The sequence below is a fragment of the Gossypium arboreum genome, chromosome 10, assembly GCF_025698485.1.
Source record: "Gossypium arboreum isolate Shixiya-1 chromosome 10, ASM2569848v2, whole genome shotgun sequence".
Classification (NCBI taxonomy): Eukaryota; Viridiplantae; Streptophyta; class Magnoliopsida; order Malvales; family Malvaceae; genus Gossypium; species Gossypium arboreum.
Window position 1 is genome coordinate 119363842 of NC_069079.1, and position 72089 is coordinate 119435930.

Sequence of the window (72089 nt, forward strand, 5' to 3'; positions counted from 1 at the left end):
CACAGTTGTGGTTCTAGGGAAAACTTCTACCCTGAACTCAACATCAAGAAAATTCTTTATTGTACGAATATTACAAACACTAGGGTCATCTGCCTTCTTATCCATCACATAGGTTAAAAATGTCTCACATCCTTTCCAAATCATTTTCTCGGCTACCATTGTTGAAATCACATTATAGATGTAGTCTGACTATTCTCCTACCATCACGATCTCATTTCCCTTCAGTGTCCTCAGCATTACCCTCTTCAAGTCGCAATTAAGCATCACCCAGTTCTCAGTCAACCAATTTATACCCAATATCAAATCAAGCTCACCAAATGGCAGCTCCACAAGGTCAACCGAAAATTCCACATATTGAATCACTAACGAGTATCTCCTATACACTTTATCAATAACTAAACTCTATCCCAGCGGACTGATAACAATAATAGCATACTCAATTTTTTCTACCTCTATAACCAATTTACCTGACACAACACTAGAAATGTAGGAATGAGTAGAAACAGGATCAATTAATGCATAGAAATGTAACAACAAAATCTCAAATGTACCTGCAATCACATCAGCCGAATCTTTATCCTCACGTTGCCTTGTTGTATAGGCCAGCACCGGCTACCTAACTTCTGCCCGAGTAGAACCCTGTCCCTGAGTGCGCTGTCTATGGCTAGTGTTACCAAAAGTAACCCCAGTAACAACTGCCTTACCCTGACCTGCTCCTATTGGTAGCACTGGTGCAGAACCCTGAGTTTGTGTCGGGGTGGCACTAACTCTCTAGGAACAAGTACTCATGCAATGTTCCATAGATCCACACTTAAAACATACACCACTTTTTTTTTTCCAATCACAAACCAGAACACCTGAGGCCCAATCAGAACCTCTCGTACTAACCATCGAAACAATGGGTGGCTTAGCTCCACTTCTATATCACTTTAGGGTGTCGAAAACCTATTGTCCCGAAAATTCCTGGCTCATTTCGGGGGATAAACATTCAAACCAGTGGAACCAACAATCCTCTTACCATGAGCCTTGTCTTGCCCATGCTGTTGCCCCTTTCAATCTTCTTCACCTCCTCTATTATCTTACCCTTCTCAACTAAATTCTCAAATACCTACTCTTGGTGAGGTGCAACATGAAACTTGATGTCATACCTCAACCCAACCTTGAACTTTAAGCTTTTATCCAACTCGGTAGTAACCATACCAGGTGCATACCAGCTCAATCTCAAAAATTCAGTCTCGTACTTAACCACCGTCCGGTTACCCTACTCTAGCCCAATAAACTCCAGCCTCCTAGCCTCAATGTACATCATCCCAACATATTTCTTCTGGAATGCCTCCAAAAAGAAATCTCAAGTGAGTCAATCAGAATGTGTACCATTTGTAACGGGCCATGTAACACCCTCTACCCGTATTTCGAGCCTAGAATAGGGTACGAGGCATTATCGAACTTAATATGATCAATCATGTAAAAATCAGCCATAAAATTTCTTCTAAATTAAAAAATTTTATACATATGTTTAACGTCCCTTATATGGGCCTACGGGGCCCAAAACATACATTCAAAGTGGTTCGGGACTAAACCGTAAACATATGAAACTTTTGCAACACTTAGAAAATTTTCACACTTTGGAGAGTCATACGCCCGTGTTTTTAACCCGTGTAACTCTCTATTTATAACTTCATCACCCTTGTCAGTCGTACACTTCATATAAATAACAAGAAACGTGTATGGGCTCAATTCTCATTAAATTTCTCATATATATACGCAATTTCACGTTATGTAATCATACAACATATACTAGTCATATCTCTGTAATCTAAATATATTTTATAACAACTTATCTTGATTTCATACTATTTCATATTTAAGCTTAAATAACCAAAGTATTTGAAATATCATCTTTAATGTAAATAGTACACATGAGGTATATAATTCCATAATTATAAATAAACACATTTATCAAACATTTTCCATATTCATATATCAATGTCTCATGTCTCCATATAACAATAACTGTCATTTTCATGAATTTCGAGTTCAATTTCATAATTATTTGTCTCGTGTTCAATTTATTCCATGTCGGAACTTTATTCATTAAAACATTTAAATTATCAATACATATGGACAGTACATTCAAGATAAACAATTGTATAATCATAAATGAATTCATTTATCAACCAAGTTCTATACTCATATCTTATCAACTCGTACTTCCTTGTATCACATAATTCCATGTAACACTTACCAAACTTTGTCAAATTAGTGAACGTCTTACGGAATTGAGTACTTCGTTTTCTCGATGCCATAGTTCAACTATGGTCTTACACATCTTCACATAATGATGCCATAGCCCAGCTATGGTCTTACACATATTCATATATCGATGCCATAGCCCAACTATGGTCTTACACGTAATCACATATCACATATCGATGCCATAGCCCAGCTATGGTCTTACATGAATCACATATCTCACTGATGCCATATCCTAGATATGGTCTTATACAGTAGCATATAGCATATATCACACCGAGGCCATATCCCAGATATGGTCTTATACGGAAATCACTTGTCACTTGTAGCCGAAGCTACCACTATTCACTGATCAGGTAGCCGGAGCTACTATTTTTCACTGATCAGGTAGCAGAAGCTACCACTTTTCACTTGTCATTTGTCCTTAATCAGATAAGTGTAGCCGAAGTTATCACTTATCACTTTCACTTGTCCTTGATCAGATAAGTGTAGTCAAAGCTATTACTTATCACTTTCATTTGTCCTTGATCAGATAAGTGTAGCCGAAGCTATCACTTATCACTTGTTGTCATGGTCCAACCATGGTCTTTTCCTTCAATTCATCTTGTCACTGAACTGAAATGCTCAATTTGATTATTTATTCAATTTTCATGCTTTTATATTATTCACGATTTTATCATCAATACATATGAAATAACACATCATGAAATTCATAAAATTAACTAATAATCACTAAAATTTAGCAATATAAACTCACAAGTTCAATTTTTGTATTATAACGATAATCATAATTTCATAATAAATATTCCAAATAAAACATTATACCATTTCTAATCCAACACTTATCAATTATAATCGGGCATGTGATCAATTTATACATGAGTCATTCATATATTTTTCCTCCTCCTCCTCTCCATCCACATCCTTGGTATAAATAACACACTTGTAAGTAACCTTATCCATAATTTTCACTAATTACTTATGTGAATATTCAAGCTATCCACCCGTGTCATAGTCACTAAATTATTTATATCTGAAGCTACAAAACTCAAAATTAATATCTAATAATTTTCCATGAAACAAGACTCACATATCTTCTTACCTTTAAAATTTCATAATTTTTGGTTGGGCCAATTAATACAGTTTATTCATTGAATTCTCCTCTGTTCTGCTGTCTAACAGTTTCAACCCTTCTTCACTAAAAATTAATTATCTCCTCATACAGAATTCGAATGATGTTTCTGTTTAGTTCTCTTAAAAATAGACTCATTCAAGATTCTAAACATATAAATTTAATCCCATAATTATTTTTATCCAATTTTTTATGATTTTACAAATTCAGAACAGGGGAACCCGAAATCATTCTGACCTTGTCTAACAAAATTTATCATATCTCATGATTTACAATTCCATTGGTTACATCATTTCTTCTATAAGAAACTAGACTCAATAATCTTTAATTTCATATTTTATTCACACTATAATTCCATTTCTACAATTTTTGGTGATTTTTCAAAGTTAGACTACTGCTGCTGTCCAAAACAGTTTTAGTGCAAAATATTAATTTCCATTTTGCCCCAAATTTCACAATTCATACAATTCAGTCCTTACTCAATTAACCCCTCAATTAAGATAATTTTTTAAATTAATACTTTTCATAGATATTATAAGTTATTTTATAACTATTGAAATTCAGAATGTCCATATAAAACTCTAACTTCAAACTCTTTTACAATTAGGTCTCAAACATTCACTTTCTATTCAATTCTTTCAATAAAATCAGCATATAAACAATTTAAACCTCTAATTCCATGCCAAATCACCATATACTTCCATCACATATTCATAGCAACTTTCAATTTCTTTCATAGAATCAAAAACTAATGAATTCAACAAGTCGACCTAGTTGTAAAAGTCACAAAAACACAAAAAATTTAAGAAATAATCAAGAATTGAACTTACTTGAAGTAAAAATATGAAAAACCAGCTTAATGGAACTCTTCCATGGCATTTTTGCTGATGATAATGCAGAAAAATAAAGAGAAATCTAGATAATTCCACTTTAGTCCTAGCTTTATTAAGTAAATTTTGCAATTTTTCAATTTTGCCCTTAATTCTCCTTGTTTTCTTGCTGATTTCATGCCCTTGCCATCCAGCCCAAAGATACCTTGGATCTATTTGCATTTTAAACCCTCTTTCTTTTATCATTTAAGTTATTTAATCATTTCTCATAATTTTGCATTTAATACTAACTTATTAACACTCCATAAATATTTATAAAAATATTTATGGCTCGATTTAAAATTCTCGAGGTCTCGATACCTCGTTTTTTATTCTAATTATTTTAAAATTCATTTTTAGTACACTATTCACTATTTCAAAATTTTTCCTAACTTCACATTTAACTTATACTCACTAAATTAATAATATTTCCTACTCATTTGTCAGATTTAGTGATCTCGAATCACTGTTCCGACACCACTGAAAATTAGGCTGTTACAACTCTCCCCCCCTTTAGGGATTTTCGTTCCCGAAAATCTTATCAGAAGAAGTTGCTTTCAACACTCATGAAACACTTTTACTAACTTCTCAGAATCACAATTCAGTTTAACCTTGAATATTATTTATTTATTTATTTATTTTTTTCCAGTCACCTTTGAACTCTAAAATAAATGTTGGAACTTATTGTCAAAATTTTAAATTACCTTCTTAGGAACACATATACTTAGCTGATCTATCAAATAAAAATTTTGTACCTACTGAAATGATCATACAGATTTTTCTTTGTCAAATGATTAACAATAAACTAAATAACATTTTCCTTTCTGATGTTAATGACAATCCCAATTCGAAATCTCTAGCCATTCTATCTCATATCACACTAGTATTATCACTGACTACAATAATCCTAAATGCTCTTGATGTTTGGCTTACTTGCTAACAAATAGATATTTGAACTCGAACTAAAAAATATTATGTAACGCTCTTACAATCACTAGGACATCTAACGCACAAGAAGATAACAAAGATCTTGATAATTCCTCAGAGAAAGCCAGAAGAAAAACACTGTTTACCGATTCTGGACTTCCATCATATCAAAGATAATATATTTCCCGCATGTGTAAAATAAAATCATAATCAGTAGAAACATAATATTAGTCTCATATAATTTTTTTATTACCATCGACTTTATTCCAACATATTAGAATAAAATTCCAAAGAGATGAAGAAATACTAATCATAAACCGACCAGACCAACAGGGTTTTCGTCTAACATCATAGTTAGCTAGCATTCTCACAACATAAGAACTCCATAAAAAAAAACTGAACAACCACACACATATATCTGAGGATAAAAGAATATATATAATACCCAGAAAAGATCATCATATTCATTTCAACTATAACTGTCACACACACAGACATCTTTACTACTCAATTATCATTTCTCTAACTAATTCTATCATCATGAACCCTGCATCATTCCATTCACTAACGAAAACCAATTCGGGAAAAACTTCAGCAAACACATACTTTAGACATCATATCCGAATAAGTTGATTAGCCGAGGTTAAATTTTTCTTTAACAGTGACATTACGTAATCTGAATGATCTTTAAAATAATCGAATCACTGTTCCGACACCACTGAAAATTAGGCTGTTACAGGCCAAATCTGCCCGGGCCCAACAAACAGAAATCAAAACACCAATAAAAACAAAAATATAAAATAAGTCCAAATTATTAAAGTCCATTTACAACATCAGGCCCAATTTACAAACCCAAACTTATAACCCAAAATAAAAAACCCTAAAGCCCAATTCTATGGCCCACTACCTAAACAAATTTTGGCAGAAGCCAGAAACCCTAGGGTTTCTGGCCTCGCTGCCCATGTGCACGGCTCCCTTCTCGGTCGCCCCGCCCGCACCTCGTCCCGAGGCCTGACCCCTTGCCACCATTTCACCAAAACAGAAAGATATCCGCTTCTACTACCTGTTGACCTCCACACCATCTTTAAAGGAAGAAAAGAAAGAGATAGAAACCATGTGCAAGAATAGTAACAAAGAAGCAGAAATGTAATAGCGAGGAACAGTAATCAACAGTAGCAAAAAGGCAAATATGTAATCGGCTATAAAAGCCCTAATCGATGTAATTTTAAAGGGGAGAGATTTTTTTATATAAAAAAAAACAAAGAAAGAAGTTCACAAAAAACAAGCAAAAAAATACAAAAGAGGAAATCGAATTAGAAACTAAAAGGTCGTTTTATTTTTATTTTTATTTTTTTCCTTTTTTTTAATATGTTTTTTTTCTTTTTATACATATACGTATATAATATAAAAAAAGGAAAAAAGACTCACCGGTTTTCGATTGCCAAAAAAGAAAAAGAAATTTTCAATTTTTCGACCTTCGTAGATGGCGGTGGCGACTGGCTGGAGCTATGGCCGGACGTGGGGAGGCTTCAGAGAATTTTTGAAAGGTTTTTTAAAGTTTTTTTAAAGTAATGGGCTAAATGAAATTTTTGGGTAAAAATTTGATTTATATAACTTATCAAAACGGCGTCGTTTTGATTTAATGACCCTAGACACTAAACAGTGTCGTTTGATGTGAAATGGGCTGACCCGACCCGCTCCAGGTTAAGGATTCGCATGTTTTTTTAAGCGGAAGGGATATTTACTTGTTCAGTCCTTTTGCTTCTTCGCCCGCTTCAATTAGATCCTTTTTGTTCTTTTTTTTTCTTTTGATTTTGCCTTAGAATTTTGCTTTTATTGCATTTTAGCCTCGTGTAAAGTGTTGCGTTTTGGAGGGCGGGAATATTTTCCCTTTTGGTCCCTCTATGTTATTCGTGCTTTTCAATGTGGTTCTTTACCTCATTTTTTATTTCGATTTATGCCCCTTAAATTCCATTCGAGTTTCAATCTAGTGCGTTTTGTGTTTATTCATTTATTTTATTATAATATAGGATCTAAATTTCATTTTAATTCCAATTTAATCCTTTATTTGCTTAATTTCAAACTTTTATTCTTTTACATGCACAGTATTCTTGCTTTATTTTATTTATTTATTTTTACATTCATTCATTCATTTATTTATTTTTATCCTTGTATTCACTTATTATTCTTCCATTTTTATTTTCTTTCATTAGTTATTCATTTTATTTATGCCTTCATTATTACTGGTATTTTGTTATCAATGATTATTTTATTATTATCTATTCATCTATTTGTTTATTACCTTTTTTATACCTTTAAAATTAGATTTTTTACTTGTACATATATTATTATTATTTCATTTATTTATATATTTTATTCCAAATTGTACCTTTAAATTTCATTTATATTTTAATTTGGTTCTTTATTTTCAATACTTTTATAAACTATTTTCTCTTACATTATTTATGTATTTATTTTATTTATTTCTTTGTTTTAAGTTGGTATTGTCCTTTTATGTGCATGCTTTGGTATTATTACCATTGTTATTATCTATTTCATTTATCTTTGATTGTTGATATTATTAAAGTAGTGTATGCTATGCGACTCTCGTAAGTCATTCTTATTAGAATATTCATTATCATTCGCGCGACGATTTTATTCGCATATCACCGTTTTAAAATGAAAAAAATTCATTTCGCAAAACATTTGATATTATTCGAAAAAGGAAAGTTTTCAAAATAATGCAATGTTTCGTATTTAGAATTTCGAGAAGTCATACCCCAACTTACGGGATTTCAATTTTCTCGTTGAACCTAAATGATCGAATACCCTTTTAAAATTTAAATATTTGAGTTTTAAATAAAATTTTTAAAAGGCAAGCTTATTCTTGAGGATTCAAATGTCATGTCCTAACTTACGGGATGTGACATTTTGTTATCTCAAGACAAGAGGGCCTTTAATGTTCGTTTCAATTTATTCAAGTGTTTCCTTTAAAAAGTTAGCATTAATAAAAAGGATTTTATTCTTTTCGAGTTTTCAACTTTCGGCATTAAGACATTAATTAATCAATTAGGTACCAATTTTGGGCTTTACGAGGGTGTTAATCCTTCCTCGCACGTAAACGACTCCCAAACCCGTTTTTTCGAATTTCGTAGACCAAAATCGTTGTTTTAATAAATCAAAACATTTTATTAAAACGATCAAACTACGAGGTGATCCGATCACACCTCATAAAAAAGATTGGTGGCGACTCCCAATTTTCGTTTTTCAAAACAAAAGTCGACCCTTTTTCAAAAAAATGGTTTCGACACCATTCACTATAGTTTTCCATCAATGGTAGGCCTTATCTCGAAGCAACAACACTGCACATTCCAACTTTTTTTCCAGCGTATACCCCAAATCTCAAGAATCCTTTCAGTAGCCTCCAGCCATTACTCGGCCACCATCAGAGCTACACCTGCAACTCCCTAAACTTCTTAGCCCCATTAGCCATGAGCCTCTCAGTAGGTACTCCTCAAGCAACTGGCCCAATTGGGTTCCTGTGACCCTCTGGAATACCTTTTTCATGGCACTAATAAGTGCATTTTCTCTCAATGCCCTTTCATGTGCCTACTCATGGCCAAATGCAGTCTGTTTACCTTCGGGAGTAGGTGGATCTCCTTGAGGTGTTAGTGGATTAACTCTTGCAGGAGGACCCTTAGTCTGTTATGCCTTTGGATTTTGCCTCAACGTGACTTTTCTTTTTCTTCCTCAAGTGTTCATCACCAACTCTCGAGTAATCACATGTTAGGTATCTATACACATTCACAACAAACAAAACATTTCAGGAACGATATCAGAGCCTCGAAAAGTCCTGTAGAAAATCATTAAATAAGGGTGGCATGGTACCCATTTAAGCCCCAAAACATTTGCAATCATCAAATCCAATCAATACGTCCAAGGCTTACCGAACCCAAACAACGTAGGCTTGTGGGTTTCGCGATCTGAGCTTTATAAACTTGACTCTAGTACCACCAAATGTTACACCTCAAACCCGGCTCAAGAGTTTCAACCAAGTTTCAAGGATCACATTAGACACCAAGTGACATAGACTAGAAACAATACACTTACACTCGAATATTCAATCAATTCACATTATGAATCATTAAAACTAGTTTTTGAAACCAATTTCATACAATCTCAAACATGCAACACAAATCTAATATATGAAAATATTAAACCAAAAACGTTATGAACATAATACCCAAATAAGTGTCCCATGCCACTATAAAAGAAAGAAAGTACCAAAAATCCAATTTTATTACAATTTTGACTTGTGAGACTTTTAGTAATCCTTCAATACTGATGTCCCCTCTCTGATATCAACTATATCTTGAAAATAAATAAAGCTCAAACAATAAGCTTACTAAGCTTAGTGTGGCCTCAAGGTGCACACCATGCACACACAATCACATTAGCCGGTAACATGCTCATTACTTATGCACAATTTAAATTAGACATATTCTACTCAATTCAACATCACATCATGCTCAGTTACATACATAACAATTTAAAACATGTTTTTTAATACACAACAAAGTAGCACTACTCTTATATCATTGCACACACCAAAAGATGATCTTTTTGATTTTTACCCAAGTCTACAATAAGACACACATCCAATACTCGGACCCCAACTTGAACATACCAAAATATTGAGTCGTAGCTCTCCATCCTGAACGCATCAAATAATGAACCAAAGTTCGACACAAAAAGGTAAGTCAATGACTCAAATAGTGAATTGCAAAATTATTGGTGAACCAGTCTAGCACATCATGCTTAAAACTTCAGTTCTAAGACAGTTCCAAATTTCCTATGACATGCCAATCATACCAATCGGTTTCCACATATATACAATGACATTTACTCAATTTGTTACTCAACAACATTAATAATTAATTTCACATACACATTATCACTTCCAAATTTTCTTATTTCCTTAAGCATGTTTGCATTGAGGTCACATAGACAAATAGCCACTAATCAAGTTCATTTTCAAATCCAATCATGCATAAGTATCATCTTACACGTTTTGCACATAATTACTTACCTCAACGCAATTAAAACTGGTAGGTATGCACTTAACATATTATTGACACTTAATCATCACAAACCAAATGCAAAATATTAGGCATTCACACATACCAATGGTAGCAACTTTAATCTATACCAATAATATATTCCGGTCACCAAATGAGCATTTCAAGTATGCTTTTCACACTTACCAATATAGGCACTATTTAAGCCATTTGTACCATTTACCATTTCACACGTTAACATATACTTAAGCACATAATCTCAAGAGCAAGCACACACATATTTTAGCACCATAACCTACTCAAACTGTAGGTAAAGACACACATCGATTCGTGTACGCCTCGATTGTTGATCACCTAATTCACTTTAGCTTTTCCTTTGTCAATTTCGATTGTCGGCCTTCCAAATTACATTTCTTGAAAACAGGATCAATTATCACTCATTAGGATCCTAAAAACATTATTGGAATATAAAAATTGCATCAAAATAATCATTTTCTCTAATTTCTTGAAACTAGTCTAAAGTGTCCATTTTAGGCAAATCTCAAACCACTTGTTCAAAATCTCAATTCAACCATCTAATAGCTTCATTACAACCTCAATTCAAGAATAGAAGTCAGAACTTATACAATTGGCCTTGTAATGCTACCTATCCAATTTTAAAGAAAAGTTTTGAATAAGCTTTTCAGTTGACTAACAATTCCCTCATTTTAAGTTGAAAGCAAGTTTCTAAACATTTTTTTCCTCATAAAATAAAGCTAAAAACACTTTAAAATTAAAGAATGGTAAAGAAATAATGATTTCACCATGGATGGGTTCAAACTTAAAAGAAGCTTTAAAATATTTGGAAGTTTTTTTATTTAGAACGTAAAATCGAATTGTAAAGGTTTGAAAAAGAATGAAAATCAACTTTATAATCTATCTGTTACCTCAATTGCAAGTTTCAAAGATCAAATTCGAGAAGAATATTAAAAAATTCGTGAAATAAAATAGTTCGATTTGACAGCAATTGTTGAGTTTTCGAGTGAAATTGATTGTTGTTTTGTAGAGAAAATGTAATTTTTTTCCAAACTAGAATACTTGTTTGATGATAAATTTGAGAGAAAACAGGATAGATTTAAGGGAAAAATTAAAATAAAAGAAAAAGTGGTCATGGTCTTTGGTCACCGACTGGAACAAAAAGAGGAGAAAGTGATTTGGTTGAAATTTCAAAAAGTGGAGTATTTTCTTCCTAAAGATAGAAACCTTGCCCCTTTTTTCAGATAGGTCCTTAGAGGCTAAAATTGGCCAAAATTAAATTTGATCCCCGATTTCAATTCTCAGACCACCTTAGCTAATCTGAAGTTCTGACTATTACTCTCTAACCCGAATTTCACTTTCCCAAATTTTCTAAACTCGTGTTTTCTTTTCTTCCACTTAATTACGTAAATTTTTTCTTCTTTTTTTCTTTTCTAACTTCTAGTCCCGATTTTGGGCGTGATAATTATCCTTTAAAAAAATTAAAATTATCCTATTTAACTGTCATCTAAAACTATCCAAAATAGTATAAAATATTATATTAATAAGGTTAAAAATTAAAATAAATAATCTTTTAAAAATTAGTATTAACTTTTATCGAACAACATAATATATTCAATCATTATATTTAAACACCTTTAACTAAATGATAGACTTTTATCTTAGTTTGAATAGAATTATAATAGTAAAAGAACACTTTGTTAAGAACTCGAGAGCACAAACAATGAAAAATAGAAGATTCAGGGATAATATTAGTTTTTGGTTTTTTTATATCCTTTTTGCTTACAAACAAAATATTAAATAGTAATCCTCATAACCGATTCAATAGCAAACAAAATCCGTTAAATTTGTTGGCGCCATCCTTTCCCTTACTCCTCTATGTATGTACATATGTGCCTTATCCTCCAGCTGGACATTGTAACACCCCTCGCCCGCATCCGACGCCGGGACGGGGTTCGAGGTGCTACCTGACTTTTACTAACACTTTCATACTAAACAGGCCCATGAAATCTCAAATAATTAAAAACTTTTATTTTCACATACAATCTGTCCCATATACGGGCTTACGAGGCCCAAAACATACATCCAGAGTGGTTCGGGACCCAACCGAGAACTCATGAAAAACTTAGAAAATCACTTGCATCAAGGCTTCATACGCCCGTGTGGGTATAGAGCACACGCCCGTGTGCTAAGGACACGCCCGTGTCCCAAACCCGTGTCCAAAAACCTGGACAAATACAAGGCTATTTTCCAAGCCATTTTGTCACACTCACAATAGATACACGCATACTTATACAATAACATACAACATGGCAAAATTAGCTACTTAAATATTCCTAACATGTCATGATTATGGCAATTTCACATGCAATAGATATCATAGATTTTACTCACATATTTACCACATTCATACTATAATTATTATAAACTCACCACATAATACCATAGCACATGCATGCATAATTAAAATAGATTTACAACCCCATAATCAAAATAGGCCAACACATATGGTTAAAGCCATATCACATACTCTAATATTTAAACTCCTATACATGCCATAGGCTCAAAGTACTTGAAATCACTACACCAATAGCGTTAGCTTGACAGTGTGATAATATCTCTGACGGCCTCTAACCCGAGCTAACCTGGAAACTCTAGAAAACATGGGAAAGAAGAGGGGGGGTAAGCTTTCGCTTAGTAAGTTCATATGAAAACAATAAGCACTCATTAACTTGTTTTATCAATGTTTACAACATATTCTTAAGTTCACTACAAGCTGTCTTTCTGAGCAATGGTCACTAAATTATTTATATCTGGAGCTACGAAACTCTGAATTAAGTTCTGTTAATTTTCCCTAAAACTAGACTTATTTTCCTTTCTTCCATAAAATTTTCAGAATTTTTGGTTAAGCCAAATAGTACATTTTATTCCTCAAAGTTACCCCTGATTCACTGTCTGACAATTCTGACCCTTCTGTACTAAAGTTCAATTATCTCATAGTACAAGACTCGAATAATGTTCTCGTCTATTTCTCTTGAAAGTAGACTCATATGTCTACTTACTAACATTTTTCTAGAATTTTTGGTTGGGCCAATTTGTATAGTTTATTAGTTAAAGTCTCTCCTATTTCAAGGTAAGACCACTCTGACCCCTGTGCACTACAAACCGAATTTCTCCCTGTACAAAATTCCAAAGACCATGGCGTTTATTTCCCCTAAAAAATAGACATAAGGTATGACTCTTAATAATTTTTTTACAATTTTTGGTGAATTTCTAAAGTCAGAACAGGGGATCTCAAATTCATTCAGACCCTGTTTCACAAGAATTCAAATATCACACAATATGGAATTCTTTTTCTTCCCCTGTTTCTTTCATGTGAAAATAGACTCATTAAGCTTTAATCCCATATTTTATTCTGCCTCTAGCTCATTTTCCACTATTTTTAGTGTATTTTCAAAGTGACACTACTGCAAGAACTCAAATCATCAAGGCTAAATTACTCATTCATGATCATTGTTCACAAAATTAATACAACATCATTTGTATAATCATCACCGAGACATTCATATCACATTTTCATTTACCATCTTACCATATTGTTGTTATGTCGAGTTTTCAACCCGAGGGTTAAGTACATACCTGTTCAAAGTATCCATTTCACAACATTTACCAATACGTCCCTTTCATCTCGAGTATTCCTCCATTTGAGTAGAATTTTACCCATTGAACACATCGGAATATGATTCGGATACATGGAAAGTTTGCACATAAGTGTCACATATGTAGCCAAGCTACCATGTAACCCGCCCATAAGTGAACTCAGACTCAACTCAACGAGCTCGGGCATTCGCATCCATAAGTGAACTCAGACTCAACTCAACGAGCTCGGATGCTTAGTTACATCTTACGAACTCGGACTCAACTCAACGAGTTCGAACATTCGCATCCATAAGTGAACTCGGACTCAACTCAACGAGTTCGGATGCTCAACCATCCTAGTGACATGTCACTTGTATCCTAATCTATTCCTAAGGTTCAAACGGGATTTTCCTCGAACACATATCCTTGCCATCTTAGTAAAATACCGAAACCAATACTCGGTAGCACTTTATATTTAACGATAATACACATAACTTGCATTTTATTCAAAATAACCACAAAGCATATATTTCATGATAAAAATCAGCATATCATATATTTAACATCAATAACTTAAAAATAACAATTATGCTACATTATTTACACATGAACTTACCTCGATACCACAAAGGTGAAAAAAAGACGTAATTATCCCTTAATCGATTTCTTTCCGTTCTAGGTCCAAATCTCAATTTTCATCATCTAAAATATCACATTCAACTTATTAAAACAATGTACTAATCAAATTAGTCCATTGACACACTTGGGCAATTTTTACAATTTTGCCCCTATATTTTGCCAAAATTACCAAATTACCTCTAGGCTCGTAAAATAATTTTTATCACATTTCTTTACTCCTTGGGTCTAGATGAACCATTTTCATAACTATAGCAACTCATAATCTCATAATTTTGAACTATTTCACACATTTACAACTCATTTTACAACTTAGCAATCTAACCCTTTTTAAGGTGTTTTCATGCAATTTCTTTCACAAAAGTTGTTTATTAGACAACTAGGACTCATAATCTTCCATAAAAACACAGAAAGCAACACATTTAATCTCATGGCAAAACCCTAGACTCTTCATCATTTTGCAAAATGGACCCCTCATATGAAAGCTCATGCTTTAAGGGTTCCAAAAATGTAAAAATCATCAAGAAAAAGCATTAAAATCACTTACTATAAAGGGAGTTTCTTTGCTGAAAGTTTTCAGCTTCTAAACCCTTTCTTTGCTGCCATTTTTTTCGATGGAGAGAAGATGAAGAAAAGATGATATTTTCTTTTCTTTATTTTATTACTTATTTGTCAAATAAGTCACCCAACACTTACCTAACATGTTTGACCATTTCATTCCTTGTCTCATGGCCGGCCATCACTCTTTAAATGGCATAATTTCACTTTAAAGACCCCCAATTTAAAATACAAGGCAATTTAACACCTTTAGGTATTAAAACTCAACTTTTAGCTTTTACGCGGTTTAGTCCTTTTTCGAAATTGGACTAGAAATCGCTAAAATTAACTTACCAAAATTTACATGCACTTATAAAATTATATTATAACACAAAATAATACTAAAATAATTTTCTCTGGCCTCGGAATAGTGGTCCCAAAACTATTGTTCCGATTAGGCCCAAAATCGGGCTGTTACATTTCTTCCCCCTTTTAGGGATTTTCGTCCCCGAAAATCTTACCAGAAAAAAAATTACTCTCTACTTTCACGAGTGACTTATATTTTTCTCTCAAAACTTACAAAACAACTCAGCTGAAACTCATACTCATGATTTCCGTAATCTTTCCTCAATTACCATAAAATTTTCGGCTCAATTCGAAATACTGAAAACTGATATTCTAAGAACTATAAGCTTAGAAGCAGAACTTGTCCAAACCCAACTAACAATACCTCTGTATATACCAGAATAGTCATGCAGACTACTATCATCAATCTATCAAAATCCAATATGGTATCTCTTATTTCCCGGAGAAGAGAGACATCTCGATATGAAATTCATACTAATCCTTTCTCAATTTTCTCTTTCAATGTGACAATTATAATCTTGAATATATCTGATAATCGGCTTTACCCAGTAGTCAATTTAACATCCTTTGGAAGAATAAACAAAAGACTGCTGTGAACTCAGACACACAATTCTCTGATAGCTGAAGTTTCTCAAGACTTAATCTTACTCTGAAATAATAGTAACAGAAACCAGAAATCAAATCTTCCTTGCAATTCCAAATTAAAAGTCGAATCATGTTGTACTTGTTTAATTTACCACTTATAGCCACATTTCTATACTCTGATCATCAACTGTTTAGAAACTTTACTAACATGAATCAAATGATTCCAACTTCATAGATGTGGTCTCTTTATTAATCAAGATAACTATACTTATAACATCTCTCGAACAAGAGAAATCCAACTAATATGTTTCCATAACATACTTTCAAGAATAAAACCCCATCATTTCGATTTGACGACTACTTACCAAAGAACACGTAATAAAGATTCTTGAACCGAGAATAAACTTAAATGCACATAACTCAGATTTACTTTTGCAGAATAACCATTCTTTACCCCAGGAATTTTAAAGAAATCTCGACACTGAAATCCCCACACTTTTATAGTTGAGTCAGAAGCATAATCATAACAGATTTTAATGTCGCAAGTCAAGGATTACTCATAAAGATAAGCCAAGCTCGATAATTCTCGAAACAAGAACGAGAGAAGAGCCAATATAAGAAATTCCAAGATATAAAGACTATACCAGAAATTCGAGAATATAATCCAAAAGAAAATAATAAAGATGATCCAGAAAATCCCTCAGAGAAAACCAGAAGGAAACTATTGTCTGTACGCTCTAGAATTTCTCATAACAGAGATAATATAATTCTCGCATATATAAACCATAATCAATAGAACATCAGAATAATCTTACATAGATTTTTACTGTCAACTTCATTCCAATATATCAGAATAGAAATCTGAAGAGATGGGGAAATGTGGATCATAACTAACTGGACCAATAGAACTTTTCATCTAATATCACAGTCTTCAGCATCCTCACACAATAGAATTCCCACTCGAAAGGGATAACCATACGTATTTCCCAGAATAGAGGAAAACATAGAATACTCAGAAGAGAAAGATAGCCATCAATTTTGTTTAATTGAATTCGTCATACTCAGACATCTGTGGAAGTCCGACATTATTCCTCTAACTAATTCTGTCTTCGCTAATCTCATACTATTCCATTTTTGTACTCTTCAGTTTCACTTTTGCAAGCTTATGCAACATATCTCTTGAGAATCTCATCATATAACTCTATTCTGGTAAGGGGGCGAAGATTGTAAAGCCTCTAAACTTTTGACTCTCAAGCAAATACATATTCAACAACAACATAGCTTTACATATATTGATTCAAACATTTCAAATTTCCAACTTGTTATAAACACATTTTCACATATCTCAGTAATACATGTAACTTTATTTCATGCGAATATTAGCTAAACATAAGTGAATTTATCATAACTCAAACTTTCATTTCTTTTTTCTTAAATTACCTTTAATGTCTTATCAAGTTTCCATATTTAGTCTTAATCACTTGCCAATATTTATCAAATTGGAGAACGTCTTACTATTTTGAGTACATCGTTTACTTGATGCCATAGTCCAACTATGGTCTTGTACTAGCTTTTGTCTATCTATGTCGATGCCGTGTCCCAGACAGGTCTTACACTGACACATGTAACCGTGCCGATACATGTCCCAGACATGTCTTACACTGGCTCTCATAATATGACTGATGCATGTCCCAGACATGTCTTACACTAGCCCTCGTCTCAATGCCGATGCCATGTCCCAGACATGGTCTTACACTGGCACACAAATCTCATGTATTGTCATGGTCCAACCATGGTCTTTTCCGTTAATTCATTAGTGAACGATTGTACTCATTCCCTGCATTCCACCCAATTTGATCTTTCATTACAACTTTCATGCTATTGTGACATTTATGATTCTGTAACTGAGATTATAAAGCATAACATTACTGCATCTTGACTTCATCAATCTAGACATAAATGTCAACCTCATGTATATACTGATTATTAATCATGCAATAAAAGCATTCATACATCCATTCTGTCATTTCTAGAAAATTTCTTTCTTTTCTTAAACACTTGGCCAAATCAAGTTGGACATTTAACATCGTATGAATACTAACATGCATAAAAGCATTTTTCACAACTTAACTGTGTTTTACTCCACTATTTCACATTCTTTATCTCAAGAGTATCACATAATGAATACTAGTTCATATAAAAAAAATATGGATTTCTTTTCATACCTTTCTCAATTTTCAGCATATCATAAGCATGATTCAATAATCTCAACTTTACTCTTATCTCTATTAAGATTTGCTCGGTTGGAACTCGTTCCTGTCTTAATCAACAGTTTTGTTAGGGCCGAGAGATATCACACTATCACGAGTAATACTATGGCATGTATAGCTAGACCCTCTTACGTTAGGTTAGTCCGAGAACCGACTAAACCATGCTCGATACCACTAAATGTAACACCCTCGCCGCATCCGACGGATTCGGGTTCGAGGTGCTACCTGACTTTTACTAACACTTCCATACTAAACAGGGCCATGAAATCTCAAATAATTAAAAACTTTTATTTTCACATACAATCTATCCCATATACGGGCTTACGAGGCCCAAAACATACATCCAGAGTGGTTCGGGACCCAACCGAGAACTCATGAAAAACTAAGAAAATCTCTTGCATCAAGGCTTCATACGCCCGTGTGGGTATAGAGCACACGCCCGTGTGCTAGGGACACACTCGTGTCCCAAACCCGTGTCTAAAAACCTGGACAAATACAAGGCTATTTTCCAAGCCATTTTGTCACACTCACAATAGATACACACATACTTATACAATAACATACAACATGGCAAAATTAGGTACTTAAACATTCCTAACATGTCATGATTATGGCAATTTCACATGCAATAGATATCATAGATTTTACTCACATATTTACCACATTCATACTATAATCATTATAAACTCATCACGTAATACCATAGCACATGCATGCATAATTAAAATAGATTTATAACCCCATAATCAAAATAGGCCAACACATATGGTTAAAGCCATATCACATACTCTAATATTTAAACTCCTATACATGCCATAGGCTCAAAGTACTTGAAATCACTACACCAATAATGTTAGCTTGACTGTGTGATAATATCTCTGACGGCCTCCAACCCGAGCTAACCTGGAAACTTTAGAAAACATGGGAAAGAAGAGGGGGGGTAAGCTTTCGCTTAGTAAGTTCATATGAAAACAATAAGCACTCATTAACTTGTTTTATCAATGCTTACAACATATTCTCAAGTTCACTACAAGCTGTCTTTCTAAGCAACGGTCACTAAATTATTTATATCTAGAGCTACAAAACTCTGAATTAAGTTCCATTAATTTTCCCTGAAACTAGACTTATTTTCCTTTCTTCCATAAAATTTTCAGAATTTTTTGTTAAGCAAAATAGTATAGTTTATTCCTCAAAGTTACCCTTGATTCACTATCTGACAGTTCCGACCCTTCTGTACTAAAGTTCAATTATGTCATAGTACAAGACTTTAATAATGTTATAGTCTATTTATCTTGAAACTAGACTCATATTTCTACTTACTAATTTTTTTCTAGAATTTTTAGTTGGGCCAATTAGTACAGTTTATTAGTTAAAGTCTCCCCTATTTCAAGGTATGACCACTCTGACCCATGTGCACTACAAACCGAATTTCTCCCTGTAAAAAATTCCAAAGACCATGGTGTTTATTTCCCATAAAAATAGACTCAATAAGGAATCCATTCACGTAAGGTATGACTCTTAATAGGTTTTTTACAATTTTTGGTGAATTTCTAAAGTCAGAACAGGGGATCTCGCATTCATTCAGACCCTATTTCACAAGAATTCAAATATCATACAATATGGAATTCTTTTTCTTCCCCTGTTTCTTTCATGTGAAAATAGACTCATTAAGCTTTAATCCCATATTTTATTCTACCTCTAACTCATTTTCCACTATTTTTAGTGTATTTTCAAAGCTACACTACTGCAGTAACTCAAATCTGTCAAGGCTAAATTACTCATTCATGATCATTGTTCACAAAATTAATACAACATCGTTTGTATAATCATCACCGAGACATTCATATCACATTTTCATTTACCATCTTACCATATTGTTGTTATGTCGAGTTTTTAACCCGAGGGTTAAGTACATACCTGTTCCAAGTATCCATTTCACAACATTTACCAATACGTCCCTTTCATCTCGAGTATTCCTCCATTTGAGTAGAATTTTACCCGTTGAATACATCAGAATATAATTTGGATACATGGAAATTTTACACATAAGTGCCACATATGTAGCCAAGCTACCATGTAACCCGCCCATAAGTGAACTCGGACTCAACTCAACGAGCTCGGGTGTAACAGCCCGTTTTTTTTAGGGTTGATCGAAACAGTGGTTTCGGGGCCACCAAATCCGAACGAGTAGGTTGGTAAATATTATATTTAATAGTTACGAGTTAATTGTGATTTTAAAAAATTTTTTGATATTGTGATTTTTGTTTTATAAGCGATTTATTAAGTTCAAGTGGTATGACCCTAAGGTCAAGTGGGTTTAGAAAATGAGGTATCGGGACCTTGTTTCTATAAACCGAGTCGTAAATATTTTTATAAATATTTATGTAGTGGCAATAAGATGGTATTAAAGTTTCGTTGAAAAATTTTATCGTTTCGATAGTTAATTAAACAAAAAGGACTAAATTGTGTAAAGTGCAAAAGTTGTGTTCTATAACCTAAAGGTATTAAATAGATATAGAACTTAAAAGTAGAAGTCCTTATTTGGTAATTAGCCCATTAAAGAGATAGTGGGATATGATGGCTTGGCATTTGATGTAATAAATAAAGTGTATAAAAGTTAATATTGTAAATTGGTTAAAAATAATAATAAAATGAATATAATAAAAGAATCAAGGTGTCATCTTTTTCATTCTCTTTTTACCAGCCGAATATGAAGGCTTGAGAAGCCATGGAAGAAGCTTCCAACTTTCAGCTAATGCATGGTAGGCATTTCTAGTCCCGTTTTTAATTATTTTTATATTTTCGGGATCGTTGTTGCTTAATCTATCTAATGAGGGGACTATTTTGCAAAACCATTGAATAGTTTGATATTTACCATTGATGAGTATAATAGGGCTTTGAAGTTTAATGGAAGAATATGAGTCCTTGTTGATAGTTAAACACTTTTTGTTAAGTGAATTTTTGTGAAATTGACAATTAATGGCTAAATTGATAAATGTGAAAACTTTGTGGTTAAAATGTCAAATAAATGAAATGTGCGGGCTGCTAGAGACACTAGTGATATTCTTCTATAGTATAATTTTACTCAATTTCATGAATTTGCATTTTTATGATATAGGGACTAAATTGTAAAGAAGTTGAAATATTAGAGGCAAAACTATAATTTTTCCATAAAGTGAATTATGGACTGTTTTGATACCATGAACATTTTGCTAAGCTTAATTATGGTTAAAAATGGTTAATTTGCATGTTTTGAGCTCAGGGACTAAAATGAATAAAAGTAAAACTTTAGGGTAATTTTGTAAAATGATAAAATGACCAAATTGTATGAAATGAGGTGTTTTAATGTCTAAATTAATATACTGAATGAAATTATTAATTTAGATCAAGATCGGGTGGAAAATCGAGAAAAATGAGAAAATTACCAAAATGCTCCTGAACTTTGGTATCTCTACAATTTAGCCAGGTAAGTTCGTATGCAATAAGCATTGTTAAATTGATGTTTCTAATGCTTTAATATTGTATAAATTGTATATACGTGAATATTTTAATGTCTGACAACATATCGACAAAATGTGGCACTTTGTGTGCGGGGCAATCAAATATGGTACTCAGTGTACGAAATATTGAGAATGGCACTTAGTGTGTGAGATATTGAGAATGACACTTAGTGTGCAAAATATCGAATGATTCAAAGGGAAATTATAAATTGTGATTGAATGATTAAATAGAGCAAAGTGAATAGGTATACATGCTATATTATATGAATTGTTTATGAGACGACTTTATAATAGTGATATTTGGGCTTTGAGCCTAGCAAGCTTTAAGCTGGTGAATAATATTATCGGGTTTAAAACCTAGCAGACTAAATGCCGGTGATTTGATAAAAGTCTAAGACTATGAGACCTTGAGTTAAATCGGCAATTGAATTTGTTCAATGCATTAAGTTGGCCAGGTATGTGATATATTCTTATGCATGTTAGATCGATTGGAATTGAATCATGAGTGTGAAATGAGAAGCATAGGTGAAAATGCCTATGTCATATATGTGAGTAAGGGCAAAACCATCGTAAATTATCGATAAGGGTGGACTATGTGCGGAATCATCTTATAATTGCTAATTTGAACGGTTGTGTGCGAATCATTGAGCATGATGTATTGTATTGAGATTATGCTTGAGTGAAATTATAGATATGTGATGAAATTGATTGGTGATATACATGTTAAAATAATGTGAATGCAAAAAATGTGTGAAAGAGTAAATTTGTAATAAATCTGCTTGGGACAGCAGCAGTAACGTGATTTTGGAAAATCACCATAAATTGTTAGAGTTGAGTTAGAAGCTGAATAAATTATGTAATTAAAGCTTAATGAGTCTAGTTTCTTATAAAAGAAACCGTGTAAGCAAAAGAATTGCTGATAATCAGATATTTGAAGTAGCGTGGGATAGAGTCAAATGACTTCGGGGTCCCCTGTTCTGTTTCTAGAAAATCATTATAATTTGTACAAAAATGGTTATAAGATAAAATTTATATTCTTAGACTCATTAATGAGTCTAGTTTCAAATGAAATCAAATAGAACATATTTTGAATTCTGTAAAATTAGAAATTTGATTCGTAGTGAAGAGTGGTCAAATTAGTCAAATAGTGAAACAGGGGAAACTTTAAGAAAAATCTGGTATTGATTGGCCAAACCTAAAATTCTGAAAATTTTATGGATGGAATATATATGAGTCTATTTTCAGGGAAAATTAACGGCAATTTGATTTGGAGTTTTGTAGCTCCAGTTATAAATAATTTAGTGACTATTGCTCAGGAAGACAACTTGTAGTGAATTTGTGATTATGTTGTAAACATTGATAAAACTTGTTAATGAGTTACTTATTGTTTTCTTATGAACTTACTAAGCGTAAAGCTTACTCCCCTTTTCTTTCCCATATTCCCTAGGGTTGCCAGGTTAGATCGGGTTGGAGGCCGTCAGAGATATTATCACATTGTCATGTCTACGCTATCGGCGTAAGTAAATCTTAGTGTTTCGAGTCTATGGCATGTATAGGGTTGTAAAGTTGAGTAAGTAAATGATACAAGACTAAGATATTGATAAATATTTAATAATGCCTCATGAATATTTTGGGCCTTGTAAGCCCGATTAAAGGATAATATACGTGTATGAAAAGTTTAAAATTGATCAAAAAATTTTACGGTCTGGTTTTATATAAATGGATGAGTTTAAATCTGGTAGCACCTCGAACCCTGTTCCGGCGAGGGATATGGGCGAAGGGTGTTACATCGGGCGTTCGCATCCATAAGTGAACTCAGACTCAACTCAACGAGCTCGGATGCCTAGTTACATCTCACGAATTCGGACTCAACTCAACGAGTTCGAACATTCGCATCCATAAGTGAACTCGGACTCAACTCAACGAGTTCGGATGCTCAACCATCCTAGTGCCATGTCACTTGTATCCTAATCTATTCCTAAGGTTCAAACGGGATTTTCCTCGAACACATATCCTTGCCATCTTCCATAAAATACCGAAACCAATACTCGGTAGCACTTTATATTTAATGATAATACACATAACTTGCATTTTATTCAAAATAACCACAAAGCATATATTTCATGATAAAAATCAGCATATCATATATTTAACATCAATAACTTAAAAATAACAATTATGCTACATTATTTACATATGAACTTACCTCAATACCACAAAGGTGAAAAAAAGACGTAATTATCCATTAATCGATTTCTTTCCGTTCTAGGTCCAAATCTCGATTTTCATCATCTAAAATATCACATTCAACTTATTAAAACAATGTACTGATCAAATTAGTCCATTGACACACTTGGGCAATTTTTACAATTTTGCCCCTATATTTTGCCAAAATTACCAAATTACCCCTAGGCTCGTAAAATAATTTTTATCACATTTCTTTACACCTTGAGTCTAGATAAACCATTTTCATAACTATAGAAACTCATAATTTCAACTATTTCACACATTTACAACTCTTTTTACAACTTAGCAATTTAGCCCTTTTTAAGGTGTTTTCATGCAATTTCTTTCACAAAAGTTGTTTATTAGACAACTAGGACTCATAATATTCCATAAAAACACAGAAAACAACACATTTACTCTCATGGAAAAACCCTAGACTCTTCATCATTTTGCAAAATAGACCCCTCATATGAAAGCTCATGCTTTAGGGGTTCCAAAAATGTAAAAATCATCAAGAAAAAGCATTAAAATCACTTATTATAAAGGGAGTTTCTTTGCTGAAAGTTTCCAGCTTCTAAACCCTTTCTTTGCTGCCATTTTTTTCGGTGGAGAGAAGATGAAGAAAAGATGATATTTTCTTTTCTTTATTTTATTACTTATTTGTCAAATAAGTCACCCAACACTTACCTAACATGTTTGACCATTTCATTCCTTGTCTCATGGCCGGCCATCACTCTTTAAATGGCCTAATTTCACTTTAAAGACCCCCAATTTAAAATACAAGGAAATTTAACATCTTTAGGTATTAAAACTCAACTTTTACCTTTTACGCAATTTAGTCCTTTTTTGAAATTGGACTAGAAATCGCTAAAATTAACTTACCAAAATTTACATGCACTTATAAAATTATATTATAACACAAAATAATACTAAAATAATTTTATCTAGCCTCGGAATAGTGGTCCCAAAACTACTATTCCAACTAGGCCCAAAATCGGGCTGTTACAGACATTCTCATGATGCCTCGCCTGTAACATCCTGATTTTGGCCTTAGTCAAAACAGTGGTTTCGGGACCACAAATTCGATGAGGAAAATTTCATTTTTATTATATTTTTATGGTCTATGATTTTACGAAATGATTTTGTGAAAATTTCGTTCGAAAATTTCGACGTTTGGGCACTCAATTTAGTAAAAAGGACTAAATTGTAAAAAGTGCAAAAGTTGAGTTCTACATGTTAGAGGTATCAAATTGTTATGAAATTTTAAATGGGAGGTCCTTAAATGATAATTAAACCATTGTATAACTTGTTGGACAAAAATGGACTTGATTGGGTAAATTTTAAAAGAATAGTAAAAAGGGTATTTTGGTCATTTAGGGGTAAAATGAATTAAAAGACAAATTTTAAACTCCAAATGTGTCCCTTTCTTCTTGCTACAGCAGAATGTACCAAGGGCAGCCATGGTTAGGGTTTGGCCAAGCTTCCAAGCTTAATAGTAAGTGATTCCGAGCTCCGTTTTTAATGTTCTATGTATTTTTGAAATCTTGGTAACATGATCTGCTCATTTCTACCATTATTTTGAGTTAGGATTTATGTTTAAAAATTTACCCATGAATGATATGAATGTATTTTGATGTTTAATGGTAGAATATGAAGCTTGAAATTGTGCTAAACAACTTTTGCTAAGCGATTTTACGTGAAAACGAGTAAAACGGTATAATCGATAAAAATACCTAATGTTCATAAGTACATGTTACAGTGAGAATTTGATGTTTCCATAGAAAGGAAAAATGATCAGCATGTCATAAAACATAAGAAAATAGGAAGAAGTTTAATTTCCGAACCTTGGGGCAAAAGTGCAAATATGCAAAAGTTTAGGGGTCAAAATGAAAATTTATAAAAATATGATTTTTAGACCCATATGAATAGTGTGACTAATTAGTAGGCTAAAAGTGATATTATAGATCAAGAAAATCGAGATTTGGGCTTAAATCGGGAAAATACAAGGTTGTGGACTAGAATAGTAAATTGCCATTTCTGGATCCGAGGTAAGTTTGCACGTAAATAATTTATCTATTCTTTTTATTTTATTATATTTTGTTATCATATGAAATGTTTTTATTTTATTATATTTTGTTATCATATGAAATGTGGCTGCCTATAGAATGATTATTTTTTGTAAATTGCAAATTGAAAAAGGACTATGAATAAATTGTAACATGTTGGAAAGTAAGGAATTTCCCGGTTGAACCTTCGGAATAGAAACGATACGAATGATCTATTGTGAGGTCACATGTGTAGTACTAAGTGTAGGCTACTACGTGTACCGGATAATTGGTCGCATGTGTAGTACTAAGTGCAGGCTACTATGTGTACCCGATAACTTCAATCACGTGTGTAGTACTAAGTGCAGGCTACTATGTGTATCAGATGGTTAGGTCATGTGTGTAGTACTAAGTGCAGGCTACTATGTGTACTGGATAATTGGTCGCATGTGTAGTACTTAGTGCAGGCTACTATGCGTATCAGATAGCTTTGGCTACAAGTGTGAAAATATGTGCAGGCAACTGAGTATCAGTTATTATTCTGAAGAGGTCAACGGGAAAATCGATTAAGTAAAAATATATGTGAACATGATTTTATGATGAATAAGTGCAGGCATATGTTTAAGAAAATTTTGAGCAATATGCTCGATATTTGAGTGGACTTCGATAAGACAAAATGGATTAAGTGAAATTTTATAAGAGTGAATTTTAGTAGTAAAACAGTGTTGGACAACAGCAGTTTTGTGACTTTGAAAATTCACCAAAAATTGTGTAAGTTGAATTAAATTTCAAATAAATTATGGAATTAAATCTTAATGAGTCTTTTTTATATAAAGGAAACAGGGGGAGAAAAAGAGTTTTATATTATGTGATATTCTAATTTTTGTGAGATAGTGTCAGAATGAATTCGAGATCCCCTGTTCTGACTTGGAAAAATTGTTAAAAATTTTAGAAAAATAATTATGGGTTATAATTCATATTCCTAGAATATTTTATAATTCTACTTTTAATAGAAACAAACGGTAACATTATCCGAGTCTCGTACTATGAGATAAATAAATTTTAGTGAATAAAGGTCGAAGCTGTCAAACAGCAAAATAGGGGAGACTTTGAATAATAAACTGTACTTATTGACTGGACCAAAAATTCTGAAAATTTTATGATGGAAATATATATGAGTATATTTTCTAGGAAAATTTACGACTCTTAATTTGGAGTTCCGTAACTCCAGATATAAATGATTTAGTGACTCAAGAAAGTAGCTTAACCAGAACATGTGTAAATGTACAATTGGGTTAGTTTTACTATGGAAAGCATGTTAGTAAATTGCTTATTATTATTTCATGCGAGCTTGCTAAGCGTAAAGCTTACCCCCTCCTTTCCATTTCTTTTAGTGTTGTTAGGTTAGCTTAGGGTTGGAGATCGTCGGAGGCAGCATCACACTATCAAGCCAACACCTTGACAGTATAAACATATATGCTAGAATTATCAAGTGAGTGGCATGTATAGGGACCTAGTTTTATAACATGTGTTATTATAATTTGGCCAAATATATTGGTCTTTAGTAAGCTAATGATTCTGACTTATAAATCTAGCTATTTATTTATGTTTGATATTGGTGATGTGCATATGCTTATTTGCCATACATGGTTGGTAATATGTTATGTGTTGTTGTGAATGTTTAAGTCCGTTAACGCCTCGAGCCCTGTCTCGGTGAGGGTGTTACATCGCCTCTTGCTTAGGAGATCCAGTGTCAACATGGTCAATAGGATCTTACACCATGACATCACCCACTATTCAATTGGAACCTTGTCCTCAAGGTTCGAATAGACTTCTTGATGACCATCATGGTCGAGTAGAAAGGGTAATGGTGTAACCTGCTGCATTGGTTGGCCCCGGTAAGGTTTAAGTTGTGAAATGTGAAGACAAGATGGAGTCGAGCGGATTCTGAAAGTTTCAATTTATACGTTACTGCTCCCACCTTTTTTTCTACTTGATATGGTCCAAAAAAACGTGGACTAAGTTTTTGTTGCCTTCTCAACCGAAGAGATAATTGCCGATAGGGTTGAAGTTTTACAAAAGCCCAACTTCCCACTTCCAACTCCAATTCCCTTCGTTGTTGATCTGTCAGATTCTTCATTCTGATCTGAGCTTTCATCAGATTTTTCTTTAACACTTGAAGTATCTCATCTCGCTCCTGAAGATGGTTAACCAGTTCATTTCTTGAAGCACCTTCTAAAAAATCTATAATAAGGGGTGGGTCTCGGCCATACAAAGCTTTAAACGGTGTCATGCCTGCTGAGCTTTGATATGTTGTGTTAAACCAGTATTCTGCCCAAGGCAGGTATTGTTCACATTTACTTGGATCTTCATCTGCCATACATCTTAAGTACATCTCCAAGCATCTATTTAAGGCTTCAGTTTGTCCATCAGTTTGGGGGTGGTATGCAGAATTCATGCATAGCTCTGTACCTTGAAGTCTCGCCATTTCAGTCCAAATATCACTAGTGTATACTCTATCCCGATCACTAACTAAGGATTTAGGGATTCCATGTAGCTTTTCCACTCATAGACCAATATCCTCGCTACTCTTTTGCTATCAAACTTCTTCGGTAGTGAAAAAAAATGAGCATATTTGGAAAGGTGATCTACGACCACTAAAATGGCTTTTTTCCCATTAGATTTAGGCAACCCAACAATGAGATCTAATGATAAATCCTCAAAGACTTGTTCTGGTATAGGCAGTGGTTGTAAAAGCCCAGCAGATATCAAACTCTCGCTCTTCATACGTTGACAAGTCTAGCAATTCTTCACAAAATTTCTCATATCATGCTTTAAATTTTACCAGAAGAAATTAGCTGCAATTCTCTGATACGTATGGTTTATTCCTACATGTCCTCCAGTTTTGGAATCATGAAACTCTCTCATCAACAAAGTCTTGAGTGCAATTTCATTTGGAACTACAATGCGCCCTTTGAACACTATTAGCCCTTCTTTCTCTTTGTAGTCTCAATGATCTTGTTGATTTTCCTTAAGTGAATATCTCAATTGGCGTAATTCTGGATCCAAAAAACTGGCCGCTCATATATCTTCGAGTACACAAAACACATGTCGAGATAAAACCATGCAGCTCCCTTTCATTTTCCTAAACAAAGCACCAGCCACCTCATTCATTTTTCCTGGCCTATATCTAAAATTCAAAATCATACCCGATCAACTTTGATAACTATTTCTGTTGTTCATGAGTCTGAATTGTCTATTGATTTAACTCTCTCAATGAGCTTTGGTCGGTGATGATCACAAATTTCCTGCCGAGCAAATATTGTCTCCATTTCTCCACTCTGTGTAATTGCAAACATTTCATGATGGTATGTCGAAACGGCCTGCATTCTGGGGCTCAATTTTTTACTATAAAAAGCTAAAGGCTTCCCACATTGATGTAAAATGGCTCTGATCCCCACTCCAGATGCATTAGTTTCCAATACGAGGCTTTTGGTAAAATCCAACAGTCCCAGAACAGGTGAGGTGCATTGACATTGCTTGAGCTTCTCAAATGCTTCCTGCACTGTATCAGTCCATGTGAAAGAAGCTTCTTTGTGCAACAAGTCAGACAAGGGAGCAGCAATTGAGGCAAAGCCCTTGTTGAATTTGCGATAATATCCTGCAATTCTTAGGAAGCTTCTCACCCGTTTTACCCTAGTAAGCTGTGGCCATACTTTAATTGCCTCAAATTTCTGAGGGTCAACTGTTAAGCCTTCTCGAGTTACCAAATACCCCAAATACTCTACTCTTTCTTGTCCAAACCTACATTTGGATGCCTTAGCCACCACCTCACACTCTCTTAGCCTGGTCAAAACTAGCTTAACATGGTTTAAATGCTTTTGCCAAGACCCATTGCAGATTAGAATATCATCCAGAAAGACTAAAATAAATTTAAGCAAGAAGAACTTGAATACCTCGTTCATTGTAGCTTGAAAGGTGGAAGGCGTGTTGGTTAGGCCGAATGGCATTACGAGAAATTTGTAATGGCCTTGGTGTGTCCTGAATGCCATCTTTGGTACATCTGAAGCTCGCACTCGTATCTGATGGTAACCTGATAGTAGATCTAATTTTGAAAAAAACTGTGCACCTCCTAACTCATCGAACAATTCCTCAGCAGTGGGAATGGGGATTTTATCCTTAATTGTGATTGCATTTAAAGCCTTGTAGTCGATGAGAACCTCCGCTTCCCACCTTTTTTTTAACCAGTAACACAGGAGATGAAAATGGGCTCTGGCTCCTTCTGATGAACTTTTATTCCAGCAACTGTTTGACCTGATGTTCCACCTCTGCTTTCTGGAAGTAAGGTTAACGGTAGGGTTTCACGCTCACTGGCTTGCTCGACGGTTCTAAATGAATTGCATGATTAAATGCTCTCTCGGATGGCAATTCTTTGGGAGCTTAGAATATGTCTTAGAACTCTTCGATCAACTAGCGCATCTCTTTCTATTCAATTGCTATGGTGGGGTGCTCGGCTCCCAACACTTGCAAGCTGTAACACTCAGCTACCCCATTGGTTTCAGTTATACGTCTCAAGGATTGAAAATGAGCGGGTTACGATTCCACTTTCGTCTCCTCTTGCCATACGTGTTCCCCGTTTCCTTGATCAAACTTAAATTGTAGCTTCGAAAAATCCATGGTGATCGGTCCCAATGTGGCCATCCAAGCCACCCCCAACACCATTTCAGTACCCTCTAGTGGTAGCACATAAAAATTCGTGGTTATCTCCGTTCCTTGAATCCCCACTTTCAAATTCTTCACACACCCTTCATTCTGTAATGTCGCCCCATTACCTACTAGAACTTTGAAATTAGAAGCAGTGGTGATAGGTAAACCCAAATATTTAGCTGTACGCGTCTGGACAAAATTGTGGGTACTTCCCCCATCGAGTAAAATGCGCACTTCACCATGCCTTTGACTGGATCGTGTTTAGGGTCATATAGCCTACCAAAGCATTAAACGACACAAGCAATTATGTGTCGTCCGCATTATCATGTCCATCAGATTTTGTCCCTCGCAGGTCCCTATCTTCTCGATTTTCCTCTAGGGTTTCCTCGTCTATGAGGAAAAACTGTAGCTCCTTGCATTGATGACCCTTGAGGTACTTATCATCGCAATAATAGCACAACCCTTTCTCATTGCGTGTCTGTGCCTTTACCGCAGTTAATCGACGCGGTTGATTATAGTTTATTCTTGGAAGAGGAAACTCTAATGGTGGAGGTCGCCCTGGTAAGGATTTGGGTCCCGAAGTGAACTGAAAGGAAGTGGTCAACACAGGAGGTAACTTGGGCCCAATACCTTTCGGCACTAATTTCTTTAGTTCTCCCGATTTCACCTCATAGAAGCAGGCCAAGGCTAACACCTCGATCATTGATTTGAGCCTCTAACCCAGTACTTCATGTTTAATATCAGATTGCAACCCAGAGATGAAACACTGAGTTAAAAATTCCTTCGACAACGATGCCGTCGTTCACATGGCCATTTCTTCGAACTGAGTATGGTATTCTTCCACCGTGGATGACTGTGTAAGTTTCGTCAATTGTCCTTTTGGTGACTCAATTTCTGTGATAAAAAATCGGCAGCGAATGGCTTCTACAAGATGATTCCACCTTGATAACTAACGTTGCCGTTGCATCCAGCGATACCAGCGTTTCGCTATTCCTTCCATCCGAAACGATGCCATGGTGACGCGGTGGTGGTCTTCAGTATGGTAGAACTCAAAAAATCCTAAATGGAAGCCAGCCACTCCTCAGGATCCACTCCTGTGAAGATTGAAAGTTCGACCTGCGCGGGTCGAGGAGCAAAAGGGAAGGCATCTTCTAAATCTGATCGCATCTTTGCTTTTCCACGACAGACGTTGGCATCTCCCTTTTGTGACAATGAAAGTGAACTCTACAATGACGCCGCAATACCTGCTAAACTGTTTGGCCATGTCCTGTAAAGTTTTCTCAGTGATCTCATTTCATCGACTTTGGTTTTCAGCATGCTTCTATAGGGACGCAGTCGATTCTTGCAAAGTTCTGATTGCTTCTGTGTTATTAACCATGGTAACCTCTTAACGAAAGCACCAAAATGTTAAGAACTCAGTAGCACAAACAATGAAAAATAGAAGAAGATAATAGATTCAGGGATAATATCAGTTTTTGATTTTTTGATAGCCTTTTTTATTACAAATGAAATATTAAATAGTAATCCTCATAACCGATTCAATAGCAAACAAAATCCATTAAATTTGTTCGCACCCTCCTTTCCTTCACTCCCCTGCGTCGGTGCCTTTCCTTCACTCCCCTGCGTCGGTGCGTATGTGCATTAGCTGGACATTCTCATGCTGCCTCGCCTCTTGCTTAGGAGATCCAGTGTCAACATGATCAATAGGATCTTGCACCATGACACACTTTCCCTAAAAAAAAGAAAAGTGTATGCACAAATGAAGGCTCTCTTTCTTTTTAAGTAATTTAATTTAAATAATTCGCGCAGATCGTTCTCTCATTTGTAAGGTTGTTGAAACCCACAAGAGCTGATCCTACTGCTTTAATTACGAATTTAAATTTTATGAAGTGAGATTCATCCTACTAATGAGAATTTAAATTCTGTCAAGTGGATTGATCCTACTTCTCTAACTACGAATTTGGTGAATTTTGACACTCATCAATGAGATGAGATAAATGATAAATCTAAAACTTAAGACATTCATTTTGATCCAAGGCTGCAAGTATTTTCGTTTTCCAATATTCTCATTGCAAAAATTCTCAGCCAATATACAGATGGAAATATCTAAAAAGAATAAGTAAATAACACGTAGCAAAACGACAGTTTGTAGTAAATTAAAGACATAGATTCGTTCTGTATAAAGTATACAACATGATGGAACATAATTTAATAGCAAAAAAGGTGGAAGAAAATGGCCAAAGCGCCATGCAAAGACATGGCTGTTCTTGGCAAAGAACAATAGGTAACTTCTTACTATACAAACCTCAGTTCCCTCAAAAACTTGAAAGGTGAAAAGAAAAAAGGAACAAGAACTAGTGCAATTGCCTGTACTAAAATTTTAATGCTTCTCTAAACTTGATGCTAAAACTATTTTGCAGGCCTTTCTTACCAGCACCGGCGACATTTCCACCCTGCATCATCGCCACAAACTCATTGTAATCGATGCGTCCGTCCTGCATATGATCGGTAGAATATAAGATCAGTGCATAAATTATATGCAGGCAACAAAGTGCTGATAATAATTTAGCACAACATTGACATATTTTATGGTCTTGGTTGAAATGAAGGATTGATTATTGCAAATGGATGCATTGAGGGTTTTATTATGAGAATTAGATACCTTTACATGATCCAACGGCTGACCATTTACGGATCTTGAATGTGGAAGTTAAGGAAAGGACTACCAACTCATTTTCAGGGCAAGCTTTCTTAATTTTGGTCAACTATATAATGTATAATGATCTAATTAAATAAAAAATAAAAAAAAAAAACAGACTACTTACATTATCCTGATCAACTTCTCGGATCATTTCTTCAAGGCGAACATCTTCTATGCCAAACTCCTCGCAAGCTTTTTGGAGCTCATCTGGAGTAATATAACCACTACCATCCTTATCAAAGTAGGAGAAGGCAGCAAATAGATGATCTTCTTTCTCGATTTTGTTTAGGTGCAGCGTAGCAGCTACAAACTCCCCGTAGTCAATTGTGCCACTATTATCAACATCAGCCTGTAGTTTAACAAATTTGCATTAGAGACAACTTGTCACTGCTTTTTCCCAATTAGCCTTGTATTAGGTATAGAACAAAGAAGACAAAAGGTAAAAACCAAGAAAAACTACTAGATCATCATTAGATGTCAGTTTTGTGAAACTAAAGTCATGTCTGCCACTGTCAACTTTGGACAAAGACATGGTACTGGGTACACATTCAATTATGCTCATACAAATTGAGGCATGGAGCGGATGCAATTGTAATTGCCTAAGACCGTTGAAGAATCCATATGATTCCATGGTTGAAGACACTCCATACCATTTGGTATATCTTCCTTCTTCCGGTATATCTATATTTATTGCATTTAAACACTGAAAATCCTAAATTGAGTAAAGAAGCCTAGAGATCTCAACAAATTCACAAACCATAGCTACCCTTTGGAAGTGCATAAGCAGACATGAGCTGCCTTAAATGTCTCTTTCGAAAAGAAAGAAAAATTCTTGAAGCAACCACCCCTACACTTATTCCTCGGATGTAGATAAGGAAGATATTCTAGAAATTTCATTGAACAAGCCGAGAGGTTTAAGTTGCCACCGCTGTTACTAGATTTATGTAAAAAAGGTCAAGAAATGGGTTTCCTCTGGTCTAGGAAAGATAGTTGAGGAAGAGAAGGGTTAACTAATTATCCCCTAAGAGAATCATCCCAAATCCACATAACATTAGTCCTGGCTGACTAGCAGTCGGTATACTTACTGCTTGCATAAGATCATAAATTTCAGACTCCTTAAGATTAGCTCCAACTCTTTTCAGTCCCGCTTTAAGTTCTTCGAATGTGATCTGACCACTGTTGTCAGCATCTATCATCTTGAACATTTCTTTCAGGCCAGCTATTTCTTCTTCAGATAGGCTCTCTGCAATTACCTGAATGGAAAAAGAAAATAAATTTTCAGTTCAACATAACTGGAAAATCTAAAAAAGGTTTTAAATGTAAAAATAGGTTTTCATAGTTTGAGTATCCACTCAAGTCTTCATCCATCAATCCCTCCATCCCCATCTCACAACTTTTCCCATATATCATGCCTAGCATGTCAAGAGACTTACTCTAAGAGCCATTTTCTTGAGCTTATTCATTGCAGAAAATTGCTTCATACGACTTAAAACAGCAGAATCAAGAGGCTTGTCAGGAGCAACACCATCAATCTGTATCCAAGGGTGGCCTGCACAGATTTTTTAACAATATTAGCAACGGAAATAATGCCCTCCTGGAACCTAGTGTTACACATTTTATCATATAAGTAGGAGCCATCTGCATTGCCAATAACATGGCAGACTGGAATCTTTCTACATAATAATAACAAAAGGAGCTCAGTTCTAATACAATTCTACAAAAAAATGCAACAAAATGCACCATTTGATGGTTATTGCTGACTTTTGGCTATTTTCTTTTTGAATAACTGCTACAAAGCAAAAGAAAAAAGTAAAATACAATATCATAATTGATTAAAAAATGAACAAATAATTAAAATGTAAAGCCAATTATAACATTACTTGTCTACACAAAATTGAAAATTATGCACTTTGTCATCTAAAACAATTACATGTTTTGTATATAACCGTTTAAAAGTTTTATTTGCTTTTGTATCCAAATGTAGTTTTTGCTTCCAGAAGCAAAGAGAAAAAAGTAAAACTGCTGACGAAATGGAGGCTTAATAAATCCTAAAAGTTCTTTGATAACAAAAAAGCTGGACCGGAATAAAAGAATGTGGCTTACACAAAACTTCATGTGCAGTTAACCGTTTCCTAGGGTCTCGGATGAGCATTTTCCTCACCAAATCTTTAGCACTTTCAGAGATGCTAGGCCAAGGATCAGAATCAAAATCAAGGTCACCATGCAATACCTCTTCAAATATGCCTTGCTCGTTTTCTACATCATGGCAGTGAAAATCAAAACATAATCATGATGATGTAAACAAAGGGGCAGCTAAAATAATTGCACTTGGCTAAATTAAGGTTGTATTAGGAAGTGACTAGTCAAAACGGAGAAAATCTTACACATCAGAAAATTTCTTACCAGCCCAAAAGGGAGGAACTCCACTTAAGAGAATGTAAAGAATTACTCCTGCACTCCAAACATCTGCTTCTGGACCATAATGCTTTCGTAAGACTTCAGGGGCAACATAGTATGGGCTCCCAACCACATCAGTGAATCTTTCACCTGCATGGCAAAGAATTACAGTTAAAAAGTAAGTAAATCTTCTCTTAATTCCTCTACTGATGTTGGTAATCACAAATGGGATCAATTTTCTATGTTATATTGACAATGCAAACCAAGGAAGATCACAAATCAATGCATGAATAAAAGCTCTATAATAATTCTTTACAAATAAACAAATGGAAAGCCTAATAAATTTCATGCTAATGCAAACCAAAAGAAATCTTTGTCTTTCTTAAATAGTGATTATTTTAAGAAAGAAATGGCCCACTTTAAGACTGGGGCTCAAAGTAAAATTTACTTTTGAAACTCTAAACTATAGATAATGCAAGCGAATTTTGTTCAAACAAGAAAACCAAGGGAAAGGAACCTTGTGTGTCACAATCATTAAAGAATCAAACACAACTGACATGCCTAAACCAATGATGAAAGCATAGGACGTAGATGTGCAAGTGATACCATATTATCATTGCCTAATGGCTGGCTGGCTGGTAGCAGAATATAACCATAGGGCTAACAGCATATAATGACTCCCAGTGTCACAAACCATTTGAAATGTAATGTATAAGACCGATATGAATATAATTCCAATGTAATATCAAATTTCTGACAGGAATTGGTAGCATGAATAAGCTCTCTGTAGCAAAGAATTTCTTAATTTTTGCTTATTCAATAATTTAATAGGAATTCATTTACTAGATTTGGACCTAGAAATAACTCATTTAAGCCAAGAAATCCATGCCGTTTCAACAATAAAGTGAAGATCAAATTGAAAAGGCTTAGCTAGCCTAAATACTACCTGGCTTAAAGAATATTGATAATCCAAAATCAATAGCCTTGAGAAGTGCATCCTCCTGCTGATTCACAAAAAGAAAATTCTCAGGTTTGAGATCTCTATGCATAACCCCCAAAGAATGGCAAGCTTCCACAACCCCGACTATAATCCTCGTAAGTGCAGCTGCCTTTCTTTCTGTATAATGTCCACGCTGAATGATTCTATCAAAAAGTTCTCCACCAGCACATAATTCCATAACAACATGAACTGCCACTGCATCCTCATAAGCTCCTTTTATAGATATAACATTCGGATGCCCGGCCAAGTGGTGCATTATCTGAATTTCTCTTCTGACATCCTCTACATCTTCATCAGTTAACAACTTCCTCTTTGCGATTGATTTGCAAGCATACTCTCTCCTAGTTGACTTCTCCAGACAAAGGAAAGTCGTCCCGAATTGCCCTTGTCCTAGTTTTCTCCCTAGGCTAAAATATTCTTTGAAATTACCAGTCCTTGTTTGTAACACAGACTCAGTCCTAAGCCCTGCACTGGACACCCTTTTCATATGAGGAAACTTGGGTTTGGCCGGTTTTTCGGGTTCAGTTTCCGGTTTGGTCTCTGGTTTGGCCTCCTCTTTGGCCTCTTGTTTGGTCTCTGGTTTAGGAATTGTCACTTGCTCTGGAGGTTTGTTTAGGACTGGCAATGGTGATTCAGGTTCTCTAGCTGCTACCTCACTCCCAATTCCCCCATTAGAACTCGAAACCGAGTCATCAGGCATTCGGGACCGCCACATTGCGGCGGAAACCGATTGGAAAAACCCATTCTTGGAAATGCTTGGTCCTACACAAGTATTCCCCATCTACTCTGACACTTAAATTTCTTCTTCAAAATACAATCAAAAGTTTTGAACATTAATATCTAAAACCAATAGATGGGCCAATCTGATACCAAAAGATCTGATCTTCCTAATAAGAATCAAGCTCCCTATATTCTCCTCTAGAAGGGAAAATCTTTATATCAAAAACCAAACTAGAACTAACTACTTACCTACAAACTTCAAAATCTATCCATAAAAAAATGAAAGTAATGATTACAACAACTACGGGAGATGATTGTAGAAGCAAACCTGAGAAAAAAGTCAACACAATCATCAATCACCAATTAATAAATAAATTAACTATGCAAGAAAAAGAAAAACACATACAACTCCTTGGATCTCAAATTCAGTAATTGGAAAAATCAAACTTGAAATGCTCAAAAGGAAAAACACCCCAAAAGTCCAAAAGGAAAAAAACAGAAACCCAAATGAGTAAAGTTGAAGGATGAGAAAGTTAAAAGAAGATCATTGGAAAAATAAGTTTATATTAAAAGGAAAAAAGTATGGTTTACCAAGTCTTGGCCTACTCGTTGAAAAAGGAAGAAGTCTGTTTTCCAAGTTTTACAACTACAAGAGAGTGGAAGTGGGGAGTCCTTGAAACTTGGTTTATATCTAAATCTCAACATTATTTAATGTTTTTTTTATCGCATTAAAATAACAAGAAAAGAACAAACATATGGAAAGAGGCATAAACGTGTGTTTGGACATAATTTGCAGGGTTTACGCGCTTGGCCGGATTTAGGGTTTTTATCAATTCCGGGCTTATCGGTTAATGGTACCATTAATTGAAAGCTTTCCTGACTTTGTATTGGGTCCTGTCCCATTTTCTTTTATATATGTTCCATTTCAATACGCAATACAATAAATTATCCAACTAAAGTGCACCAAATGCCCATATTTAGAGTCCACCGTTCAATTAAATCGAGTAACACATTTTTAAATTAATTAAGGTAACGAGTTTTATTTTATCATTTGAATCATTAATTAATTTATTTAGATTTTATAATTTTTTTAAAATTAACTTTTTATATATTTTTAAAAATTAATTATATTTTTTTAAAATATATAAATTTTAAATTTATTTTGATTTTTTATATTTTTGTTGAGAAAGACTAATTTGTTCATTTTAAAATTGACAGGACCAAGGTTGTATTTACAACAACTTGTTATTTGAATTATTCAAATTGTAAAATTCAACCCATACTCGAAACTCAAATTACTTATTCTAGTTGACTCGAATAACTCAAATAATTTGAATCAATTAACTCGAAATTTGAATTTTTTTATTTTTTCTAATCGGATCAAGTTTTGCTCACTCCTAGGTATATTTAGGTAATTTAATTTGTGTGTAATTATTTGTAATTAAATAAGGATAGCATGTTTGAGTAACTATTGTAATTGGTAGGTCTATCGAATTGAGTATAATTGGAGTACCCCCAATTACAATTTTCAATTCTTAGTGAGAAAGTGAAGTTAGAATAATTATATAGGTAATTACACCAAATTTAATTTTAAAATTTATTTTTATTCAAATTATAAAATTATATTATAAGCATGATACATACAAGTGTTTGGATTATTATATAATAAAATAATTTGTGTATTTTATAAAATTATAAAAAATTTATATTATTTAAATGCTAAAAATTTCTAAAGTTATAGCCAAATAATTTGTTATAAAAAATAATTTACATGTTATAAAAATTTTTATAATATATTTATTTATAAAATTTATAACCAAGTATGGATATAATTTATTTACGTGCAATGCTATATATTATAAAATAATCTATTTATTCATAAAAATGTTATAATTTTTTATAATAACTTATTTATAAAAATATGACAAAATTATATTATTTATATGGAGTGTTGTGAAAGTTTCAACAATTTATAAAACCTTTTTTATAAAGGATAAATATTATATTATTTTGACTTAATTTACATATTATAAAAATAGATATAACCTAGCCTAAGTCTTTCTCCGATTAAGTCTATATAAGTTTTATAATTAAAGTTACAAATTATTTGAACTGCGAACATAAATATTATAAGGTCAATGGTAATTATCATATAAAAAAGGTTTTCTTACACTATATCGTGTGGTATGATATCATTTGAGATAATAGAGTCAAACACAAGCACTATAGACAACTCATGAGCTCTTTAATTTGACACATTCAATAATTCGAAATGTGGTTAACTAAACATTTGTTGTTCTAAAAAAATATTTCTCATATTAACCACATCACCTTTGTATAGCATAAAAAAAGTTGAATAGTACTAGCATGTTGCATATTTTATAACTTCAATCATAGATCGAATTGAGATGATCCATATACTTCAAAGAGTATATAAAAGAATGAGATCTTAATAATTAGATAAAATTGCATATGATGTTTAATTTTCTTGTTATTTTTACTAGTAATTGTATTATCATCTACTTTTTAGACTAACATTATGCATATGACGATTTGATTTTAATCTTTATTACTTGTTTAGAAATTATTTTTATCATACTAATATTTTTATAATAATTAATATTTTAAAAATATAAATTATGTAACAATGTAATTACAATTTGTACTACCAAACATGTTATAGGGAATTACAATGTAATTATACTCTATCAGCCAAACACGTCTAGGGAATTACAATTCTTTGTAATTACAAGAGAGTGTAATTACTACCCTAGCAATTACAGTTCCATTCAGTTACTTTGTGATGTCTAAACAGACTCTTAATATTTTGGCCTTTATAATTATTTCAATACACAAACAATAAATTAACTCGTAAGACCAATTTAATTAAAAAGTTTGTAAGTAGTATAAATTTAGATGTTTTATTTCTATTGAGGGTTAAATGTGGATGGTGGCTTGATATGATGGTTCGTTCACTCGGAAGGCATGTGAAGAGTTGTTGAGATGTATCAGTAAACTCGAATTGGAGAACTAAATTGAAAAAGACCACAAATTAACTGCTTCTATTGGAAGAAACGGGGAAGCTAGAAACTGAATTGGATAAAGTTGAGAATCAAACCTGGTTCGGTTAGAATGGAACCAGTCGATTCCTCAATGGAAGACATAACGATTGAGAATAAAAAGTTCTTATAAGGTTGGAAGTAGCACGGGAAGGGTTATAAATAGTTGGGAGATAGTTTCCAAGGAAAATTTTTATTCCCGACCTTGTCCCAATTTCTCTTGTTCTTTATTTTTTTCGGTAGCTCGAAAAAGGAGTAGTCATGGAAGGTTCCGCATTGAGTAGACTTCGTGAGAATGGAGTTGAAAAAGTAGGGAAAGCAACAAGCGAGTAAGGTTATTAACCCTTCTGTGTATATAGTATTAAGTTATGGACATCATAACTATTTTAAGGGTTCTGCATGCTTATGGAAGCTTAAGCTTTTGAGATGTAGCGTAAGTTTAACCAATGGATTTTTGGTTGTAAGCTACTGCCCGGAGAATGGAAGCTCTGGTGTTTAAGATAAGGAATAAGCTATGGAAACGATAAGGATTCAGGTGAATTTCAAACTCCAACCCTATTAGTGTGTTCTATGTTGTTAAGCATGTTGTGTTTGCATAAGCATAAAATATGATTATATGTGCATGCATTGCATGATTGTGGGTAAACCCTAAAAGAATAAATGAAGTTAGGATGGGAATGGGGAGAGAACCCATTAGTTATCGCCTTGGGTGAAGCTCCGAGCCTTGCAGAGGGAACACTACGATGTTCAAGCATCAAGGTTAGGTGGTGTAAAGAAAGTAATGGGAAGACGATTCGGGAAATAAAATTTTGGAATAATATTTACCGCGACGGCGGTATTGACTAATCCTTTAGTACAATACCGTGACGACTTTATATGACGTAAGACCATAAATGAAAGATGCTATGGCAATCTGGTATGTGGTACATAGTGTAAGACCATGAATAAAAGATGTCATGGTAGCATGGTACACAGTAAAGGTATATGGCGTAAGACATGGATGAAAAACGCCATGACAACAAGATATAAGGTATACAGTGTAAAACCATAAATGAAAGACGTTATAACAGCCAGATATGATGAATAAGACCATAGATGAAAGACACTATGGCATCAACAAAGTAAGTCTGTCGGGATAGTAAACACAGAAAAAAGTAAGTCCGTCGGGACAGTAAACACGAAACAAATATGAAATCCGCCTGGATAGTAAACACAAGGTAAGTTGAAGGGGACGTAAAAAATGAGGAAAAAGGCTATTAGACCATAACTCAGCTACGACAGCCCTAGAGTCTGCCATGAAACAGATGCGGAAGGTATGCCAAGACCTCAAGTGAGGAGTAGGAGCCTGTGCGCCAAGTATGAGAAACTATGTAAGTGGAGGAAGGGGCAAAAAAAGCATAAGTATGGAGAGCGGACATTGAGGAATCTGCCAAAAATGATGGAAGGCAATAAGGTATGGGTAAAGACCCAACGAGAATTAAAAGAAGATAGAACAAGCGAGAGCTAACCTGTTCATGGAAATGAATAGAGGAAGTATCTGAGGATCGCAAGCAAGGATCTGAAATGAAGAGCCACTAAAGGAAGCTCAATGTAGTTTTACCCAAGAAGTAAATATCGTGAAAAGGATAAGGATATTATCCAAGGGACAGTGTTTCTATCAAGATTGTTCCTCTTTGAAAAAAGTCTAATGCAGCTATACCGTAGAAAGGATAACTCTGTAAGAAGGAAACGAGTAAGTAATATGGCAGAACTCGCATAGTTGCCAGAACGATAAACTATGGGTTTGCCAAAAGGGCGAAATCTATTGTAAGTCAACACAACATGGAATGTCAATGAGTCCATCGGGACTAAGTTATGGTTAGAAAGGGTCTGCCAAGGATTGGTACGAATAAGTCTGCCAAGAAAGGTATCTCCTAAGAATTCTTGGATGGATAGTTGAAAAGGATACCAAAAGGGTTCATAATGGGAAGCCGAAAAATAACCATGTCAATTTAAAGTCGACAAACACCCCATGTAAGGGGGAAAAAGTAAGGAAAGAAATATCAAAAGTAAGGAATGAATTCGCCGATATAGCAAAGCGTCTGAGATAGTCGAGTGAAGAGTTTGACCAGAGAAATGTTTCATGGCGAGCCAGTACACAAGGAAACCCAACATTGATTATGAAGAGACACCAGTGGCAGATGTAATAACGTTTAGATATCTGATTAGTCTGATAGTGTGTGAAAAACTTAATATCTATTTAACAGATGTCATTACAGTCTATTTGTATGGCTCATTATATAGTGAAATTTATATAAAATTCCCTAAAAGATTTTAAATCCCAAAAAATATAAAATTATTGAGAAAATTGCTCAATCAAATTAAAGAAGTCCTTATATTGATTAAAACAACTTAAATGTATATGGTACAATCGTTATAATGAATATCGATTTCATGTTTTTAATGCATAACAATATATTTAATTATTTCATTTTTGTGAGTTGTTTGAATTTTAAATTGAATTTTCTCTTAGCAATTGCTATTTATGAACGAAGTCCTCAAAAAATATATGCGGATTTGAATTTGTGATAATTGTTTATGTTGATGATTTAAAAATTATTTGAAATCTTATAGAGCTTCAAAATACAATATATTATTAAAAAAAAAGAATTTGAGATGAAAGATTTTAAGAAAACAAAGTTCTATGACGTCCTATAGATCGAACATTTAAAGGATGGAATTCATGTCCATCAGTTACCTTTTACAAAAAAGATTTTAAAGAAATTTTACATGGATAAAACATATTTATTGAGTACCCCGATAGTTGTAAAATCACTAGATATGGATAAAGACTCATTTTTTCCTTATGAGAATGATGAAAAGCTTTTAAATCATGAAGTATCATATCTAAGTCCTTTAGGGACATTAATATATCTTGCAATCAACATATGACCTGATATAACATCGTTACAAGTTTGTTAGTAAAATTTAATTCTTCTCCAACACATAGATATTAGAATGAAATTAAGCATGTATTTAGATTTCTTAGAGGAACCATTGGAATGTAAGTTATTTTATTCAACTTATTCAAAATTTCTATTAGTTTGACTATGTTGATGTTGAATATTTGTCGAATCCATATAAAAGTTGATCTTAAACAGGATATTTATTTACTTGTAAGGGTACAATCATGTCATGGCATTCAATAAACAAACATTAGTTGTCGTTTCAAATCATGCAAAAGTAGTTGCAATGTATGAGGCAAGCCTAAAGTGTGTTTGGCTAAGGTCGTTGACCCAACATATTTAGAAGCTATGTGGTTTACCTCTACGGGAAAAGATGCCAACTCTCTTATACAAAGATAAGGCAACATGTATAACTCAATTGAAGGATGGTTATGTTAAAAGATTAGTACACAATATGGAATGCATCAACTCAAAAATATAATGTGATGTTGACATTAGGAAAAATCTAAAACATTGTTGTACTATTTTCCTTTAATTAATGTTTCTTTTAAGAGAGGGTGGTTACATTGAAAGATTAGTATACAACATTGTATACTCTCTTTTTTCATTAAGTCTTAATCCCATAATTATTCTTAATAAAATTATAACAAGAGACATTTTGTAGAGGGTATTATAAATATTTCACAAATAAATCTCTTTTCAACTCTCATAGCCCAACAATTATATAGATGACATCTCAACTCTAATAGAATTTATGAGGTGTTTCAATTTTCATATTTATAGGTTAAAAATTTATAGAGGGCATGTTAAAAGAAAAATTATCATCCCTTGTGTCTTATTACTCTCTCATATTTATTATTACAACATCCTATTTAGTTCTATAACAACTATTATAATTTAATTGATTCTTTTAATAGTTTAAATCAGAGGTCAAAGTCATTTAAAATTCTGGCCTAACTAACAACCAAAAACAGGGAACTAGTGGGCAGACGTGGTTTCCAATTTGAGGTTGCTATATCTGATTAGGGATGTCACATGCAAACCCACTTTAGTTCATTGTCTCGTTTCTCAAGCTAAGGGTAAACACAGATCTCTGCCTCAATTATTCTAGTTAATCTCTAAATTTTAATAAAATATTATTTTAATAAACAAATTTCGTATTAGAAAAAAAATTTGTTTACTTATAAAATCTTATGAATTTTATCAAAAAATAAAGTTTTAAATATATTTTTTAATTTTAACTTTTAAAATCAATACTAAAATTAAAAACATTTATAAATTTATTATTGTACCAATAAAAATAAAAATCCTTCATTAGCGACTTAACAGGGATAAATGACTAAATTATTCAATTTCAATAACGCTAGTGATTAAAATAGATTTTTAAATCCAAATGACCGAAATAGAAACGCGTTGGGTGAATTTACTCTAAATTTTAATTGTTATGGAGCATGGGCCTCAATGAAATATAAAATCACAACAATTTAATCTCCCTCAGATAAAAAATAAATACCCGATGCAGATACAACAATGGAGACTTCTCTATGATGCCATTGCGGATACATCCTTGGCAATCCAAGTTCGATAACCCTAACCTTTTACTTCTCAATCACGCAATGCAAACTCCCTTCTCCACTTTGCAAACTCTATTAGTTCTCAATCAGACATATAAAATGTTAATAAGCAAAACACGACCCATGAATATTTCTTATGTCAACCTACATACCCCCTACTACACCTAAACCCATTGTAAGGTGGTTCCATCATATCCATAATACAGTGTGATAGTGGCAACCAAAGATACACTTCATCAAATGGATGCAATAATTGAGCCAATTCAATTGAAGTACCCATTGAAGTTAATTCTGCACAATATGTTTAAAAGGGCAGGCCTCATTCACCTTGATTTATATTGCATGCAGTAACACATTGTAGCAGTCCAACCATCTAACTACGGAGAGATGCTCGAGGAACAGTAGGCAAACCATGTTCATCCTCACCCTGCTGAGCATCAAAGTTACATTAACTACAGATAAAAAAGATAAATGCAAAATTGAATCTCAAGTTCCTGATACCAGCGGCTCTAAAAACAAATTATAACTACCAATAAATTATAAGATCATGAGAAGCCAGCTATAAACAAAGTTCAGTAAAAAGATGGTCATAGGTGGAAATGCAGAAAACACGGGGACTGACAACAGATATCTTGAGCTCAGACGCACAGCAAATCTTAATATCGTTTGAAAACAAACTTTTTATCATATTGTTAAACGGCAGCTAAATTGAACCCTAAAGTGGGAAAAGTAATGACAGGTTTGAACAAAATATATGTATAACATAGAGAGTGAAGAAAAATGGGACAACAGCACAAATATCCCAATTTATAAGCACACTGCAAACCTATACTAAAACTGCAGGGTAACAGATTTACCTGGGCTGTTGTATTTCCTGTGGGTGCTGCAGGCAAATTGAACTCAGTGTCCAAATCCGGTTCCTCCTTATCAGGTTGAAGATAAGAGGGGATGCCATCAGCTTCACTTCCCATGTCTGCTTCCAGAGCATCAAGTTCTGCAATCCAACATGGATCAGCATAAAAATTTAAAGGGTAAGGAAACAAATAAGTTATTATTTCACCACTGATTATACAAGGATGTATAAGTTACTATTTGCAAATCAAATAATAGTATTAATAATGAGGATAACAACGCCAATTTCTAAAATTGCCTCACTCCATTCTTATGAGTAAAACCAAATCACTATACTAATCCCAAATCATGCAAAAGTAATGAGAAAACTTGAATAAAATGGACATGATTGTGACTCTAGGTAAGCTCAAAGATTACCGCCCATGAGTTCTTCCTCATCAATGTAATCGGGAACATTATAGCTTCTACCCAAGGTCTCTTGAATCTCATTACTAACATCCATCATGTCCATCATTTCATCTTGCAAGTTCTATAGATAAAAAGAATCAATGTCACCAGAAAATAAATTCTTTATAGCAGAAACCGACAGAGTGTATAAAGAGAGTACAGACATCTATGTCCTGAATGTTAACAGTCTTCATCATTCCTTTCAGCTCCTTGTTGGCAGATTTCAGGGCTGACATCTGGCACCGACAAGAAACATGATTAAAAATTCATAAGGTGACATAGTCATAAACAGTTTTGCAAGTATGTTTAAAGGAATTCATATCCTTCCGGCTTGATGATGCTGCAATGAGCAGAAAGAATTCATGAACCATGATATAGATTAATCATTAAGCACAAATTCAATGAAGAAACCTCTCCCCAGCAACAAATGGTATATCTCCTACCTCTCATGAGGTAGGCAGCCGATTCCAATAAGGGAACTGAAAAAGCTCCGACTGGATTGTCCTGAACTGTGCCCCTTTGGGCGCTACCAAGAAACACAAATGTTTTACTGTAAATATACCACAGCCCCAATAAATCCACCATAGCATGGAAGCATGGAATAAACATTTAATATCACGTACAAACTACTGCCTATGCTCCTTGAAAAGCATATACAGGAGCAATTATCAATTAAAGAGCATATAACAATATCATATTAGAAAATATAAATGCTAGTTTATCACTTACAGCAAGTCCACATTCAGTTATACAGAATGGAATTTATAACAATGAAATTGAAGGCTACCACATACTGTTTGTTGAGCATCTTTAAGACCCTCAGAAGCAAAAGCAACTTGATCGAGGTTGAACGTCTGATTGTAAAGCATATCACGTTGCCCTTCATACCTGTCAAAACCGATTAGTATCAGATATACTGAAATAGACACACAACTCACTTTGCAAGTTTTCAAACTCAAGAAATCAGTATCTATTGTAAGTTTTCAAACTAAAGAATTAGTATGTAAAAATGACACTAGGTATAATAAAACAAATATCCCCCTCAACGGTACCACGAAAAATGAGAATCAAATAGCCAATTTTTTTTCTGATCAATGGACAAGGGGGAAGATTTGTCCAAGTTTGAACTTGGGACCTGGTACCAATACGGACTCATTCTCCACTAAACCAGTTGTTAGTTGACCAAATAACCAAATATTTAATACCAAAAAATGAAAAAAAAAAATACAACCTAAGCTGCAAATTTCAATCAAGCAAAAGATTAAACAAAAAGAATAGGACAAATCATATAGCATAAAGCTTCCATAAAGACACGTGTAACTGGCTTAAATGACTCCATCCAACATCATATAATAACGTCAAGCATGAATTTTCTTAGTACATATGTAGAAACTAGACAGAAATGAAGTAAGTAATAACTGCGAGAAAATTAAGGCAAATCTGGTAGGAAAGAAGCAAGTACATTCGTTTTTGCTTGAGAACCCTCATGGCTCGAGCTTTAATGGCCTCTTGAGCAGGGCCAGGCCTTGTCTTCTTTATCTGTTCCTTGTACCTACTAAGCTCAGCATCCAGTTTCTTCAACTTCTCCTCCACATTGTCCCCTCTTTTATTTATCTGATCACGAAAACTCCATCCCACCCATATTATTTCACAAAATAGGCAAAAATTTGAAATCAAACTAAGTAATGAACCACATAAACCCTAATACTAAGAAATCAAAAGATCAAACGAAAATGTTAAAGAAGTCAGAGCGAAAAGTAAAGTGAGAAAGAGAGAAACCCTATCGGAGGCATCTTGAATCGAAGGCGGCGGTTCCTTGTCTTTCTTGACGCCGAAGACTCGCTTCATCTCCTTTCGTTAGGAAAGAGAGGGGAAAGGGCTTTAAAATTGATTGTTGACTTCGATTTGAAAATAGAATTTGGAGAGATCGGCGGGGAAGACGAAGAGCAGTTTCTCAGTTCGTTTGCTTAAAGATTGCTTTCCTACACTTGTCTTTTTAATTTCACGAAAACAAATTTCAGTGAAGTACTGACATATCCATACATATCCTCAAATAGTAATATATATATATATATATATATGTTTTAAAGCCATCTTGCATTTCTACTAAAAACTAGTAAATTAATTTTTAATTTTAAAAAAGCGTGTTGATAAAGTTTGCAACTCCTCCTAAATTTCTTTCTCTTTTAACTAATAATTAAATTTTATATTATATTTTATAATTTTTATAAAACAATTTTTATTTTTATATTTTGTTAATATTTTCTCATATTATAAAATTATCTTTTAGATTTTTAATTTTTATATTTTAGAATTGTTAGCATATACAAAAGACTATTAAAAAAAGAACAAATTATACATATAAAACTTGTACATATAGTAATCTTCTATTTAATTTTAAATGTTTGAAGTTAATATCCATGTAATTTTATTTTTAAAATAATTTTCTATTATTTCAATTTAGAAGCTATATTTTTAAATTTTTATTATTTATTTTATTTTATGTTATGAATGTTTGATTAATAAATAAATTATGAGTATTTGGTACTCAAATAGTTTTTTTGTAATTTTAAAAATTGATATATCTTTTTAAATATTTTACTATACTCATTAATTTTTTAATCTTAATTTTAATTTAATTTTCATCACCTAATGAATACTAATAAATTTATTTGAGAATGTATTTTGACTAGATAGATAATCAATTTAAAAATAATATATAATTATGTTAAATAAGTTTTTTATAGAAATATATAATATACATAAAATATAATAATTATTTTCATATTTTTATATCTAGATTAAATTACATTAATAGTCACTTAACTATGATTTTTGGCTAGCGAATTATAAAAACTTACAAAATGATCACTAAACTATTAGTAATTTTTTAATATTTTACCATACTCATTTATATTTTATAATTTTTTACTTATAGAGTTTAAAATTTTATTTATAATGTAACAAATGTTAACTTTTGTAAAAAATTTAAACTCTATAAGTAAAAAATATAAACTATAGTGTAGCCTTTAATTTTATGTTGTTACTTAAAAGAGGAAAGAATCACATATTATCTAGGAACAAGTTGCAAGCCTATTCATGAGTCTATATATATATATCTCATATCTCACATTGCTTAAAAAAACAAGTAAAATGAGACTTTGGGTCTATATAAAGATCTATTTTGTAAGTTTTATTTCCACATTAATTGGCAACACCAAAAAAATGGTGTTGCCACCTTGGATCTTTATAAAAGCTTATTCTCGTAAATTTTCAAAAAAAAAATGGTCTATTTTTATAATGTTTTAAAAAAATAATTTTTTTTGAAAATTTAATCCAAGCACGGGCAAAAGAGCTCCTACATCAGTTCGTTTTTGCTTATATGGGGTAAAGCGCTTCCTCGTCAGTTCGTTTTTCTGAAATTTTCCCTATAAACGCTTCCACATAGGCGCATTTTGGGTTTTTTTGCCAATTCCAGCTGTCGAAACCATTTTTAAATTTGAAAAATAGGGATCAACTTTAAAACGAGGTATGGAGTCGCCACCAACCTTTTTTGTGGTGTAATCGGATCACCTTGAGACTGATCATTTTAAAAAAACATTTTGATTTATTAAAACAATAATTTTAGGTCTACAAAATTCGAAGAAAAGGATTCGGGAGTCAGTTATGCACGAGGAAGGATTAGCACCCTCGTAACACCTAAAATTGGTACCAATTGACTATTTAATGTCCTATGGTTGAAAATTTGAAAAAAAATTGAAATATGATCCCTTTAAAAATATGCGAACAAACCGAGTTAAATTTTAAGATTCATTCGTTCGAAATGAATAAAATATCACATCCAGCACGTTAGGACACGATATTCTAAGCCTTCAAAAACTGAGATCACCTCACACAACAAAATTAAAAAAGAAAGGGTATTCGGTTATTTGGTTCAACGATAAACTGAAACCCAACACGTTAGGGCACGATTTTTCGAATTTCCAAATATAGAACATTGCCTTGTTTTGAAGTTTAGAAAACACAAACGAAATTTTAAAGGGATATTCAATTATTTGAACAAACAGAAAATCGAAACCCAGCACGTTAGGGCACGATTTCCCGAATTTCCCAACATCAAACATCTCTCTTATTTAATAACGCCGGCTCAAAACGCATCAATTTGATTTGAAAATAAATTGGAAATTTTGGATCAACAAATTGAAAATTTCAATTACAGTGTGACACTCACAAAAATTTCAATTATACAAATGAGGGACAATATATGAAAATAAATAAAAAAACAAATTAAAACATAGACAACAGTAATAAACACATAATGAAATCTTAAAAGGGTATTCTGTTATTTGGCCAAATGAAAAAAAAGAAACCCAGCATGTTAGGGAACGATTTCTCGAATTTCCAAACACGAAATATTACCTTGTTTTGAGGAGTTTCTAAATTAACAATTATAAACCGGCTCAAGATATACTTTTTAGTTTATTTAAAGGTAAAAAAGTGCTTGATATTAGGCAAAAAAAACATTTGAAATTTTAAAGTCCAATGAAAATAACAATCGTACAAGCATTGAATTGAGCATGAAATAAATATATGCAACCATAATATTATGTGAATAATAAAAAGGAAATTACAAAGAACTAAGTTACATGCAATAGCAACATATCATATACTGTATAAATACAAACGTTAATAATCGAAAGCTAATGAATTAGAAACCAATTTAGAGGAAGTTCCAAACAAATTACACAAATGAAATATAACAAGTTTTAATATAAAATAAAATAAATAATAAGTAAGAAAGATAATTTGGAATCATTACTATACAAACTATACAAAAATTTTAAAACAGTTGATAAATATAAGAATTTAAAAAAAAGAAAAAATATTATAATAATATACAAATGATTTTTAAAATAAATAATATGAAGTAGATAACATACAAAATAATACATATATCCACTTACATAAAAAACTTAATATAAATAATTGGTATATAAGAATATCAATATATAAAAAGTATTTGAAATAATAAAATGACAGAATAAAGTTTATATATTAAAAAAATTGTAAAAGGAGGAAAAAATATTTATAAAAATGATATAACACAATAATATATATATATAAAAAACTAAATTATGTGTAAATATAAAGAAAATGTATGAGGATATTTAAATTGATCATATTGAAATAAAAGAAACACATATTGAAATAATAGAAAAACTCAATTGAAATAAACCAAACTTGAAAGGGATAATTAACAAATAACTAGAACAACAAATTAAAGCTAAGGACCACAACTCAATGGGCACAAATTCTCAAGGACCGAAAACGAAAATGACCCAAATCTCCAAAACTCAGCACCTGGGCGCGGACTAAATCACAACAACGCGTAATTTACAGGAAAAATTTAATAAAATGAATAAGGTGCAAATAGGGGTCAATTTAAAACTGGCGCGAATGGGAAGGACTGGAAGCGAAAATTACCCATTTAAGGGAAACATGCGTAGATCCAGCCTGTCCACACGCAGGCTATCTCTTTCCCTTCCCCAAATGCCATTAAAATTAAACATAACATTTATTATTTATTTTAAAAAACATTAAAGATTTAGAAAACCCAAAACATTTTTTCAAAACCCCCTTTTCCTTAAAAACATTTTACCCTTTTGTTTTTTTTTAAAAAAACCTAAAATTCTCTCTTCTCCCTCACTTCTCAGCCGAAGGGCTAAAACCCAGCTTTCATTCGCCGCCTCATACACGGCCGTAAACAGCCATCGGAAGGCCGAAGTTCTCCCCCTTTTGCTAGCAAATCGAAAGGTACGTCTCTCCCTTTTATAAAATATTAGTTTGTATTTCGTGGACTTAAATGAAAATGGAAAAAAAGGAAAAACAGAATAAAATAATGATGAACAACCACCTTTTGAAATGTATTCGTTTGGCTGATCTCTTATTGTTTTTTCGTGTATATTTTGTATTCAAAAATCGTCCCTTTTACAATGAAAAACGAAGGCTTTATAACCAAAATACAAACAGTTTCTGCCTATTTCTTTGCTCAAGTCACAGGTGCTGTGAAATCGTGGAGGAAGAGTGCATGATCGTGCAACGTGGGAGCTAGGAATCCGTTCGTGGGTGTTGAAGCGTGGGAGTTGCGGCGTTGGCAAATGGAACCCTAGGGTTTGCTATTTTTTGAAAAAATTTGGGTCATTGGGCTTGTAATCGGGCCTTTTAATTTTAGTGATTTGGGTCTGTATCTTGGGCCGGGCAAATTTTGGGCCCTACACCAGTAAATAAAGTTTTAAGTTGTCCATCTCTGTAAATAAAGTTGGAAATCAGCCTTTTTTAGTAAAATAGTCGTGAAAATTGATTTTTTTTCTATTAAAATTTTTATTTATTCTGTTAAAAGTCATCATGATTGATGAAAAAACAAGGTAGTGGCACGATAAATACACCTTATGTTGATATGTAGGACAACTTTAAGGGTAGAAATTAATAGAATTTGTATCAGAAAAATTAGTTTGCTCTTTAATCTAATTTACAATGACTAATTTGTCTATTTTTAATAGATGGGGCAAAATGCTATTTACCTCTTAATATAAGAGCCTTCATAGTACTTTAAAATGGGTAAATTATACTAGTACTCACCCAATTATTAGTGGATTTTTGTTTTGGTTATCCAACTCGATAAATTTTTTATTTAGTCACTAATGTTATTGAAGTTTAATATTTTTGCCACTCTTTTGATAAAGTATTAACGCAACCAACATGACCTTTTTTATTGGTATAATAATAAATTTAGCCTTCTAGTATTTATAGATTTTATCAATTTGGTCTTAATTTCACAAATTTAGCCATTAATTTTACACAATCTATAAATTTATGTTTTATTTTAAAAATTTTAAAATTGATAAAAGAACCTTTTAAAGAATACAAACTATTTCAAATTTCATTATCAATAAAATTCATAACAATTTAAAAATAAAAATTTTATAATAGAGAAAGTAATCAAATATAGGGAACCCAAATGACTTATCTAGTAAACACTAAGGGTGAGTATTCGGTCGAATCGATTGAAAATATTTCGAGTTAATCGAGTTGACGAATCCTATTTTATCATCCTAACTAGATTTGAATTTTTTTCTAATCAATTCAAGTAGAATCGAGTGAAATGTTCGAGTTAAATTAAAAATTAAACATGTCAAATTAAAATCTTGTTACAATATAATTAATTTCATGTTGAAACACATAAATTGGAAACCATATATATTTGAAACTTTTTCAAAGCAAAATAATTATAATAAATATACTTTAGTATGATAAACTCGAATCATTAATTAACTTATTTAAGTCCCCAAAATTATTATTTGTAGAAATTTTTTTATTTTTAACTTTCTTTATATATTTTTAGATTTTTTGAATTTTTATAATTTTTTAAAAATATATAAATTTTGGAATTTTTATAAACATTTTAATTTTAAAATTATTTTGAATTTTTTTTTTTGCAATTTTTGTTGAGAGAAACCAATTTGCTTATTTTCAAACTTGATAGGGACCAAAAATGTATTTACACTAATATGTTATTCAAATTATTTGAGTTATTCGAATTGTAAAATTCAACTTGATTCAAACTCGAAACTCGAATTACTTGTTCTACTTGACTCGAATAATTCGAATAACTGGATTCGATTAACTCGAAATTTGATTTTTTTTAATTTTTATGAGTCGAATTGAGTTTTACTCACCCTTAGTCAACACAATGCTTAGCTTCAACTTTGGGAGAATTGTGAAATGAAAATGTCAAAACCAAACTATGTTTGCATATAAGACCAATGTTAGTCTTCACCAATTTCAAATTTCTTTCATTTGCATAAACCTTAATAATTCCCCATTGCCTAAATGATGGAAATAGCTCTTATAAGCACCACATTAAAGTATCCAGAGGTTGCGCCATTAAGTGAAACACCAACTTGGATCCAATCTACCAAGCCCATATCTTTCACCAATGATGTTATCAAGCATCATAACTGTAACACCCCCTACCCGTATTCCGAGTCTAGAATAGGGTACGAGGCATTACCAAACTTAATATGATCAATCATGTAAAAACAATCAACCATAAAATTTTTTCTAAATTAAAAACTTTCATACATATATTTAACGTCCCTTATATGGGCCTACGGGGCCCAAAACATACATTCAGGGTGGTTCGGGACCAAACCGTAAACATATGAAACTTTTTCAACAATTAGAAAATTTTCACACTTTGGAGAGTCACACGCTCATGTTTTCAACCCGTGTAACTCTCTATTTATAACTTCATTACCCTTGTCAGTCGTACACTTCATATAAATAACAAGAAACGTGTATGGGCTTAATTCTCATTCAATTTCTCATATATATACACAATTTCATGTTATGTAATCATACAACATATATCAGCCATATCTCTGTAACCTAAATATATTTTCATAACAACTTATCTTGATTTCAGACTATTTCATATTTAAGCTTAAATAACCAAAGTATTTGAAATATCATCTTTATGCAAATAGTACACATGAGGTATATAATTCTATAATTATGAATAAACACATTTATCAAACATTTTCTATATTCATATATCAATGCCTCATGTCTCCATATATCAATAACCGTCATTTTCATGAATTACGAGTTCAATTTCATAATTATTTGTCTCGTGTTCAATTTATTCCATATCGGAATTTTATTCATTAAAACATTTGAATTATCAATACATATGGACAATACATTCAAGATGAACAATTATAAAATCATAAATGAATTCATTTATCAACCAAGTTCTATACTCGTATCTTATCAACTCGTACTTCCTTGTATCACATAATTCCATGTAACACTTACCAAACTTTGTCAAATTAGTGAACGTCTTACGAAATTGAGTACTTCGTTTTCTCGATGCCATAGTTCAACTATGGTCTTACACATCTTCACATAATGATGCCATAGCTTAGCTATGGTCTTACACATATTCATATATCGATGCCATAGCCCAGCTATGGTCTTACACGAATCACATATCTCACTGATGTCATATCCCGGATATGGCCTTATACAAGAGCATATATCACACGATGCCATATCCCGGATATGGTCTTATACTGAAATCACTTGTCACTTGTCACTTGTAGCCGGCTACCATTTTCATCGATCGTAGTGAAGCTACCACTTTTCACCGATCGTAGCCGAACTACCACTTTTCATCGATCGGTGTGAAGCTACCACTTTTCATCGATCGTGGTGAAGCTACCACTTTTCACTTGTCATTTGTCATTGATCGATAAGTGTAGCCAAGCTATCACTTATCACTTTCACTTTTCTTGATCGATAAGTGTAGCCAAGCTATCACTTATCACTTGTTGCCATGGTCCAACCATGGTCTTTTCCCTCAATTCATTTTATCATCGAATGAAATGCTCAATTTGATCATTTATTCAATTTTCATGCTTTTACGTTATTCACGATTTTATCATCAATACATATGAAATAACACATCATGAAATTCATAAAATTAACAAATAATCACTAAAATTTAGCCATATAAACTCACAAGTTCAATTTTTGTATTATAACGATAATCATAATTTCATAATAAATATACCAAATAAAACATTATATCATTTCTAATCCAACACTTATCATTTATAATCGGGCATGTGATCAATTTATACACGAGTCATTCATATATTTTTGTATATTTTCCTGCTCCACCTCTCCATCCACATCCTTAGTATAAACAACACACTTGTAGGTAACATTATCCATAATTTTCACTATCTACTTATGTGAATATTCAAGCTGTCCATCTGTATTATAGTCACTAAATTATTTTTATCTTGAGCTACAGAACTCCAAATTAAGATCTATAAATTTTCCCAGAAACTATACTCTTATGTCTTCTTACCATAAAAATTTCATAATTTTTGGTTGGGCCAATTAATACAGTTTATTCATTGAATTCTCCCCTGTTCTGCTGTCTGACAGTTTCGACCCTTCTTCATTAAAAATTAATTATCTTCTCGTACAAGATTCGAATGATGTCCTCGTTTGTTTCTATTGAAAATAGACTCATTCAGGATTCTAAATATATAAATTTAAGCCTCTAATTATTTTTATCCAATTTTTGATGATTTTCCAAATTCAGAACAGGGGAACCAGAAATCATTCTGACCTTGTCTCACAAAAGTTATTGTATCTCATGATTTACAATTCAATTGCTTACATAATTTTTTTTATAAGAAACTAGACTCAATAAGATTTAATTTCATATTTTATTCATCCTCTAATTCGATTTCTAAAATTTTTGGTCATTTTTCAAAGTTAAACTACTGCTGCTGCCCAAAACAGTTTTAGTGCAAAATGTTGATTTCCATTTTACTCCAAATTTCACAATTCATACAATTCAGTCCTTGCTCAATTAACCCCTTAATTAGGATAATTTTCTCAATTAATACTTTTTCTAAACATTATAAGTTATTTCATGACTATTGAAATTCAGAATTTCCACATAAAGCTCTAACTTCAAACTCTTTTACAATTAGGTCCCAAACATTCACTTTCTATTCAATTCTTTCAATAAAATCAGAATATAAACAATTTAAAGCTCTAATTCCATGCCAAATCATCATATACTTCCAGCACTCATCCATAACAACTTCAAAAATTAGACATGGAATCAAAAACTAATGAAATAGTAAGTTGGACCCAATTGTAAAAGTTCAAAAACATAAAAATGTCAAGGAGAAAGCAAGAATTAAACTTACATGAAGCTAGAGTATGAAAACCAGCTTGAACCCTCCTCCATGGCTGTTTTTCAGCTGATGAATATGAAGATAAATAAAGAGAATTCTCGATATTCCAATTTAGTCCCATTTTTATTTAGCCAATTTTGTCAATTTTCCAATTTTGCCCTTATTTCACCCATTTCCTGATTTTTCTCAGCTACCGCCGCCCAAAATATCTCCTTTGGGCTTATTTGCACTTTAGGTCCTTCCTCATTTGACAATTGAGCTATTTAATCCTTTTAGCAACTTTTACACCCTTTTCAATTTAGTCCTTTTTATTTAATTAACCACCCAAACGTCAAAATTTTCTGAATAAATTTTATTACTACCTCACCAACACTCCATAAATATTTCTGAAAATATTTATGGCTTAATTTATGAAGTCGAGGTCTCAATACCTCATTCTCGACCCAATTTACCTAATTAATTCTTTTAAATCACCAAATTCACTAATTCAAAAATGCTTTTATATTCACATTTGACTCACAGGTATTAATTTATTAAATTTTCAACTCACCCGTCAGATTTAGTGATCTCAAATCTCTATTCCCGATACCATTGAAAATTAGGCTGTTACAATAACCTCACCACCACCAAGCACCACCTATCCTTATAACCTACAAAGAATGTCTCAAGAACCATGCAGCCACCTTACATGGCCATGCTTTAGATGGTTGCGATTAATTCATGCTTTCTCCAACATCCAACCCAACTAACTCAACTTCTCTTAAATGTGTTGTATGTGGTTGTGTAGGGGATTTTTTGGTGAAGAGAAAAAGTGTTGCAAATAAGTGAATTAAATGTACAGAGAGAAGGTAAAGACAAATATTAGAGTAAATATTGTAACAATAAGTGCAACATCAGCTGGTGGTTGTAAGGTGGGAGAAGGCTAAGCAAATTAGTAAGTTGAAAGAGCTTTAGAAAGAGTATTGTGAGATTTCAAATGCAAAAAGTGTTGAAACAAAATCCATTCACAAATTAATGTTCCTTTTATAATAAAGAGTATAAAATATAATAGTGATGGTGAATAGTGGACAAGAGTTCACTATGTTTCTAAAAGACTAAGGGAGAACACTCAATGTTATAAGAAAAGGTTAAGAATAAACCTCTTAACTACCTACATATTTGATCCATCAAGTCAAGCTCTCAAGTATTTCGATGAAGTACTCCTTATGAAAATTATTTTAGGGAACATCTCTAGGAATGCAAGCTATTTTCGTCAAAGAGTTGTTTTTGAATGAGAGTGGTTATTTTGACTTGTTCCAAACATGAGTTGTTCTCAATATAGTTTTTCATAGTAGAGGTTGTTCCAAACAATTGTTCTAAATAGAAGTTGTTCTGAATATAACTATTCTAGAAGTGTAATTATTTTAAACAATAGATGTTCTCAACAGGAGTTGTTCTCAAATGATAGCTATTTCAATTGATAATTGTTCTAGATTGGAGCCCTATTCTGAACATAGCTACTCCGAGTATAGCTATCCTCAAAAAATAGTTGTTCTAAAAATATAATTATTCTAAACAAAAGTTGTTTTTTCAGAAGAGCTATTGAGTGAAGCAACACTGCTCTTCGTTTCATGTTAACTTTTTTATTATTTTTGTAAGTGCAATTTCTTAAAACATTATTTTATTTAGCTTCGAGAAGATATAAAAATATTAATAGTGAAAACTAAGTATTGCCACCACAACTTCCACCACCATACCATCACCACTAGCAAGTTAGCTAAATCGTAGTCCTAACTTAGCTTCCTCACCATCGATGTCATCATCTTACTATCTTCAGTTCTCCCACATGATTTTAGCTCTTTCAGGATGACTCACAAACTCTCATTTGGCAGCTGGTGGCCACTCACTATTCATCGCAAATCTTGGTTCCAACCCAAAGAAAAGATTCAGAAAAAAGTTCACTTAGTTCCAAAAGGATAAGATGGTAGAGTTTGTTGCAAAAATTGGGTGGAAAATCTAGAAAAGAGATGAAGACATTCAAGAGCTATGCCATGAAGTCGAGGTTGATAGATTTAAAAAATCATTTTTAATATTTTTCGTAAAAAATATTTATTTTATTGAAAATTATATTTTGAGTAATTTTTATTTTTAATGTTCTTTTGAATTTTTAGAATTATAACTAAATTGATAGAATATGGAAAGTTGAGGGCTAAATTGGTTGATTTTGTTTGAGTTAATTATGACCAAAATAATAGAATGTATAAACATTGGAAGGATAATTTTTTATTATGCCAATAAAAAGTCATAATAGCATTTCATTAATGATTTAATGGATGAGTGACCAAAATATCAAATATCAATAATATTAATGATTAAATCAAAATTTTTGGAGTTGGTGATCAAAATAGAAAGATGATAAAAGTTGGGTGATTATTGGTATAGTTTACCTTTTTAAAAATTAAAATTTGTTTAAAGAAAAGAAATTTTAAAAGTTATTAACATGGTTTTAATTATTTTAAATAAAAATTTTTAATATTAAAAAATAAATCATAAGAAATAAAAAAAATTTGTCTTGCTTTTCTAGCACGCCCTTATCTGCTGTTTCTAGCAAGCTTTTGTTTTGTTTTTAGTGATTCTTTATTGGTGGTTTTGTTGACGGTGTTTGATTTTGGTTCAAATTCTTTCTTTCATTTTTACATTTTGGTTGCTTTTGATTTTTTGATTTATGGAGAGAGAGTTGGTAGATCTATCGTGGGATGATGAGGAAGACGAAATATTGCAAGCATAGATGAATCCTGATTCTGTACATATGAAAATTTATCTTTTTCTGGTTGGGTGTTTTCTGACAGCAAGTGTTTTACATTTCTCGACAATGAGAAATACAATGGTAACTTTATGGCATCCGATAAAAGGGGTTCACATCTCAAATCTAGGGGAGAAAATGTTTTTATTCAAATTTTTTCATAAGATGGATTTGGAGAGAGTACTAAAAGGATCTCCATGAGCTTTTAATAACCATTTTTTGATGATACATAGATTGGAGAAGGATGAAAATCCACTAAAGGTGCCATTCAACTTTGTGTATTTCTGGGTACAAATTCATGAAGCACTACCAGGTTTTTATACTGATTTTAACTCTCCAAATTGAGGGTTTTCTTGGGAATTTTTTAGGAGGTTAACAGCGCCAATCTGGGAAAGGGGTTGTGTACTTATTTGCGTATAAGGGTATAGTTGGATGTTAGGAGACCTCTGGAAAGGAAAAAGAATGTAATGACCCAAAATTCACGGGCATCGAAAAAGTACATTATCAGCCTTCCATCTTAGTAAATCAAACTCATAAATAATTATTAAAAATATTTATGAGTCTAGTGTCTAATTAGGTTTTTATCAAGTGAATTTACCTTAATTAAGAGTAATTAGGAAAAAAGACTAAATTGAATAAAGGGTGAAAGTTAAATTGTAGATTAAAAGAAAGTAAAAAAGGACCAAAATGGAAAATATGCCATTTAGCATAAATGAGGCGGCAAACTTAGAAAAATCTAAGAAAATCTTAGATTTTATATGTTATATAATTATTATTATATTATAGAATAAATTAAATTAAAGACAAATTAAATTAAACATGTGTAAAATATACAAAAATACACTTGTAATAAAATAAAATAAAATATTTTCTTATAATTTAAGTAAAAGATATTTATGAATTAAATATTATTATATTATTATTATGTATTATTATTAATATTATTAACTAAAAGAAATAAAGTAAAACAATAAAAGAAACAAAGGAGAAAAGAAACAGAAGTATTTGAAAGTAGGAGGAAAGAAAGAATGAAAGAAAAGAAAAAGGAAAAACAAGGGTTTAAGGATTTAAGCTTTGATTTGGTAAGTCAATTAAGTCCTTTTCCTTTAATTTTGATGTTTTAGAAGCTTTAGGACAAAGTTTTGTTGAATTTAAGTTGAAACTTTGAAAGGTCTTAGGTTTTTGGACATGAGTTATGTTGAACAAATTGATGAATTAGGGGTTTAATTGATAGAATTTCTAGTTAGAATTGATTAAAGGATTAAATTGTAAAGTAAGTTATAAGTTTCGTGTTAGAGGAACTAAATTGAAAGAAATTTGAAATTAGGGTTTTATCATGAACATTAGATAGTTAAGTTGAATTTGGTAGGAAATTTGGTAGAAATAAAGTATGAATTGAGTTAGAAAAGTAAATGAGTTTAATTAGGACCAAATTGAAATTAAGGTAGAAATTGAATAGAAATTCAATTATTTAATATAAATTAGTGATGTATTAATAGTGTAAATTATTTTAATTTTCATAGCTAACAAAGAATCGAGGCGTCGAGCAAGAAGGGGAAATAGAAAATAGACGAGGAGTAACACGAGAAAATCACGGTTTGTATTACTATAATTTAAACTACTATTTATTAAATGTTATATTTAAATTTATATGTATGGTAAGTAAATTATAAGGTAAGTATCAATATTGAAATGAATGAAATTAAGATGAAGTATGATTATGTATGAATATTTGATGGTATATTGATTGGAAAGTGGAAAAATGTATTGAATTGAATTGTGATTAAATTGAGAATGATTTGAATTGAAAATATGAGAAAGTGATTGAATTGAAATATGAAAATTGAATACCCTATTAATTAGTCGGGCTGAGTCGAATATAGTTGGCATGCCATAGGATTGAAAGGATTTGGGGATTTTTTGGCTTGGCCAAGGAGACACTGAGGTTACTATATTTCTTCAGACTATCTGAAGAGGCACTTAGTGTCGTTCTGGTGTATTTGGGTGGATTATTCTGGTGTGTTTGGATGGATCATTCTGGCGTGTTTGGTTGGATTATTTTGGTGTGTTTGGTTGGATCCGTGTATCCACCAAGGTCCGAGTCTTGTTAATAGGGGTAAATAAATGAAATGAGAAAATTGAATGAGTTTGATCGATTGATCTACTAAAAGTATGAGAAAGTGGAATTATGAATTGAAATGTGAATTGAAATTGAGATATGAGATTTGCAAACATGAACCTAAGGTTCATGAATTGATTGAAGATTCGAATTGTTGATATATGATATAAGTTGATGAATTATTATAAATGAAGTATGATTTTGAATGTAAATTAATTCTTATGATTTACGTTGTTGCATATTTGATGCTTATAGAACATTAATGTTATTTAGTTTGAATTATGGTAATACCACTGAGTATAGACATACTCAGCGTACGGTTGTTTCCGTGCGCAAGTCAGTAGAAGTTAAAGGTCCCGATTCACCATCCAGATCAATCCCGACTTCAGCACAACTTTGGTGATGTATTTTTTTTTCCTTTTGGTAAATGTGGCATGTACTTAGGTCTTATTTAAGAGTCTTGTGAGTTTTGGTTGTAAAGAATTGGTCTCTAATGTTTGAATGATAAATGAAATGTTAAGTTATAAAATGGTATGTTTGGTACTAAAGTTGAAATGAGATAAATGAAGTTTATTAGTTAACTTTTATATAGTATCATGAATGTTGTTGATCAATTTGATAAGTCAATGTTTTAGAATGTTGTTGATCAATTTGATAAGTTAATGTTTTAGGCATGATTTAAGTATGTTTGTACGTGAAAATGTGTTGGTTTCCATATTAACTGTAAATTGGTTGCGGATTGAAATTGCAGGGAAAGTTAGATATTTACAAAAGGGTTATATTGTGTTCAAAAAAATATATATCTACGAAAATTTCCGGAGTACTCGAACAAGTCCCATTCCACTTCTAATATGTGTTTTTGGCCTCAGGGGTCCATTATAGGGATTTAATGATTAAATTATACTATGTATATTAAATTATTTATGAATTATTTGTAAATTGTCTGATATGTCTAGTAATGCTCTGTAACCCTATTCCGGCGACAGTTTAGGGTTCAGGTTGTTACAAAGAAAGTTATGTTTTTAGTTGGGGTTTGTTCCTATATTAGTTTTAAATACGAATGCCTGATCCTATTTTATTTTTTTCTGTGGATGATTAAGGTATAGTGATTTTTCTCTCAGGCTAAAATGGCTCTAGGGTTTGATATAGTTGGGATGGGTTAAGATCTTTCATTGTGAGCTTAATTTAGAAGAGTCCTTGCAATGAGCAACGTGTGGCTATGAGAAGATGGGGAAAGGGTAAAGAGGGGGAACAATTTTGTTGATCAGAACTTAGGTAGGCGCATTGATCCTATATTGGGAGTAAATTTGGAAGGGGATCTAAATATCGTATTTAGTTTGGATGGGAGGTCATCAAAAATATATGAACAGACGAATATGGAACATGACTCAGAAGAAAGTGTGATTGAATGGGGTGATGGGAAAAAAAGGCCTAGAAGGGAAGGTGATAAATCTGTTGATAGGGAGGAACTGGGATCTCTTGTTTTTAAGAGTAGGAGGGTGTAGGAAGTAACCATATTATATCAGTGGCTGCCAAGAGGTAAGTCGACTAGTCGTAATGAAAACATTTTGTTGGAACGTTTGCGATTTGGGGAGGCCACGGACAGTCAAGAGACTTCGACATATGCTGAAGGTGTATAATCCCAAAATTGTCTTTTTAATAGAGACTAAATTAAATTCTAGAAAGATAGAGAATGTTCATAGGAGGTGTGGTTTTTTGAACAGGATTGATGTTACAGTTGATGGTTCTCGAGGGGGTTTGAGTCCAGCTTGGAGAGGAAATTCCATAATCACTTTGAGAAGTTTCTCGAAATACCATATTAATATTGAAGTTAAGGAGGGTGAGGAGGGGAGTAAGTGGAGATTTACAGGTTTCTATGGGACCCCAGATTCACGACATAGGGATGACACATGGAACTTACTTAAGACTTTAGGTCAATCCCAAAATCTCTCTTGGTTTGTGGGAGGTGATTTTAATGATATTTTGGATGCTTTTAAAAAGAAATTAGGGCTACCTAGAGAGGAAAGGCGAATGAAAGCTTTTAAAAAGGTTCTTAGTGATTGTCAGCTGGTGCATGTAGGATATTCTAGACCATGGTTTACTTGGGATGGGGGTAATCTCCCGGAAACAAATATTAGGGAGAGATTAGATAGGGGGTAACAAATGAAGGATGGATGGCTCTGTTTCCTAATGCAATGGTACGCCATGTTCCACGCTGTTTTCTGATTACTGTTCGCTTCTTATTCAGTTAGAGCAAGTTGGATATAATCTTCGACCTAAACGTTTTCATTTTGAGGCATAGTGGGTGTTGGAGGAGACTTTTGAATAAGAGTATAGGAATCAGTGGGAGGAGGGTGACGATAATATTCATGTTAAGTTGGAGAGGGATTGGGCTGGCTTGGGGAGATGGGCAATGGAAATTAGACTGAAGAAAGTGGGGAAAAAAAAGTTAATAAGAAAGCTTGGAGTTCTAATGGAAGGGGATAGAGATAATGATAATGTAACAACCCGTTCTCAGTTAAATCAGAACACTGGTTTCGGGACCTCAAATCTGAGTCTGTAAGAAAAATTATGTTAAAATTATTTTATGGTTCATCGTATGATAGGAATATCGTATAAAAATTTCGTTAGGAAATTTTAATGATTACATATTTAATTGATAAAAGGACTAAATTGCATAAAATGAAAAAGTTAAATTTTAGTAGCTAAAAGGATCAAATAGTTATGGAATTCAAAATTGGAGGTCCTTATATGACAAATAGACCATTAAAAGAGGTTAGTAGATAAGTATGACGATTCATCAATGGAAAATTAAATAAAAAGGACAAAATTGGAAAGATAAAAATAAAGATGATAAATAATAAAATAAAATAAAATATCATCATTTATATCATCTTTCCCAAAATTAAATACGTGGAAACCCTAACTAAGAGAAGAGAACTCAAGCAAGCTTACTTGGCTTAATTGGGTAAATAATTTTGTCCCTTTTTAGTAATTTTTATATTTTTGAGATCGTAATAGCTTAATCTAGTTATCTCGAGGATTAATTTATAAAGTTATAAAAGTATTAAAGTTTTTACATTGATTAATATGCATGAATTATGAAATTTATGGTAAAAAATAAAAGGTTGCTGATAGATAAATAGCTTTTGTAAAGTGAATTTTAATGAAATTGTAATTTAGAGACTAAATTGCAAAGATGTAAAATTTATGGAAAAATTCTAAATTTTATGAATTACATGGGCTACAAATGTTACATGTAAAAATCGGTTAGGCTTGGAATAAGGGTTAAATTGCATAAATTTTATTTTTCTGAGCCTAGAGACGAAATCGTCATCAATTAAAAGTATAGGGGCAAAATGGTAATTTTTCTTAAGATGTGAATTGAATTGAATTGAATATGAATTGTGTTAAATTGAGTTAAATTTACTCGTATAGATTCGGTTAGACAAAATACAGAATTAGATCAAGGAAAAGAGAAAGTGTTGGATTATTAGACAACAAATCAACGAATACTTGTCAAGGTAAGTTCATGTAACTAAATTGTGTATATTTATATATTTGAATTGAATGTTGTATATGTGAATTGTATAAATGTCATATATATGAAATTAATTGCATATCCGACAAAGCCAGATAAATGTCAAGTCCCGTTTGAGTAAATAAAATTTGATGGATACAGGATTTCTCGTATTGGTTGTGGTCCTGCATATGTTGCGAGCACACCACAGCTCGAAAGAGTGTCCTGTTATTAGCCCTTTCGACCTTCCCGTCATATGGTTCTTGCAAGCTTTCCGATAATAGCTCTTCGGAGTATCCCAATCGTTGTGATTCTGTATATGTTGTAGACACACCACAACTCTTATGAATGTCCCGTTATATAGCTCTTCATGAGCTTCCCGATTAAAGGCTCTTTGTGAGCTTCATTATTAATGGATCTCCAGAGCTTCCCGATATATGGCTATCTGGAGCTTCCCGTTAATGGCTCTTCGAAGCTATCTGTTATTGGCTTGCGTGAGCTTCTTGATTATGGCTCTTATGAGCTTCCCGTTATATGGCTCACATGAGCTTCCTGTTATATGGCTTGAAAGAGGGCTTCCCGATTATGTGCTTTAATGAGCACTCCCGTATATGAATTGACGAATTACAGTTTGTACACTTCAAGTGTACTACCTGTGTATTGATATTTCTAATAATTCAACGGTCAAAGTTTCCACATGTAATAATCTGAATTTGAGATGAATTATTATGGAAATATACATGTTATATGGATATATGATGTGGAAAGCATGTGTATATGAAAATTTTACATGATGAGCTCATTTTTATTCTTGATATTCACATGAAGTATGTGACTAAAATGTTTCTTGAGATTATATGTGTTTAGGCAAATTGCTAAATTTTCTTTGGATGAATTTTGCATACTTACTTTAAATATAAATGAATGGTAAGTTAATTTCCCATTATACTGAATTTACTAAGCATAATATGTTTATCCTGTATTATTTTTCTTGTTTTATAGTAATTCGAAGCTTGAAGGGGTTGGAAGCTGGTGGGAGTATCATCACAGTATCCTTGGCTCATTTTGGTATATATAATGAACTAAATTTTGGTATAATGGCATTTATAGGTTCATTGGGCCATTGATGACAAATATGTGTTTTGTTATAAATAGCCATTAGGATGGCTTGAGTTGGACATACTTTTGTTAAGTATATATTTGTGTGGCTTCTTCATGTTTTTTGTATTTGATGTAGTTGAGTGATGGATAAGTTATAGGCATATTGATGTATGAGATGAGATAGTATAGTTGGTATAAGTAAGCAAATAGATGTTTTCATTAATATGGTAAATTTGAATGATGAGAAATGAGGATATATGACATGTTTATGACTTGATTTTGGTTAATTTAAATGTCTTGGATTGGCTTTTGAATGCGTTAAAATTGGAGGAGACTTTTGAATAAGAGTATAGGAATCGATGGGAGGAGGGTGACGATAATATTCATGTTAAGTTGGAGAGGATTGGTGGCTTGGGAGATGGGCAATGGAAATTAGACTCAAGAAAGTGGGGAAAAAAGTTAATAAGAAAGCTTGGAGTTCTAATGGAAGGGATAGAGATAATGATAATGTAACAACCCGTTCTCGCTTAAATCGAACACGGTTTCGGACCTCAAATCTGAGTCTGTAAGAAAAATTATGTTAAAATTATTTTATGGTTCATCGTATGATAGAATATCGTATAAAAATTTCGTTAGGAAATTTTAATGATTACATATTTAATTGATAAAAGGACTAAATTGCATAAAATGAAAAGTTAAATTTTAGTAGCTAAAAGGATCAAATAGTTATGGAATTCAAAATTGGAGGTCCTTATATGACAAATAGACCATTAAAAGAGGTTAGTAGATAAGTATGACGATTCATCAATGGAAAATTAAATAAAAAAGGACAAAATTGGAAAGATAAAAATAAAGATGATAAATAATAAAATAAAATAAAATATCATCATTTATATCATCTTTCCCAAAATTAAATACGTGGAAACCCTAACTAAGAGAAGAGAACTCAAGCAAGCTTACTTGGCTTAATTGGGTAAATAATTTTGTCCCTTTTTAGTAATTTTTATATTTTGAGATCGTAATAGCTTAATCTAGTTATCTCGAGGATTAATTTATAAAGTTATAAAAGTATTAAAGTTTTACATTGATTAATATGCATGAATTATGAAATTTATGGTAAAAAATAAAAGGTTGCTTGATAGATAAATAGCTTTTGTAAAGTGAATTTTAATGAAATTGTAATTTAGAGACTAAATTGCAAAGATGTAAAATTTATGGAAAAATTCTAAATTTTATGAATTACATGGGCTACAAATGTTACATGTAAAAATCGGTTAGGCTTGGAATAAGGGTTAAATTGCATAAATTTTATTTTTCGAGCCTAGAGCAAATCGTCATCAATTAAAAGTATAGGGGCAAAATGGTAATTTTTCTTAAGATGTGAATTGAATTGAATTGAATATGAATTGTGTTAAATTGAGTTAAATTTACTCAGTATAGATTCGGTTAGACAAAATACGAATTAGATCAAGGAAAAGAGAAAGTGTTGGATTATTAGACAACAAATCAACGAATACTTGTCAAGGTAAGTTCATGTAACTAAATTGTGTATATTTATATATTTGAATTGAATGTTGTATATGTGAATTGTATAAATGTCATATATATGAAATTAATTGCATATCCAACAAAGCCGGATAAATGTCAAGTCCCGTTTGAGTAAATAAAATTTGATGGATACAGGATTTCTCGTATTGGTTGTGGTCCGCATATGTTGCGAGCACACCACTCGAAAGAGTGTCTGTTATTAGCCCTTCGACCTTCCCGTCATATGGTTCTTGCAAGCTTTCCGATAATAGCTCTTGAGTATCCCAATCGTTGTGATTCGTATATGTTGTAGACACACCACAACTCTTATGAATGTCCGTTATATAGCTCTTCATGAGCTTCCGATTAAAGGCTCTTTGTGAGCTTCATTATTAATGGATCTCGAGCTTCCGATATATGGCTATCTGGAGCTTCCGTTAATGGCTCTTGAAGCTATCTGTTATTGGCTTGCGTGAGCTTCTTGATTATGGCTCTTATGAGCTTCCGTTATATGGCTCACATGAGCTTCCTGTTATATGGCTTGAAAGAGGGCTTCCCGATTATGTGCTTTAATGAGCACTCCCGTATATGAATTGACGAATTACAGTTTGTACACTTCAAGTGTACTACCTGTGTATTGATATTTCTAATAATTCAACGGTCAAAGTTTCCACATGTAATAATCTGAATTTGAGATGAATTATTATGGAAATATACATGTTATATGGATATATGATGTGGAAAGCATGTGTATATGAAAATTTTTACATGATGAGCTCATTTTTTATTCTTGATATTCACATGAAGTATGTGACTAAAATGTTTCTTGAGATTATATGTGTTTAGGCAAATTGCTAAATTTTCTTTGGATGAATTTTGCATACTTACTTTAAATATAAATGAATGGTAAGTTAATTTCCCATTATACGAATTTACTAAGCATAATATGTTTATCCTGTATTATTTTTCTTGTTTTATAGTAATTCAGAAGCTTGAAGGGGTTGGAAGCTGGTCGGAGTATCATCACAGTATCCTTCGGCTCATTTTGGTATATATAATGAACTAAATTTTGGTATAATGGCATTTATAGGTTCAGTTGGGCCATTGATGACAAATATGTGTTTTGGTTATAAATAGCCATTAGGATGGCTTGAGTTGGACATACTTTTGTTAAGTATATATTTGTGTGGCTTCTTCATGTTTTTTGTATTTGATGTAGTTGAGTGATGGATAAGTTATAGGCATATTGATGTATGAGATGAGATAGTATAGTTGGTATAAGTAAGCAAATAGATGTTTTCATTAATATGGTAAATTTGAATGATGAGAAATGAGGATATATGACATGTTTATGACTTGATTTTGGTTAATTTAAATGTCTTGGATTGGCTTTTGAATGCGTTAAAATGTTAGTGTATGTGGAGGACTAAATAGGTGAGAAATAAGGCTTAGAAATGGCTTATTTCATCCACACGGGCGTGTTTCTCAGCTATGTGTGACACATGGCTTACCACACGAGCGTGTGTTTTGGTCATGTGTCCCCTATTAAAACAGAATGCTGAGGATTTTTCACACGGCCTGGCACATGGGCTTGTTGCTTGGCCGTGTAACTCCTGCACCTACACACGGCCTAGCACACGGGTGTGTGACTTGGCCATGTGACCCAAGTTAGAGAGTTACACGAGTATAGACACGGGTTGGGACATGGCCATGTGCCTTATTTTGAATACTCACACGGCCTGACCACACAGACGTGTGTCCTCTGCGCCTTGAAAAATTTTGAGATTTTATGAAAAATTCTTTGATACCCAGTTTAGTCTTGACTTGTTTCTAATGTATGTTTTGGGCCTCGATGGCTCATATAAGGGACTTTATGAATAATTTCTGACATGAATGTTAAATAATATGAAATGTCTATATTTATTTTGTATATTTCGGTAATGCTCCGTAACCCTATTCTTGCGACGGATATGGGGTGTTACAGATAACCTTGTGGAACTGATTGGTACTAAAGTTTAGTTAAATTTAGAGATTGATAAAGATGATTTTTCTTGGGAACAAAGGGCAAGGGTGAATTGGCTAAGGTTAGAGGATAAGAACACGACTTTTTTCCATAATTTTGCCTCTCAAAGAAGGAGAGAAAATAGAATTAGTAGCTTGCAAGAGGGGATGGACGATTAATGAGAGGGGAGATTGAGATGGAAGGCATTGCTAGGAATTATTTTCAATCCCTTTTTAAGTCAAAGGGGATTGGTGATAGGGCCATATTCTGTCTGGGGTAAGACAATGTATCTCTAATGAAGTAAATGATTTGTTAACAACACAATACACAGAGAAAGAAGTCGTGGAGGCATTGAATAGTATGGGTCTCACGAAGGCATCAAGGGACGATGGCTTTTCGGCTCTGTTCTATCAATGGTGTTGACATTTTGTTGGGAATGATATTTCCTCTTATTGTTTGGAGGTATTAAATGAAGGTAAAATTTTAGCTCCTTTAAATGTTACAAATATTGTACTGATTCCTAAAATTCCATGCCCAATGAATTTAGCAAATTTTATGCCTATTAGTTATGCACAGTTCTTTAAAAGATGATTGTTAAGTGTTGGGAAATGTGCCTATATTGTAGTAAACATATAACTATTTTTTATTTTTTTGAACAATGAAAAAATAAATAAAATTAATTTCACATTTCAATATTATATCTTTTATATTTTGCATGCATAACAAAATTATGACAAGCAAATTGATTGTCTAAGTTCAAACTGAAAATAAGTGGCATTGTAAGAACGTTTATATTGCGAGAAAAACAACTTACTTCAGTGGATAATATAAATGAGTCTGTAATCCCGTAAAAGAATCAAAGTAAACATTTGATTCAAATACTGAGAAGGATTATTATTTCGTCTACAATTCCAATTGGAGAAATGACTAGTCCTGGCTATCGAAGCAGATGACTCCACAAATAGAGACATAGATGTATTCATTGGTAGAATGATACATTAGACTAGACCCAAGATGAATTAATTCTGATTCCATTTGTGAATTAATTCACTTATGTCGTTTATGGTGTGATTTATCTAAATCCTGAGTTAGTCACTGACAATGCTTATGCAACTCATGTGCTTTGATATAAGTGGAGGCTTATGCTCTAAAGATGATCGAACCCATAGCCAGTATATTGGATACCTGACTTGTGTGTGACATGGCTTTACTAGCAACAATGAAATTCATATCACAATTAAGGAGTAATGATATCCTCTTATTGGCATTGTGTGGATTGATAAATATAGAACGTGGCCACGGGTTGCTTGTTCTCAAAGCGAGTAATTTATCATAGTCATTTGTTAACAATAATCATATTAATCATTAAGAAGACACAATGGTGACAATGAGATAAAATAGGATTCTATTGAGTGAACGAATTTAACTTAAAGGAATCAATGATATCATATGAGGGTAACACATACATGATAAGGTCATTGGATAAAGCAGTTGGATGAATTGCTTTCGTAAAGAATATACAATAAGGAGTTTTCAATCATGGTACTTCTTGTGAACTAACTCCCTGATTAAATAATTGCGAATTATCGGAACAATACTTCTAGACATAAATGCAATCACTAGAGCCTAATTGTATATGTCTGATTGGTCCCTCCGCTAGCTCAACAAAAGCTCGATCGGACTGTATTTGAATCAGAAGAAAATTCTACAACTTTGGGAATAATTTAATTGAGTCGATTTATTTGATGTGGAATTAAATTAGGTAGGCGTGTGA

At 32.7% G+C, this 72089-nt stretch overlaps 2 protein-coding genes and 2 long non-coding RNA genes across 8 annotated transcripts; 1 reads left to right on the forward strand and 3 right to left on the reverse strand.

Annotated features, from left to right (window-relative positions):
• Positions 1 to 12692: 12692 nt before the first annotated feature.
• LOC128281446 (uncharacterized) lies at positions 12693 to 13952 on the reverse strand. Its single transcript, XR_008271657.1, has 2 exons — positions 13914 to 13952; positions 12693 to 12928 (listed from the first exon to the last, which is right to left on the reverse strand). It is a non-coding gene; the product is annotated as an uncharacterized LOC128281446 (long non-coding RNA).
• Positions 13953 to 32124: 18172 nt separating this feature from the next.
• LOC108489336 (calcium-dependent protein kinase 1) lies at positions 32125 to 38441 on the reverse strand. 4 transcript variants are annotated; one of them, XM_017793809.2, is made up of 9 exons: positions 38195 to 38441; positions 36830 to 37931; positions 35890 to 36033; positions 35590 to 35742; positions 34920 to 35035; positions 34572 to 34739; positions 33611 to 33835; positions 33217 to 33280; positions 32125 to 32517 (listed from the first exon to the last, which is right to left on the reverse strand). In XM_017793809.2, exons 2-9 carry the CDS (start codon positions 37662 to 37664, stop codon positions 32486 to 32488), a joined length of 1737 nt encoding a protein of 578 aa, XP_017649298.1. In that variant the 5' UTR covers positions 37665 to 37931; positions 38195 to 38441; the 3' UTR covers positions 32125 to 32485. The 4 variants fall into 4 exon arrangements, with proteins under 4 accessions (XP_017649298.1, XP_052875622.1, XP_017649294.1 ...); XM_053019662.1 differs by lacking the exon at positions 38195 to 38441 and adding an exon at positions 38010 to 38176; XM_017793805.2 differs by lacking the exon at positions 32125 to 32517 and having other exon boundaries at positions 32833 to 33280; positions 38195 to 38428.
• Positions 38442 to 45029: 6588 nt separating this feature from the next.
• LOC108487033 (vacuolar protein sorting-associated protein 60.1-like) lies at positions 45030 to 48554 on the reverse strand. Of its 2 annotated transcripts, none has more exons than XM_017791240.2 (7): positions 48260 to 48554; positions 47943 to 48094; positions 47275 to 47368; positions 46645 to 46716; positions 46451 to 46562; positions 46039 to 46175; positions 45030 to 45608 (listed from the first exon to the last, which is right to left on the reverse strand). In XM_017791240.2, exons 1-7 carry the CDS (start codon positions 48326 to 48328, stop codon positions 45555 to 45557), a joined length of 690 nt encoding a protein of 229 aa, XP_017646729.1. In that variant the 5' UTR covers positions 48329 to 48554; the 3' UTR covers positions 45030 to 45554. The 2 variants fall into 2 exon arrangements, with proteins under 2 accessions (XP_017646729.1, XP_017646728.1); XM_017791239.2 differs by having other exon boundaries at positions 45030 to 45611.
• A 3452-nt stretch (positions 48555 to 52006) lies between these two features.
• Positions 52007 to 52858, forward strand: LOC108488473 (uncharacterized). Its single transcript, XR_001871768.2, has 2 exons — positions 52007 to 52294; positions 52511 to 52858. It is a non-coding gene; the product is annotated as an uncharacterized LOC108488473 (long non-coding RNA).
• The last annotated feature ends 19231 nt before the right edge of the window (positions 52859 to 72089 follow it).

Bases quoted from the DNA above. Each gene is read 5' to 3' on its own strand.
- LOC108489336 (XM_017793805.2), bottom strand. From the start codon at position 37,664: ATGGGGAATACTTGTGTAGGACCAAGCATTTCCAAGAATGGGTTTTTC. The intron at 36,034-36,829 runs GTAGTATTTAGG...TTTGCCATGCAG, and splicing joins ATCAATATTCTTTAAGCCAG to GTGAAAGATTCACTGATGTG. The intron at 35,743-35,889 runs GTAAGAAATTTT...GCCATGATGTAG, and splicing joins AGTTCCTCCCTTTTGGGCTG to AAAACGAGCAAGGCATATTT.
- LOC108487033 (XM_017791239.2), bottom strand. From the start codon at position 48,328: ATGAAGCGAGTCTTCGGCGTCAAGAAAGACAAGGAACCGCCGCCTTCG. The intron at 48,095-48,259 runs GTTTCTCTCTTT...TTTCGTGATCAG, and splicing joins TTCAAGATGCCTCCGATAGG to ATAAATAAAAGAGGGGACAA. The intron at 46,563-46,644 runs GTCTGTACTCTC...TTTTATCTATAG, and splicing joins TTAACATTCAGGACATAGAT to AACTTGCAAGATGAAATGAT.